This window comes from Panthera onca, chromosome C1, assembly GCF_046562875.1.
Source record: "Panthera onca isolate mPanOnc1 chromosome C1, mPanOnc1 haplotype 2, whole genome shotgun sequence".
Taxonomy (NCBI): Eukaryota; Metazoa; Chordata; class Mammalia; order Carnivora; family Felidae; genus Panthera; species Panthera onca.
This window is the reverse complement of record NC_138346.1, coordinates 203,703,317-203,774,343: the sequence shown is the minus strand read 5'-3', so window position 1 is coordinate 203,774,343 and position 71,027 is coordinate 203,703,317. Positions and strand designations below refer to the sequence as shown.

General features: G+C 43.8%; 2 protein-coding genes, 1 long non-coding RNA gene and 1 pseudogene across 9 annotated transcripts; 2 read left to right on the top strand and 2 right to left on the bottom strand.

The window, feature by feature from the left end:
• Nucleotides 1–28,718: 28,718 nt before the first annotated feature.
• Nucleotides 28,719–33,031, top strand: PNRC2 (proline rich nuclear receptor coactivator 2). 2 transcript variants are annotated; one of them, XM_060623087.3, is made up of 3 exons: nucleotides 28,719–28,979; nucleotides 30,474–30,679; nucleotides 30,951–33,031. In XM_060623087.3, exon 3 carries the CDS (start codon nucleotides 30,969–30,971, stop codon nucleotides 31,386–31,388), a length of 420 nt encoding a protein of 139 aa, XP_060479070.1. In that variant the 5' UTR covers nucleotides 28,719–28,979; nucleotides 30,474–30,679; nucleotides 30,951–30,968; the 3' UTR covers nucleotides 31,389–33,031. The 2 variants fall into 2 exon arrangements, with proteins under 2 accessions (XP_060479070.1, XP_060479069.1); XM_060623086.3 differs by lacking the exon at nucleotides 28,719–28,979 and adding an exon at nucleotides 29,015–29,603.
• A 3,392-nt stretch (nucleotides 33,032–36,423) lies between these two features.
• SRSF10 (serine and arginine rich splicing factor 10) lies at nucleotides 36,424–47,659 on the bottom strand. Of its 6 annotated transcripts, XM_078452216.1 has the most exons (7): nucleotides 47,550–47,659; nucleotides 45,986–46,090; nucleotides 42,314–42,417; nucleotides 40,556–40,718; nucleotides 40,275–40,328; nucleotides 40,040–40,141; nucleotides 36,424–36,685 (listed from the first exon to the last, which is right to left on the bottom strand). In XM_078452216.1, exons 1-7 carry the CDS (start codon nucleotides 47,612–47,614, stop codon nucleotides 36,625–36,627), a joined length of 654 nt encoding a protein of 217 aa, XP_078308342.1. In that variant the 5' UTR covers nucleotides 47,615–47,659; the 3' UTR covers nucleotides 36,424–36,624. The 6 variants fall into 6 exon arrangements, with proteins under 6 accessions (XP_078308342.1, XP_078308339.1, XP_078308340.1 ...); XM_078452213.1 differs by lacking the exon at nucleotides 40,040–40,141; XM_078452214.1 differs by lacking the exon at nucleotides 40,040–40,141 and having other exon boundaries at nucleotides 40,275–40,325.
• Nucleotides 47,660–47,754: 95 nt separating this feature from the next.
• LOC132671802 (uncharacterized) lies at nucleotides 47,755–50,341 on the top strand. Its single transcript, XR_009607250.3, has 2 exons — nucleotides 47,755–47,845; nucleotides 50,029–50,341. It is a non-coding gene; the product is annotated as an uncharacterized LOC132671802 (long non-coding RNA).
• A 7,383-nt stretch (nucleotides 50,342–57,724) lies between these two features.
• LOC132673676 (tRNA-splicing ligase complex subunit RTRAF pseudogene) lies at nucleotides 57,725–60,062 on the bottom strand (annotated as a pseudogene).
• Between the last annotated feature and the right edge of the window lie 10,965 nt (nucleotides 60,063–71,027).

Here is a 71,027-nt window from a genome sequence, read left to right as displayed (position 1 = left end):
TCCGGAGTAGAATTTAGTGATTCCTGATTTACATGCAACACCCAGTGCTCATCCCAACAAGTGCCCTCCTTAATCTCCAGCACCCGTCTGGCCCATCCCCCACCCACCTCGCCTCTAGCAACCCTCAGTTTGTTCTCTATAGTTAAGGGTCTGTTTTATGGCTTATCAGATAGAATATTTAATGAGATCTACTTCTACCTAGGGGTACAGAGATGAGTATGGTAAATTTCCTGCCTTCCTAGATGAATGGCATTTGATTATCTCATTAGATATTTTTACTTACTACCCCCACTTTCCAGACCCCAACGGATGGATCTAGGCCTGTGGTTCTCAGGAAGGGAGATCGTGCCCCTGAGGCAGAGGTGCCGGACTCAGCAAGTAAGAATGTAGGATGGTGGGGCGCCTGGGTGGCTCAGTCGGTTGAGCATCCGACTTCGGCTCAGGTCATGATCTCGCGCTCCGTGAGTTCGAGCCCCGCGTCGGGCTCTGTGCTGACAGCTGGGAGCCCGGAGCCTGCTTCGGATTCTGCGTCTTCCTCTCTCTCTGCCCTCCCCCACTCGTGTTCTGTCTTTTTCTCTCAAAAATGGTCAAACATTAAAAATATATATATAAAAAAAGAATTTTCAAGGTTAAGGTAGGAAGAACACTGGGAATCTGGGTTCTAGTGTGGTCTTGGCTACTGCCTGGCCGCGTGACGTTACTTCCCTTGTGTAGTATCCATTTCCCCATTCCTAAAATGAGGAAGTTGGAGCTAATCGGTGTTTCTATAACTTCCGCATGCATCTGCATCGCCCAGAAGGCTTGTTAAAACACAGATTGCTGTCCCTTCCACCCCAGATTTCTGACTGAAGCATTCTGGGGGGAGGTCTGAGAATCTGCATTCTTAACAAGTTCCCAGGTGATGTTGTTGGTCCTTGGACACACTTTGGGGAGCCTGAAGGAAATGACAGATAAGAGACCTTCTTGCCGGGGCGGTCCAGGATCCCCAAGTTTCCTGGGTGCCCTGGGCAGGGCTGATGGGACCCGCTAAGGAAGTCTGGTCTCTTTTTTTCCCCAGAGAGGGCTAGGTGCATCGGCAGGGAAGGGTCCAGGAGCTGGTTTTCTCCAGTTGGCTTTCCCCTCTGGACAGCCAGCCTCACCAGCCCGCGCACAGTGAGATTCTGCCATCTACTGGATGCATCTAGCCCGTGCCGGGCCTCTCATGGTGCTACATTTAGGACCTGATTGAAGGAGGAACATTCAGGGGTGACGTATTTCCCAATGGGCCCCAGGGAAGCAGACTTTGTCAGGTCTGGGCCTTCTGACCCCTTCAGATGACTCAGTTTCTGGTATGGATGTGGGAGCCTGAATTAACCTAGGAAAATGAAAACAAAATGCAGTTGCAAGTCCGTGGGGTAGAAGTTTTCACCAAACTGTTACTCCTTGAAGCTTCTGAAAGCCCAACACCAGTGATCTGAATTCACTAAGTGCAAATGCTGGTGGTGATATTTATATGGGAAAGGGTTGTGTATCTGTACGAGTCTTTACCACAGGTACTCTTTTAAAAATTTTTTTTTATGTATTAAAAAAAATTTTGTTTTGTTTAGCCTTTATTTATTTTTGAGACAGAGAGAGACAGAGCACGAACAGCGGAGGGTCAGAGAGAGAGGAAGACACAGAATCTGAAACAGGCTCCAGGCTCTGAGCTGTCAGCACAGAGCCCGATGCGGGGCTCGAACTCACGGACCGCGAGATCATGACCTGAGCTGAAGTCGGCCGCTTAACCGACTGAGCCACCCAGGCGCCCCCACAGGTACTCTTTTAGGTGGCTGCATAAGGCGTGTTTAAAATGTGGTGATTCGTGTATCAAACTAAGAAAAAGCCCAAACCAATAGCGACGCTGGCAAGCAGGCAGTGAGACAGACGTGTCACAGTGGGCGTGTGGCCTGGAAGGAAGCCGGCTCCGGGTTTTGCAGTGTGGGATAGAGGTTTGAGCGCAGCCTCTGGACCTGGGCTAGACCTAGGGAATTCTAGCCTGGGGGGAACATACTGTGTTGGTCAAAGCACTTTCTTAATTTCTTCAGCCTTTGAAATGAGCAACTGGGAGCCGGCCGATGTTTGTCAGACTTCATCAGATCACCAGAAGGGCTGGAAGAGTTCGAGGCACGGAGATGCTCGTTCGACGGGTCCAAGTGGGCCCGACAGTACACCTGTCTTAACCAGCTCCCTTGTCACCTATGTGACACCCTGGTGAAGCCCCCTGCAAGCCTTAGCTTCCTCACCTGGGAATCTCCAAAGGGTGATCGCAGGTAGTATGTGAGGCGGTCCTGCACAAAGTTGTGGCTCCTCTCGTGAATCTCAAACACACCCACAGAGAGCATTTGAAACAGTAATTAACTTGTGGAAACTTATTTTAACAAACTAATCACATGATCAACGATGTTACATTGGTATCATTTATGATGGTGAGGACCAGGAGGCATTCTAAACATCCGATAATAGAGGAATTATTTAATAAATTATGGTACATCCATGCGTTGGAAGGCAATACAGCTATTAGAAATGAAGCTGTCTTTTTTTTTAATGTTTATTTTTTGAGAGAGAGAGAGAGAGAGAGAGAGAGAGTGGGGGGGGAGGGGCAGAGAGAGAGGGGGACAGAGGATCTGAAGTGGGTTCCAGGCTCTGAGCTGTCAGCACAGAGCCCGACGTGGGTCTCGAACCCATGAACCGTGAGATCATGACCTGAGCTGAAGTCAGACGCTTAACCGACTGAGCCATCCAGATGTCCCAGCAATGAAGCTTTCAAAAAAAACCCCCCCCCAAAAAAACCCATCACAATGACTTTGGAAAATGCTCACAATATAAATTAAGAGGAAAAAAAAAAGCAAAAGGCTTGGATGTTATGAGCTGATATCCACTTGTTAAATATACGAAGACGTGCTCAACAGGGGCAGGGGCTGGAGGTGGGGATTTGGGGTGGGGGGATCGGCCTCTACCCCTCTCCCCTCTACATTTGAGCCACTGGGGCATGGGTCCTTATTTTAGTTTCTCAAAGATCCCACACGTCCTCCCACCTCAGGGCGTTCAATGCTGTTCCCTCAACCAGAAAGCTCTTCCCTCCTAATTCATTGTTCAGACGTCAGCCGCAATGCCATTGCCTCCCCTGAGAAGCCCTCCCTGACTACCCAGGCAAGGTTAAGCCCCACTGTTATAAGCAGTTCTTATATTTATAACTCTCGCCCTTCCCTGTCTGAAAACTATAAACCGCATCGCATCACAGATCCATCTACTGTATCCACTGTTGTCGCCTCTGCAACTGGCTGTAGTGCCTGGCACATACATGACGCTCGAGAAAAATCTGTGCACGAGTAGACGTTGGTGAGGTCACTCCAGTGTTATTTGGGAAGCACGTGGGAATCAGGGGTAGACTTGGTGAGCATAATGTTAATCCTTGGGCAAGGCTGTCCTCGAGCTCCTCAAGACCTTGGGCGAGTCCTTTCCCCTCTCTGGGTCTTGGTCTCCTCTAGAAAATGAGACCGTTGGGTTTCCGGGAATGGCAGATTGGATTTTAGCTTCAGTGCTACGTCAGGTATTTTGGTGGGTGTTATCAGACCATAGATTCCGAAGCTGGGTGTCTGAACTCAGTGGGAAACCATGTCATGATCAGTTAATGAGGTCTGTAGTGGTGTAAGAGGGGCAGCAGTTGTCCACAAGCCGAGTTCTGGCACCCTTGGAATGTAATTCTTAGGGTTTTGGGGGATCATGATCCTCTTTAAGAATCTGATAAAACTTGGGGCGCCTGAGTGGCTCAGTCAGTTAAAAATCCAGCTTCGGCTCAGGTCCTGATCTCGCGGTCTTTGAGTTCGAGCCCCGCGTCGGGCTCTCTGTTGACAGCTCGGAGCCTGGAACCCGCTTCAGATTCTGTGTCTCCCTCTCTCTCTGCCCCTCCCCCACGCACACTCCGACTCTCTCTCTCTCAAAAATAAGTAAACATTAAAAAAAAATTAAAAAAAAAAAAAAAAGAATCTGCTAAAATCTAGGGCAAGTATTGCAAATGCAACTTTGCGGGGGGGCAGGTGTGGCATCAGACGGAGGCTCGCGGCCAGCCAGGGAGCGCTTGCCCAGCCCTGTTGCTCGGTCCTTGCGGGAACGGGCTCAAGGGGCCAAACCACAGATTTTGCAAAAGAAGTAAACGATCTGGATTTGCATGTGAAATTCTTCCAACTTTTTAATCTCACTCTGTGAGGAACAAATAACAGGTTTTACTGTGGGCCGGACCTGTCCTGAAGGCCCCCAGTCTGCCACCTTTGCCCGAGGGCCCTTCCCTGGTGTTTCCGTGTTGCCCATTTGCTCCCTCTCCTGCCCTTCCCAGCGAGGATGGCTGGAAACTTCTAGATGAATATACCCACATTCCCCTCCCCGGGGGTACCTTCCCTTTCCCAAAGCGTGCCTGTGTATTTCAGAAGAAGGAAACGAGAGACTTCACAGCCATTCCCAGCTCCCCCTGAAATCCATCAGACTCAACTTTTGTTACTCCTTAGGCCTTTTTTTCTGACTATGAAAGTAAACAGAAGTAACAATGTCCACCTATGTGCCAAGGTAAAAAAGAGAAGAAGCAGAATAAGACACTTAGTTCACTACTCTTTTTGTAGATTAGAAAACACACTTACAAAACAGTACAGCATATTTTACATGCATGCATTTAAAGTCAAGGATACTTAGGGACCAAAGAGGTACCCCAGAGGGGTTATCTGTGGTGGGGGTGGGGGGAGAAAAGGGTTTAAAACAAGCTCAGTGCATCAATAAATCAATGGACGAGAGGGGCCTTGCACAGAGTAGTGACAGCGAGCCATAGACCCAAGGGGTCTGCTTAAGACCGTAAACTCACCCAACGGTCCCCTAGAAAAAGCAATAATTTTCAATGCAGCCTTTTAAGAAATTTTACATATTACAAGGAAGAAGACAAAAACGCCCCTGGATCCTGCCACAATGGGGGAGGGAAACATTGCTAACTTTTCGATGTGTTTCTCTCTAGGCTGCCACATATCCAGGCCAGGGGTGTTGAGGGGCTCAGCGTGCCCATGGGGGCCGTGGGCACAGAGGAGAGAGGACAGTTGAACAGATATATTACAGGGTTGATCAACAGAATCTGACTTTGGAGCCAACCTTGGGCTCCGGTGCCCCGGCCACCGCCGGGGTATTTCAGCCTGTTCTTTGCCCTTGTGGCCCAGCCCCAGCAGTAAACAACCGATGCTATAAATAACAGCGTGGGCAGGGGCTGAGGGCAGATCTGAGCCTGCCAGGCTCTGAGACTCAAAGTGTTCAATAATAGCCTCGAATAGCCTCGACTCTCCTGGGGGGTTTCAGGCAGATAACACCCAGGCTCCAAAAACAGCACGGTGGCAGGCATCTTCAGTAGAACACTGGATTTGAATTTTCAAGCTGGGTTCTGGCCGTGAGAAGCAACATAGCACCGTGGTTAAGCATCTGGGCTGTAAACACAGATGGACCCGGGCCCCTCTTCTGCCAGCGAACAGCTGTGTGACCTTGGTCAAGTGACTGGATTTTCTTAAACCTCAGTTTTCCCATCTACTGCTACTACCTAGGATTTAATTTTTTTTTTTTTTTTTACATTTATTTATTTTTGAGAAAGAGAGTGAGACAAAGTGTGAGCAGGGGAGGGTCAGAGAGAGAAGGAGACACAGAATCCGAAGCAGGCTGCAGGCTCTGAGCTGTCGGCACAGAGCCCGACATGGGGCTTGAACCCACGAACTGTGATATCACGACCTGAGCTGAAGTCGGATGCTCAGCCGACTGAGCCAGCCAGGCGCCCCTTACTACCTAGCATTTAATGCAAGAATCAGAAAGGACCATATAAATATCAGAGACAAGGAAAACACAAGATATAGAAGACAGATGGAAATGCTGTCTGACAAAGGATCTCTCTGACCAAACTGTAGTTGGGTTCCTCTGAGCCCTTCTTCCAAGTAGGCCTTGATCTTGGCCCTTGTGCTGTCTGAGGCCTGCCCAGCCTTGTCTTAGCAAAGAATCCTGCTAAATCCACCTGTGATCTGTGATTAGGTTATTCATCTCCCACCTTTGAGGTTCAAGTCCTTGGCCTGCCTTCAGCAAGAATCCTGTTAGGTCAGTTTAGCGAGGGTGTCCCCTACCCTCGATGTCTCCTGTCGGTGACCATCTGTCCACTGACCCCCTCACTGTGCTCCTCGACTGTAAACCCCCAGCTGTCTGTGCTGTGTTGGGAGTTGAGCCCCATCTCTCTCTGCGTTGCAAGATTCTCGAATAAAGTCTTCCGTGCGGTTTAAACAAGTGTCAGAATACTCCTTAACATCCCCAATCTGAAACCAAAAATTTAAAAAGTTAACCCAGGTACGAGGCAGTAAATCCCACACTGGCACTCTAAACGGCATACTATTCCTGTACCTGGCACAGGGGCCCAGCCCGGAGTAGGCCCTCACTGCAAGGATTTATTGGACTAATGAAAGCGGAGTGTCCCTGGATGCTCAACATCGCTCGTCGTCAGGGAAATGCAAATCAAAACTGCAATGCGCTGTCACCTCACACCTGTCAGAATAGCTAAAAATCCACAACGCGAGAGACGACAGGTGTTGGCGAAGATGCGGAAAAGGGGGAACCCTCTTGCGCCGTTGGTGGGAATGCAAACTGGTGCAGCCACTCTGGAGAACAGTATGGCGGCTCCTCAAAAAGTTAAAACCAGAACTACCCTAGGATCCGGCAATTGCACTGCTAGATGTTTACCCAAAGGATACAAAAATACTAACTCAAAGGGATACATGCACCCCAAAGTTTACAGCAGTATTATCTACAATAGCCAAACTATGGAAACAGCCCAAGTGTCCAACTGACAAATGGATTAAAGAAGGTGTAGCGTATATATATATATATATATATATATATATATATGGCATATATACATATATATATATGCCACACCTTCTTTATCCATTTCTATATATCCATCTATATATGAATATATAGATATCCATATGTAGATATATATACCTTCTATATATCCATATATATATAGAAGGTATATATATATATATATATGTATATATATATCTATATCTCCATATATATAATATGGAATATTACTCAGCCGTCAAAAAGAAAGACATCTTGTCATTTGCAACAACGTGGGTGGAACTGGAGTGTATTATGCTAAGCGAAAAAAGTCAGAGAAAGACAAATACCATACGATTTCACTCATATGTGGAATTTAAGAAACAAAACCAACTAGCAAAGGGGAAAAAGAAAGAGAGAGGCAAACCGAGAAACAGACTCTTAACTATAGAGAACAAACTCTCCTCCCAGAAGGAGGGTGGGGCATGGGGGAAATAGGTGATGGGGATGAAGGGGTGCACTTGTGATGGGCACCGGGTCATGTATGGAAGTGTTGAATCACTATGTTGTCACCTGCAACTCATATCATGCTGTATGTTAACAAACTGGAATTTAAATAAAAATTAAAAAAAAAAAAAGTGGAGGGGTGTCTGGGTGGCTCAGTCGGTTGAGCATTTGATTCTTGATCTCAGCCCAGGTCTTGGTCTCAGGGTTGTGAGTTCAAGTTCCGTGTTGGGTTCCATGCTGGGTGTAAGGCCTACTTTAAAACAAAACAAAACAAAACAAAACAAAACAAAACAAAACAAAACGTGGAACATTGGAACTAATAGGAGCCAGAGTGTTAAAGCACCGAGTTCCATCTCTTCCATCAGCTGAGGAGGGTGGGATATTGTGGAGAGAGGAAGTGGGGCAGGGCGGGGGGGAGGATAGTGGGGCAGCAGATCCGGGTCTAGGCCCCAGTTCTGCTTGAGCTTCCTCTCTGAGCCCCAGTCTCCTCATCTGTAAGATGAATAGGGGTTGGTAAAAGGTTTTTTTTTTTTTATAATTCTGTTTAAGTGTAATCCATTCATTTTACATCATGACCCCGTACACTTAATTATATATACTTAATACGGTATATAAAATTGCAAGGTCAATTTTAGGCAATGATGATAATCCTTACTATGTGGGATATGCTCAGACATTTTCCTTTCTCTTATTTGCTTCTATTCTGTTTCAAAAAACACAAACGAAAACAAAAGGTATTTGTAGCCAAAGAAATTATTTTGATCACTCACCACCGGGTTACAAAAGTCGGAAAACCACTGGTTAGAGGGCCTCCCGTCTCGGTCTGAATCCCAATCCCCGGCCACGTCTCAGTTTTGCCATTCTGCCAGCCTGTGGGCCCACCCCTGCTGCTCACCTGTTTGACCTCTACTCCTCCAGGCTTAACTCAAGTCCTTCCTCGCCGGGAGTGATCTCTGCCACAGCACTGGTCTCACTTCTCAATCTGGTTTGCTTGTTTTTCATAAAGGGCCATGTCTACCAATTAGTATTTGCTTGTGTACTCAAGTGTCTCCCTCCATCTGTGCTTGGGACAGTGGAGGCGTCAGAAAGGCCCGAGACACATTCAGGGTCCAGGTACTGAGTTGGCACGAGCGAGACTCAGAGAATAGGGATCATGAGAAGGCAGCCTATGAGCGGGTGACAATCTCCTGGAGGAAGGAGGGACCCTCTTCACTCCGCAACTGCACCCCTGCCCGAAGGAATTCAGAGGAGTGGAGGGAGGGCAGACAGAGGGCTGGGGACGAAAAGAGCTGCCAGCTAGACAGGAGAGGAGCAGGAAGAACTGTCCCCTGAACAAAGAGGAGGCAGCATCCAAGGGCCCAGTGCAGGGGTCAAGGGAAATGGGTCAGAGGGAGGCGCTTCCTGCCACCGGGCTGGCTGGGCCCCCAGTGATTAAGCAACCCCGGGGGCCTGCAGCTGCAATTTCCACTCTGGGCAGATGCCAAAGCGTCCACCTGGCGGGATAGTCCTGACCCAGGGTTGGCTCGAGAAGCCACGGATCGGTTTAGCGTGAACCTCCCAGGGAAACGAAGCTATTTCATGGTTTTAAATCATCCACTGAATAGTGACGAAGACTCTCCCCTTGACCAAACTCCACTCAGTCTCTCCTGAGTTTCTCAGGGATTTCTGTGTTCGTTCCTGCATTGCCCAGTTGCAGCAAGAATCTCGTTAGGTCAGTAAGAATCCTTCCTTACTCCTGCTGTTTCTTGTTAGTCATTTTTCATCCACAGCCCCCTCCCCCCACCCCCCGCACTGCCCCTTATGATCTTAAGCAAGTGTCGTGAATAATGTTCTTTAACGGTAGCTTGCAGGACCCATGAGTGGACATAGGAAACAGTCCACAAGTGCAGGGGTGGGGGGTGGGGCACCGGGGGAGGCCTGGGTGGAGGAGGAAACAACGATGCAGGGATGAGGGACCGAGTTCTAGTTCTGGCTCGGCCTCGCCGTGGCCGTGTGATCTTGAACAAGTCTAGGCCTTAGCTCCCTCTTCCGTAAGATTTAGAGAAGGTTCTGACCTTCTGCGGCTACTTACACGTGCACTGAGTACATGAGAGGAAAGCGATATCAATCTGCATGCAGTGAGCTGCGTACCAGGCACAGATATATCTGCGTCTCAGATATTTTCTCTTCGGAGCCTCACAACACTTAGCAGCAGCAAGGACTTTTATATCCACGTGATGTTATGCGTGGAAATATAACACAGTATTCTCCAGGAAGGAGTAGGACGAGCTCCAGGTGCTTTGGGTCAGTCCTTTGCGCCCTGGACTCTCATCTTCACGTGGTCCCATAGGCCAGGAGGTAAAGCTCCTCCCTCCTCACCCCAGAACCCCATCTCCTTGTTTTTTCCAAACCCCGTATCATCAGCTGAAGCCCACTGTATACTCCACTTAGTAGTTCATTTTCCTGCTCCTCCCAGAAATATAAACTCCCTTAGAGTGGAGATCTGTGTCTGTTTTGGTCATTTCTACATCCCTGGTGCCTAGAGCAGTGCATGGTGCTCACCAGGTGCTCAGCTAATATTTGTCGAACGAAGAAATGAATGAAGGAAAGTAGCCGAGCCTGAGGGAGGTTACATAAATTGCCCAATGTTATCCAGCTAGCAAGGGGCAGAGCTGAAACTCAAGCCCAGAGCTGTGACGCCCTTGGCCTCGGCCCATGTAACCTTTATCCCTTAACTGCTTCATTCGTTCTGAGAATGTTTATTGAGATCCTAATTCCTGTTGGGCACTGTTCTAGGTGCTGGGGATACAACAGTGAACAAAATAGACAAAAATCCTCGCCCTGCTCGCATCCTGGTATCCTCCCATGTGAAAACAGGTGTGACATTTTGAGACTGGGAAGGTGGATGCAAGGCCCGGGGCTCCCAGTGACATGTCAGTGGTAGACAGGACTAGTTGATCAAGGTCTTTATTTCTGGGGGGCCCAGATGCTGCTCCCGATCATCCTCAGGGTCGCACTCCAGGCTGCCATTGTCGACCGCAGGTGGCACCAGATAAACCTGGTTTCATGCACGAAAACACAAGTCAATAAAGGCATGAATCCCTCGCAACCCTGCACTGTGCGGCCAGAACCTCTGAGACCACAAATGGTGGTCCTGTGGCTGCTGGCACAAGACTTGGGGTTCCTTCCCACTGGTCCCATACATCGTCTCTCTATTCCTTTCCCCAACTACTGACCTGCTCCGGAGAAATGGAGGGCAAGGAGGTTTGCCAAGGTACAGGTGGAAAGGCCCTAGAGTCGACCAGATTATGTTGAGGCTGGGAGTGTAGCTTGATGTAAAGAATGGGCAAAGGTTCTAGAATGGGCAGTTCTGGGTTCAAATCATGGCTTCTCCATTCACGTGACTTTGGGTAGATCACTGTCCCATTCTGAGCCTCAGTTTCCTCACCTCCTAAGTGGGGATAATGCATTCACTTCCAAGGGTTGACGTGAAGATTAAGTGAAATAAATAATCAATATAAAGGGCCTGGCTTAGTGCTTGGCACATAATAGGTGCTCAACAAACGTTTGATGCGTGAACAAATTTATGCATGAGTGGTTGAATGAATTAGTGTTCTAGCAGGGAAGGCAGACACAAAAACATGTCTGGCAGATTGTATTTTTTTTTTTTTTTTTGGCAGATTGTATTTTCTAAAGATGACCTCAGTAGACTCTCCCATCCATATGACTTCTCCCATAGAGAGGTAAGGTCTGTGTGTCCCCTCCCCCTTGAAATTAGGAAGGCTTTTGTGATGATTTCAACCCATGGAGTATTGCAGAAGTGACGCTATGTGACTTTCAAGGCTGAGAATACTCCCTCCCGGAGCCTTCAGTTACCATGACGTAGCCATGCTGGGAGCCACCCAAACTCTCCCACATGGAGGGACAACCTGGTGGGGGGGGGGGGGGGAGGCTCTGAGAGTTACGTGAGGACACAGAGATGGCCAGCCAGCTTCCAGCTGTTCCAGCTCCGTCTACCCCCGCCCCCCGCACCAGCAGCCCCACGATAGACCCCAAGTCAGACCGCCCAGCCGATCTCTTCCTGAATTCCTGACCCTCAGAGACCTAGAAAGATGATAAAACGCTTGCTGTTGTTTTAAACCACTGAGCTCTGGGGTGGTTTATTGTGCAGCAACCGAAACTGGAAGAGCAGGTAACCCAAATGCCCTAGATGTACAGTGTGTTGGAGAACACAAGGGTGGGGCGGGGGCAGCCATTAAAGGTGGTGGAATGTTCTACATGAAGAAGGAAATTACGTTAATATATCAAAGAGGATACACCATCAAACTGAGTTGTTGGAAGTAATCTTTAGGTGAAGGCTTTTGGATTCAGGAGCTTAAGAAAAGTCTGCACTTCGTACCGTCTTAGGAAACCTCCCTGGGTTTCCCCTCCCCACTCCCACCTCCATCCTTTCCCCCAGCCCCAGGGGGGAAAGACTCCCATAGCTTTTCGGCTGCCAAACAACGGAAAGAGCACTGGACTTGGAGTTGGAAGCCCTGGGTCCAAGCTCCCCCCTCCCCCCCCCCCCCCCCCAGCTGAATGATTCTGGGCAGGTCAGTTTAAAGCTCAGCCTCCTCGTTTATGAAACGGACAAGCCATAACTGCTGACATTTCTTGAATGTTCTGCACATCCTGGCGCAGAGCCGTTTAAAATTTTTTAAATGTTTATTAATTTTTTTGAGAGAGAGACACACAGAGACCAAGCAGGGAAGGGGCAGAGAGAGAGAGGGAGGCACAGAATCGGAAGCAGGCTCCAGGCTCTGAGCTGTCAGCACAGCTCGAACTCACAGACGGCGAGATCGTGACCTGAGCCGCAGTCGGCCACCCAACCAACTGAGCCGCCCAGGCGCCCCAACGCAGAGCAGTTTAAATGGACCACCACAACCAGTCAGTGAGATAGAGAATATTGTCTCCATTTTACCAATGAGGAAACTGACCCAGAGACGTTGAATAATTTGCCCAAGGTTATGCATCCTCTGGAGAGCAGAGCTGGGATTCAAATGCAGATTGTCTAGCTCTAGAGCTTGTGTTCTTTCTTTCTTTCTTTTAATATTTATTTATTTTTGAGGGAGAAAGAGAGAGAGAGAGAGCATGAGCCGGGGGAAGGGGAGAGAGAGAGAGAGAGAGAGAGAGAGACAGAATCCAAAGCAGGGTCCAGGCTCTGAGTTGTCAGCACAGACCCCGATGCAGGGCTCGAACTCACGCACTACAAGATCATGACCTGAGCTGAAGTTGGACGCTTACCCCACTGAGCCACCCAGGCGCTCCGTCCAAAGCTTGTGTTCTTAACATTGTGCTGACCCAGCTGGGGTGGGTGAAACTCAAGGAGAGCCTCACAAAGTAAACAAAAGTGGCACCTCGTGCAAAGGTGAGGAGCCCGCTGTATGGTGTTTGCAGCTCCCTTGTGGCCCTTGGCATGCTCTGCCCCACCGTAGACACAGTTGCTCCCGAGTCTGGGTCCTACTGGCAAGGCTTCTTAAAGGTAAGACCCAGAATTCGTCTCTGCACCTGCGCAGCACCCAACCCAGCTCCAGGGACTGAACTGGGGCTCTGAGATACAAACGTGGGCAGTGTGGATTCCCCTTTTAAGCTGAACCGTGAAGGCAATTATATCCGCTCATAGAAACGTAACGAGAACAAGCACACCTTCGAAAAACCCTCTCAACATTTCCGAGCCCACTTTTAGCCCAAGATTTTTATCCCGGGCTTTAAAACACAACCCAGTGCTTTCCTTCTCAGAGTTTGCAGATGTAATCACAAAAGAAGGGGAGAAAGAGAAGCAAAGAGTCTTTGTGACTCCTTCAGACACTCCCTGAGGCGTTCCCCAGGCTGGGAAAGAGGCCTTTGGTCCCAAGTGGCGGAATCCGACTGGGGAGGAGGTGGGGTGGGGTCCTTTGAAAGCAGAATTCTCTCAGGCCAAGAAGTTCTGTGGAGACTTGTTTTCACAAAGTTCTCTTGTGTGTGACCTGACCCAGAAACCGGGGGAAGTTCAAGAGAAATTCGATGTTATGAGGCAGCTGCCCCTGAAATCGGGTCCCGAAGCTTCCCTTAGCTGAGGTCCTTCTTTTAGAAGCCTGGAGAACCTAAACAGGCTTCAGGGTAGGCAGAAGGGAAATTCTTCAACATGCTCCAGTTAGTGACTTTGTCCTTCCTTTTCCACAGTGGGTGGCAAATTTCCGTAAGAAGTTGACGTGGAACCAAAATAGAAGAATTTCTCAAACTCATTTGACTAGTGCCAAACACAGCTGAAATAGCTTATTTTACTCATGAGCAGTCATCTGAGATTTGGCCAGTCATAGGTGTAAGCTCTAAATTATAACTAATAACATTTTACATGCATCTGAAATATTGAGGCAGCCAAGTGTCCGTGGTTCATACAGCTCTTAAAAGTACAGCTTTGGATTTAGACAGGTTGGGTCTGGATCCCAACTCCAGCATTTGTAGCTGTGGGACCATTGGTAAAATAATTTAGTCTCTCTCTTTTAAACATTTTTAAAATGTTTATTCGCTTTTTGAGAGACAGAGAGACAGAGCGTGAGGAGCGGAGAGAGAGGGAGACACAGAATCTGAAGCAGGCTCCAGGCCCCATGCTGTCAGCACAGCTCGAACTCACTACCTGGGGCTCGAACTCACAAACCATGAGATCGTGACCTGAGCCGAAGTCGAATACTTAACAGACTGAGCCACCCAGATGCCCCAATAATTTAATCTCTTTAAACCTCAGTTCTTTCTAGTAAAATTTAGGTGTAATAATAGCTCCAGATTCCCAGGGTTATTTTCAGGATTAAATGACTATATATATGTATTCCTTACGTATTAAGTCCTTAATAAATGTTAGCTATTGTGGTAGGTAGCCCCTAAAATGGCTCCCAGTAATCTTTGCCTCCTGGTATTCACAGCCTTTGTGTAATCCCTTCTTGATTGTGGGCCAGACTCAGGGGCTAGCTTCCAACAAACAGAACATAGCAAAAGTGATGAGGCGTTAGGGACTCCGAATAGCCAAAACAAATTTGAAAACAGAAGAACAAAGTCGGAGGTCTCACGCTTCCTGATTTCAAAACTTACCACAAATCTACAGGAAGCAAAATATATGATGCCAGCATAAAGATAGATATGCAGGTCAATGGAATAGAACAGACAGCCCAGAAGTAAATCCTCGCGTATATGGTCAAATGGTTTTCAACAAGGGTGCCCACGCGATTCGGCAGGGAAAGGACAGTCTTTTCCACACATGCTCTGGGAAAACTGGAGACCCACCTGCAAGAGAATGAAGTTGGACTCAAATCTTATACCTTAGACAAAAAATAACCACAAAAGGAGAAAGATCTAAACGTGAGAGCTGAAACTTTTAGGAAAACTTGGGATAAAAGCTTTACCGATTTACACTTGGCAATGATTTATTGGATTCTGACACCAGAAAGGCACAGACAACAAAAGAAAAGATGGGCACATTGGATTTCATGAAAATTAAATACTTTTGTGCATCAAAGGACACTCACTATCAACAGAGCGAAAAGGCAATGCAAGGCCCTTATGTGTCCACTGCTTCTGATGGACACAGCGGTCACAGGACCATTGGATACGCCACTAGATCTTGCCTTCATTCCTCCCAGATTCTAGGGATAGATCAGCAGATACATTACCTCCTATTTCAGGCAAGAGAGGCCCTTGCTTAGGGCCTGACGATTGACAGGGCCCCATCGCAGACACACATAAAATAAATGTATTGAATAAGAGGTAAAAATGAAATCTCGAAATCAAATTGCAAGAAATCATTGTTATCAATGACGTACACAAGCAGGCGATTAGCACCCTGTCTCAAAATGGACCCAGAAATGTGAACCAGAATGTCCGAATAAACCTAATTCTATCAGCCAGGAGTTGAATGACAATTTGACGAAGTAGGAATATAGAACAACTTTCATTTAGTTTGCCCCAATTAAATATTTAGACAAATACATGTGGGTGTATCCCTACCTCAGACCCCACATATGTCTAGCAAGTATGATGGTATGTTGAAAAAGATTCGTGGTATAAAGAAATATTGGGGCACCGGACTGGTTCAGTAGGAAAAGCGTGTGACTCTTGATCTCAGGGTCGTGAGTTCGAGCCCTGTGTTGGGGGTAGAGATTACTTAGATAAATAAAATTTAAAAACAAACAACAACAAAGAAGTATCTTTATTTCACTCTCTTGTCAATTCAGCGTTTGTCAATTTTAATGCCAATTAAAATGCATATGGCATACAATTTACCAATTTAATCAAAAAAAGGTGTGCAGTCCAGTGATTAAGTACATTCATATTGTTGTGCAACCATCAGCTCCACTCGCCTCCAGAACTTTTTGATCTCGTAAAACTGAAAGTCTATACCCATTAAACAGTAACTTCCCATTCCTGCCCCTCCCCCAAACCCCCGCAGCCCCTGAGTCCCTGGAAAGCACCGTTCTATTTTCTCTCTGTGATTTTGACTACTCAAGGAACTGTGTGTAAGTGGAATCACACAGTATTTATCTTTTGGTGATTGGCTTATTTCACTTAATGTCATGTCCTCAAGGCTGATGGACTGAATAATACTACATTGTACGTATATACTACATTTTGCTTATCCATTCACTTGTCCGTGTATATTCGGTTGCTTCCATGATTAAGCTGTTGTGAATAAGCTGCTGTGAACAAATATCTGTTCAACACCCCACTTTCAATTCTTTTGGGTATATACCCAGCACAGGAATTGGTGGTTCATAAGGTAATTCTATTTTTAATTTTTTTCAGGAACGACCATATGGTTTTCCACAGTGGCCATAGCAATTTACATTCCCCCTAACAATGCACAGAGGTTACAGTGTTACCACATTCTTGCCAAAAGTTGACATTTTCTGTCTTTTGTTTTTGTTTTTATGACAGTCATCCTAATGGTTGTGGAGTTAGGTATTTCCCTAATGTTCAGTTATGCTGAGCATCTTTTCATGTACTTATTTGCCATTTCTAGATCTTCTTTGGAGAAATATCTATTCAAGCCTTTCGCCCATTTTTGAACTGGGTTGTTTTGTGGTTGTTGATTTTTAGGAGTTCTTTATATATTCTAGCTATGAAGCCCTTAAAAGATATACGGTTTTCAAATATTTTCTCCCAATCCACAGGTTGCCTTTTCATTCTGTTGTTAGTGTCCTTGGATGCACAAGAATTTTTAGTTTTCATAAAATCCAATTTGCCTATATTTTCTTTTGTTGTCTGTGCCTTTGGTGTCAGAATCCAATAAATTATTGCCAAATCTAATGTGGTAAAGCTTTTATCCCAAGTTTCAGCTCTCATGTTTATTTTGGTCTTTATCCATTTGTGGCTATTTTTTTGGTCTCTGGTATAAGATTTGAGTCCAACTTCATTCTCTTGCAGGTGGATCTCCAGTTTTCCCAGAACCGTGTGTGGAAAAGACTGTCCTTTCCCTGATGAATGTCCTTGGTACCCTTGTTGAAAAATCATTTGACCATATACAGAAGGATTTACTTCTGGGCTGTCTATTCTAGTCCATTGACCTGCATATCTATCTTTGTGCTGGCATCATTTTGTCTTGATTCCTGTAGATTTGTGGTAAGTTTTGAAATCAGGAAGTGTGAGACCTCCAACTTTGTTCTTCTGTCCTTCTTGAAAGATTGTTTTAGCTATTTGGGTTTGTTTGTTTGTTTGTTTGTTTGTTTTGAAATTCCACATAAGTTTTAGGATGGATTTTTCCATTTCTGAGAAAAAATATCATTGGGAATTTGATAACAATTGTATTGAATCTGTAGATCACTTGGGCAGTACCGACATCTTAGCAACATTAAATCTTTCAATCTATGAGTATTGATATCTTTCATTCAGTTATGTCTTCTTTAATTTCCTCTAGCAATGTTTTGTAGTTTTCATTGTACAACTCTTTCACCTCCTTGGTTAACTTAATTACTAAGTATTTCATTCTTTTTTTTTTTTTTTAATTTTTTTTTTTTTTCAACGTTTATTTTTTTATTTTTGGGACAGAGAGAGACAGAGCATGAACGGGGGAGGGACAGAGAGAGAGGGAGACACAGAATCGGAAACAGGCTCCAGGCTCCGAGCCATCAGCCCAGAGCCCGACGCGGGGCTCGAACTCACGGACCGTGAGATCGTGACCTGGCTGAAGTCGGACGCTTAACCGACTGCGCCACCCAGGCGCCCCAGTATTTCATTCTTTTTGATGCTATATAAATGGAGGTGCTTTCTTAATTTTCTTTTCATATTTTCATTGTTACTATATAGAAATGCAATTGATTTTTGAGTGTTGACCTCGTATCCTGCTACTTTGCTAAATTTATTTCTTAGTTCTAATAGTCTTTTGGTAGAACCCATAAGGTTTTCTATATATAAGATCATATCAGGGGTGCCTGGGTGGCTCAGTTGGTTAAGTGTGCAACTCTTGATTTTGGCTCAGGTTATGATCTCACAGTTCATGGGATTGTACCCTGTGTTGGTACAAGCCCTGCTTGGGATTCTCTCTCTCCCTCTCTCTGCCCCTCCCCTACTCACTCTCTCTCTCTCTCTGTCTCTCAAAAGTAACTAAGTAAACTTTAAGAAAAAGATCACATCATCTGTGAGCAGAGATAATTTTACCTCTTCCTTTCCAATTTAGATGCCTTTTATTTATTTTTCTTGCCTAATTCCTCTGTTTGGAACTCCCAGCACTGTGTTGAAAAGAAATGGTGAAAGAGTGTTTTTGCCTCGTTCCTGCTCTTAGAGGGAAAGTTTTCAGTCTTTCACATTGAATATGATGTTTGTTGTGGGTTTTTCAGATATGGCTTTTATTATGTTAAAAGCAGTTTATTTCTATTCCTAGTTTGTTGAGGGTTTTCATCATGAAAAAGTGTTGAATTTTGTCAAATGTTTTTTCTGCATCAATTGAGATGATCGTATGTTTTATCCTTCATTCTGTGAATGTGGTGTATTACATTGATGTTTGTATGTCAAACCATCCTTACATTCCAGGAATAAATTCCACTTGGTCATGGTGTATAATTGCTTCACTATGTTATTGAATTCAGTTTGATAGTATTTTGTTGAGGATTTTTGTAGTAACGTTTATAAGGGAAATTGGTCTGTCGTTCTCCTTTCCTGCTGTGTCTTTGTCTGGATTTGGTATCAGGGTATTATGGGATGAGTTAGGATTTCTTCCCTCTTCTTCATTTTTTTTTTTTTTTTTTTTTTTTTAATATTGGTTCTTGAATATTGGTAGAATTTACCAGTGAAGCCATTAGGTGGAGGGCTTTTCTTTCTCAGGAGATTCAATCTTCTGATTAAATCACCTTACTAGTTACAGGTCTAATCCGATTTTCTGTCTTCATGATTTAGGCTTGGTAGGTTTTGTGTTTCTAGGAATGTTTCCATTTCATCTAGGTGATACAATTTGGGGGGGTACAATTGTTCATAGCACTCTCTTATAATCTTTTTACTTCTGTAAAATTGGTAGTGACATCTCCACTTTCATTCCTGATTTTAGTAATTTGAGGCGTTTTTGTAGTCAATCTAGTTAAAGGTTTGTCAATTTTGTTGATTTTTTTCAAAGAAACAACTTTTGGTTTCATTGGTTTTCTCTCTTTTTTTTTAATTCTCTATTTCACTTATCTCTGTTCTAATCTTTATTATTTCCTTTCTTCTGCTAGGTGTGCATTAAGTTTGTCCTTCTCTATTTCCTTAAGTTGTAAAGTTAGGTGGTTGGTTTGAGATATGTCTTATTTTTTAATGTGTTTATATCTAAACATTTCCACCTTAGCACTGCTTTCACTGGGTCCCCAAAGTCTGGGTAGGTTGTACTTTCATTTTTACTCAACTAGTATCTTATAATTTCCCTTGTGATATATTTTTTGACCCATTGGTTGTTTGAGAGTGTGTTGTTTATCTGTCATGGCCGCATGCACAGTTAGTGTTGTAGTGAGAGGGTGAAGACCCTGAACCAGAAGGGAGGTGTAAGCCGTCTCTGGGCCTTTTGTGGGGGACCTACATGGTGTTGCCATTGAATTTACACTTGCCCCAGTATATAAACTATTAATTATGTGTTTTTCATGAAATTGCCAAAATATATGGCATAAGACCTTGAAAAAAATCTATATATTGTGCTTTTTATCTGTGAATGGGAGAGTCGTTTTTAGTGGGTGACTGCCGTTTGAAGATTCAGTTGGATGTATACCTAAATGTCGCATTGTACAGTATTGTAAAGTATGCATATTATTGTTTGTGGTTGCATATGGCAATAAAGTGTTTGTTTTATTTAAAAAAAGACATCTGGGGGCACCTGGGTGGCTTAGTCGGTTGGGCGTCAGACTTCGGCTCAGGTCATGATCTCACAGGTTGTGGTTTCGAGCCCCGCATTGGGCTGTGTGCTGACAGCTCAGAGCCTGGAGCCTGTGTTTCCCTCTCTCTCTGCTCCTTCCCTGCTCAGTCTCTGTCTCTCTGTCTCCATCTCTCTCTCGAAAAATAAATAAACATTAAAATAAAAAAAAATAAAAATAAATAAAGACATCTGTTATGTACAGTTGAAATAAAATTTGCATTTGCTAAGAAAAAGAGTGTATTGTTTAGTTTAATTTTTATAGTTTTGAGAATTTTCCAGTTTTCTTCTGTAATTAACTTCTAACTTCATCCTGCTATGGTCCGAGAAGATACTTGGAAGGATGCCTAGGTTGTTAAGTCTATTGAGATTTAATTTGTCACCTAAAAGGTGATCTATCCTGGAGAATGTGCATTTGAGAAGTGTTTGTCCCACGTGCATTTGGGAAGAAAGTGCATGCTATAGTTGTTGGGTCGAGTATTCTCTACATATTTATTAGCTCTAGTTCATTTATTATGTTGTTCAAATCTTCTATTTCTTTACTCATCTTTCTTTCTGGTTGTTCTATCCATTATTGAGCGTGTGGTGTTGAAGTCTTAAACTATTACTGTGGAACTGTCTATTTCTCCCTTCAGTTCTATCAGTTTTTGGTTCATACATTTAATGGTCTGCGACTAGTTGCATAAACAACTTCTTTTTCCCCTCCTCCTCCTCCTCCTCCTCCCTCTTTTCCTCCTCCTTCCTCCCTCCCCACCCCTCTTCCTCCTCCTTCTCCAAGATTTTATTTTTTAAGTGATCTCGACATGCAGTGTGGGGCTTAAACTCACAACCTGGACATCAAGAGTTGCGTGCTCTACCGACTGAGCCAGCCAGGCATCCCAAACTTATTCTTCCTTTAAATATACTCAAGGCTGATAATTCTTCTCCAACCAATGGGCAAAACATCCATTTCCATGGCAAGGTGACCTTTTTGCTTACTGCTAGGGAGGGCTGACATTCAACCAGTATGTTCCTGATGGCCCTATTGGCTGTCTAATGTTGATCAATCAGATGTCTGATTGGATGTTGTGTGTGCGACACTAGTTGATCTTTTCATTGTCACTCTTTCTTTTGGGTAATAGAATTCAGCGGTCATTTTAAATTTTAAATTCAATTTTGATTCAGTAATTAAAATTGGTCAGCCCAGGGAATAATCAGAACTCTGAGTTTGATTGACAGTTGAATGCTCTGTCCTTCCTTCCTCGGCCTTCTGCAGCTGGCTAACTGCCAGATCCCTGACATCTCTGGGATTGCAGTCAGGGAAGAAGGGTAAAGGAGAGCAAGAAATTTCCTTCTGGACCGAAAATCTGGTCAGATGGCTTTATGGTTTCCTAGCTTGATGGATATCTAAAGCTGCCTCTTTCTATCATGGGCACTTTGGGGGGCTCTTCACCAACTCCTCCTCATGAGTTCACCTGGTTGCCATTTCTCTACGGTGGGCTGTGTTCCTCCTTAGGCCCTCACTGCTGCAGAAGCTCCTTCAGCTTCTGCCTCTTAGCAGTATCCTTTCATGGAAGGATGCCCCCTCATGGGCAGGATGCCTTTGGAAACAACTCCATATACGGAGGAATATATAAATACTCTGTTTTTTCTTTGCTTTCTTTCCAAAAGGAGTTAAGAATAGATGTGCAAGTTTACTGGGCTGATGATAGCCTGGACTCAGAAGAGTGGCTACCTCTTATTCTACAGCAAGCTGTACTCTGAGATCCTCCTAGAGATATGGGCTCTGAAGACTGTGCCAGCATAGCAGAGTGGCTACAAGCAGAGGTTTTGGTATCACACTCACCCAGGTTTGAGTTCTGAGTGTGTGACTTTGGGCAAATCACTTAACCTATTTCTCCAGGCCTCAGTTTTCTCATCTGTTAAATGGGGATAAAAATACTACTGACCTCAGTAGAGTTGCAGGGAGAAGCAAACAAGATAACGCACATAAATTGCTCAGTGCGGTGTCTTGCTCATAGTAAAGTGGTCAATACTTACTGCTAACGAGGAGCACCTTTAGGGAATGCAAAAGAAAATCCTTGAATATTCTTGAATTCTAAAAGGTAACAGTTATAACAAAATAAAATAACGATATATCAGTTACAGGCAGGGAGATGATACAAAAATTCATCCATGGTGAACCAGAGTCAAGAGATCGGATTCGGGGCGCCTGGGTGGCGCAGTTGGTTAAGCGTCCGACTTCAGCCAGGTCACGATCTCGCGGTCCGTGAGTTCGAGCCCCGCGTCAGGCTATGGGCTGATGGCTCGGAGCCGGGAGCCTGTTTCCGATTCTGTGTCTCCCTCTCTCTCTGCCCCTCCCCCGTTCATGCTCTGTCTCTCTCTGTCCCAAAAATAAATAAAAAACGTTGAAAAAAAAAATTAAAAAAAAAAAAAAAAAAAGAGATCGGATTGTCCTTAGGCAGGTTACTTCTCCCCGTGGGTGGATTAATGTGGGTTTAACGGAGACTCCCTTGATGTCTGCTATTCTCAGGAGTGGGAGGCGTCCCACTGGTGTCAAGCAGGCTCAACACTTTCAATCATCCATTAAAACTATGTCAGTCTGTGTGCCTTTTACTGTTGTGGCAAAACATGGCTCTTGTGCCATGGTGGCTTGACTCACAGTCTCTGCAATCAGCTAGAGGACAAACACTGGCCTGCCTGAGTCAGCGGAAAAGTCCAGATGTTTGTGGCTCATTAACTGCCGGACTGACAGCTATGGAGGTTGTCACCTATGATGAATAAGTACTTCTTATTAGTATCAAGTCCCCTTATAGAAAGACGTCCCACACGCATAGTTCTTAAAATTGGGGGCAATACATAACCTGTGGTCTTTTAAAAAAACTTTTGGGGCACTTGGGTGGCTCAGTAAGTTAAGTGTCTGACTTTGGCTCAGGTCACGATCTCACAGTTTGTGGGTTTGAGCCCCGTGTCGGGCTCTGTGCTGACAGCTCAGAGCCTGGAGCCTGCTTCGGATTCTGTGTCTCCCTCTCTCTGCCTCTCCCCTGCTCACGATCTGTCACTCTCTCTGTCTCTCAAAAATGAATAAACGTTAAAAAATAAATTAATTAAATTAAAAACCTTAAAAATTCTTTTGACTATTTCTTTTCTATGTAAATTCACCAACTCCTCTTTCAGATCCGATGTCAGAGAAGCAGTCATAAATAACCGGGTGGGAGTATAGCATCCTTAAGGCCAGAAGCCGGAGACTGGATTTTAACGCCCTGATGGTGGGGGGGTAAGTCAGAAGTCTTACCTAGATATTTACTGTAGTAATTTCACCTCTACAATGTATTTAAAGGAAATTTATTTAACAAAATGAAGATGTATCTACAGGGACATTCAGATCAGCATATAATAGCAAAAAATTGGAAATGACAGTAGGGGATGGTGACATTCATAACACGGTCATAATATAAAATACTGTTAATGATCTAGGTAAGTATACATACACAGAAACAGGTTCACAATATATTGATTTTATTTTTTTAATGTTTATTTATTTTTGAGAGAGAGCGAGAGAGCGCACGTGGGGGAGGAGCAGAGAGAGAGGGAGACACAGAATCGGAAGCAGGCCCCAGGCTCCAAGCTGTCAGCACAGAGCCCAACACAGGGCTTGAACTCATGGACTGCAAGATCATGACCTGAGCTGAAGTTGGATGCTTAACCGACTGAGACACTCAGGCACCCCATCACAATGTATTGAGTTTAAAAGGAGGTTTAAGGGGTGCCTGGGTGGCTCAGTTGGTTAAGCATCCGACTTTGGCTCAGGTCATGATCTCGCGGTTTGTGAGTTCGAGCCCCCGCATTGGGCTCTGTGCCGACAGCTCAGAGCCTGGGGCCCGCTTCAGATTCTGTGTCTCCTCCTCTCTCTGCCCCTCCCATGCTCATTCTCTGTCTCTCAATAATAAATAAACATTAAAAAATTTTTTTAACATGAAAAAGAAAATATACCATTCATTACCATTTTTATGAAGAGAAAAAACCCACAAAGATCAGTAATTGGAAGCTAAGTACTTCAAAATTGTTGATTTCAGGCATTGTTCTGAGTACTTCCAATATGTTGATTTGTTCAATCCTCACACTAACTGTTAGGTGTTGTGATTATCCCCATTTTACAGGTGAAGAAACTAAAACAGAGAGGTTGAAAAGTTGCAGAGCGGAGACTGCGGGCAGGCTGTGGCGTCTGTGCTCTTCTGCACACTGCCTCTCAGTATGGAAAAAAGACTGGAAGGACATTCCCTCAAAACCTTAACAGTGGTTACCTCTGGGAGGTAAGATGTTGAGTGATTTTGTCGTTGTTGATCTGCCTTCTACGGTTAATACATGTTACTTACGTAACAAGACACACTCTGACAAAAATGTTTAAGGTGATGTCTATTGCAGACTTGAACCAGTCTCTCAGAGCCTCGGTTTCTTCACCTATAGAATGGTAATAATGCCTATCCTGTCGCGCTAAGGCCGAGACTGAGTGAGATAATGTATGCGAAAAAACTTTGATAGTGTAGATTTGGAACGTGTTCAAAAGGCTATAGGTGCTGTAATACAAGGCAACACAAAGTAGAAAGCGGGAAGACAAAAACATCCACGGAAATTCAGAGAATGTCGAGCTGAACAAACATGGCAGGAGCTTGAGTGGTTTCCTATCTCACCAGATTCTCTTTAGAGCCTTCCATGATACCTAAGGACAGTGTGTCTCTTCTTCTCCTTTTCTTTCTTCTTCTTCTTCTTCTTCTTCTTCTTCTTCTCCTTCTTCTTCTTCTTCTTCTTCCCCTTCCTCCTCTTCCTTTTCTATTTCTTCTTCTTCCTCCTCCTTCTTCTCCTTTTCTTCTTTTTCTTCTTCTTCTTTTCTTCTTCTTCCTCTTCCTCTTCTTCTTCTTGATAGTGTGTCTCTTCTTCATATCATAGGTGTGAATAATTGGGAGACAGGTATAGTCATGGTCTTACATAGAATTCGATGGCTCCCATATTCCAGTGTTTTTTTTTTCCAGTGAGTATAGTATTGGGTGTCCCAGACTTCTTGGTATCAATCTGGTTGCCAGTCTGAGCCTGTCTGGATTGTTCTTCTCAAGGTTGCTGCCCACCTTTCTGTTCATACAGCTTCTGGCCTGAAGGACTGGGAGCTCAGACCTCACAGTGGAGCAAGAAATGGACAGTTTGGATCAACAGACTAGCAAGGAAACTGGTGGTAGACCTTGGGAGTCCGCCTGTGTGATGAACACTTTAAAAAGCTGATCCAAATAACTCTGGGTGTTCGTTTTTTGTGGTTGTCTGGTATAATCACCGCCTTTGAGGATTACAAAGGACAAAGGAAGTCCCCTTCACACATACAAACCACCTCCCTCCCATCAGGGGAACTGCTCTTGGAAAAACCGAGACCAGTTCTCAACCAGAGTGAGACAGTGGAATCAGCTGTGTCGGGGAAACAAAACCTTAGCTCCACCCTCTCAGGGTCTCTGGCCTGAGAATTAAAATGACAGAAGGCATTAACAGGAGAAAAACACACAGATTTATTTCATATAAATTTTAGGTGAGAAGGAAATAAAGGCCCAAAGAAATGACAACGCCCAAATGCCTTCCCATTAGGTTGAACAAGAGATAAATCGTGGAAGAGTAACTAAAATACATGGGGAGGGTAAAGGAAGGGAAGTTATTTTGACAAGGTCTGTTAGGACAGAATTCTCCAGGCCTCCACTCCCATCTCTGGTGATAAGAATGTTTCTTTCCTCCTGGTGTTGGAGGACATCTTTCACATGGGAATTTTCTGTTCTGTCTTCAGGAAGACAAAGGGAGGAGAGGTCAGAGTGGCCTTCTTGCACCTGCTGTTTTTCAAGTGCCTTTAGTTCAAAATAATCCTTATTTGCCACAGTGGCAAATCTGTGAGTGGCACATTCGCCACTCTTTGAGCTCTGCGGGAACACCCACGCAGCTATCCTCAAAGATTCTGATTCTGGGGTGCGAGTCCATGCATCAGAGTCCCTTAAAGGTCCTGGAGGCTGAGAACCCCTGGGTCAGAGTCACAGGAAGTGTGGGAGTTTAGCATTGACTTCCTGTACCCCATTTAGTAATTCGGCTGAAATGGCTGTGATGACTGAGAACTGATTTGCAACAGCTTGGGAATCTGTGAGCAACCGGGGAAACGCAGCAGATGCTTCCCCAGGAAACGCATTCACGGTGTGTGGAGGGGTGTGTGTTCTGATACCAGTTTGGCAACAAGAGTAGAGCCCTAAGGGACATCAAAACATCAGACAGGTGTTCCACTTTGGTTTTTTGGCAAGTTCCAAGAACTCACTTCTCCTAACTGAAATTAGCCATCAGTTGACTGGCCTGCAAGCGTTCAAAGTTGTATTTTGAATTCACAGGTGAGCTTGAGAAAGACAAATAACCAAACCAGCTTGTTTTGAGATAGACAAACGGGGAGGTACATGATGAGCCTGAAAGCCAGTGGGTCCAATTAGAGACTTGTTTGAAAGGTGTGGCAAACCTGGGTGATTGCCTCACTGCCCTGCCACTCACTGGGTCTAAAATACAGTAGCAGCCTGCAACTCGCCAATCCTACAAAGCCAGACTTTCCAAAACACCTTTTTGCCCCACTTCTATTTACAGATTAGGTGGGTAAATTTTATGTCACAGATTTTGTTGATTTTGGTTCCTGCTGAGACATAATTCAAAACGCATCCTCCTGGGAAAGGATTCCTTCGAGGGTGTGAATCCCTTCCTTTTCCCCTCCATTCCAGGGGGTCCGGGTATAATGTCTATAACCTGCACTCCATAGCAGGTGGATTTTTGGGTTTACAATTGGCACTGTCTGTCCTTGAGTCTTACGGGAAGAACCGAGGAAATGAATCTCCCCAGACATCCAGTTTTCCTCTCTGATAACTTGTCCAGGGAAGAGCCTTTTCTGTTCCTTTACCCTTGGGATGGAGCCTCATTCACTTTTGTATCCCCAGGGCTTGGCAGAGTGCCTGCTGCAAAGAAGGCAGCAGATAAATCTTGGTTAAATAAATGTTTTGTATTAAACACCCACATACTTATTATGCATGTGGCTCCCAGCGTTGGTGACTGATCTACATCCTGAGAGCTGTTTCTCTGTATCACCATTTTCCTGTTTGAACTGAGAACCACTAATTGGATTGTGTTGGTGGCACTGACTTTAAACACTGGCAGGGGATAGGCAGAGGCTGCAGGGGATGTCCTGAATGGGTTATGTTTTTAGCTCCTGCTCTCTGGTTCTGAGCTGTAATCAGCGCTTGGTTAAGGATGAAGGATGAGGCAGGAGCTATACCGAGAGGCTGCTGGGAGTCTGAGACATGGTAAAGGCTTTCGCAGCGCTCTCCTGAGGGCAGCCTGGCTCTGACCTAGCAGAAATGGAGGCTTCCAACTGCCCAAGCAACCCCGCAGCCCAGTCAACAGGTACTCAGCGTCTGCTTTGGGCAAAGCACCTTTCAGGCACCGGGAAAGACAGAGGTGACTCAGACACAGATGCTGCAGGGAACGCAGAGCCTGGGCTCCAGAGTCTCAGCACTAAACTGCCTGGGCTTCATATTCTTCATCTGCACAGTAGAGATCAAAATAGCACCTACCCCAGGATTTGTGCAAATAAGCAAAAACAATGTAGCACAGGGAAGGGGGCGGTGCAGAGAAAATAGCCAATACATTGGAAAATAGCCAATACATTGTGTGTGTTTTCAAAACACAAGAGGGCGCCTGGGTGGCTCAGTCCATTAAGCAGCCCAGGCCATGATCTCATGGTTGGTGAGTTCGAGCCCTGCCTGGGGCTCTGTGCTGACAGCTTGGATCCTGGAGCCCGCTTCGGATTCTGTGTCTGCCTCTCTCTCCGTACCTCCCTGTTCAACACTCTTATCTCTTTCTCTCAAAAAATAAACACTCTAAAAAAAAATTTTTTTTTTTTTTTTTTTTTTTAAATAATCCAATATACTACACGGGTAAGAATCAGAGGGCAGGGCGATTGAATTCTGTAATACAATGTGGAGCCAAAGAATTATTATTATTATTATTTTTGTTTAAGTAACACAGTAATAAGATCCTGTGGAGAGCAGAGAGAAGAGCACAGGGGTGGGAGTGGAGTAGGGATGAATTTGAAAGGTATTTCGATGATAGGAAGAAAAAAGAAATAGAAGCAGCTGCTCAGACTGAAACCGGACTGTTCACTTTACAAACCATTACATTAAAACAAGTTTATCGCAAGGGTCTTTTTTGAAGTTAAAATCTTGAAGTCATTAAAATACAGCCTGGCAATTACCGGGCATCTTGAGTTTTTAGGAAACAGATGACACTTTGAGTAAACTAGCTGGTGCTTATTACATTCATCTTATTTGACTATAATATGATTAGCACCAGAAAGCCCCATGCTCAAAAATATCTCTTCTATGTATTTCACCAAATTAATTTGATTAACAAACTCCTCTTTTAAAATGCAGCAGCTTAAGTATGTTTTCTTAAGAAATCTTAAGAGCCGTGACTAGAAAAACATGGGGGGGGGGGGGGGGATGATGGCAGCGAAAACCTAAAGTCTAAAAAACGAATTACGTGGGACTTAACAAAAAGTGGACATAAACCCGGCAATGGACATGCTCATATGTACAGAGAACATGGCGTTCTCTTTTACAACACTCATTTTGGGTTGCTTATCCATTTACCCCAAAGAAATTGTCCTTTCCCTCTTCCCAGCACCTCGCTGGCATAATCACCTAAACTAGATCTTTTCTCCCCGTTCACACTTACAATTGGGCAGAAAGGGGACTAAGGGAGCCCCCGTTCTCGCCACAACGTTTTCTTGTTCGAGAGGCTCTGTTCAGAAAACTAAAAGCCGGCCTCGCCCTTCGAGGACGTGGTGGCGGGTGGGTGCGTGGGTTTCAGACACAGGCAGCCGCAGTTACCGTGCGGGACGTCGAAGGGCTCTAACTGAAGTTAAGGACCAGTGAGGGCACAAAGGAGGAAGTGATGGACTCGATCCGCGCATGTGTCGGAAACGCCTTCACAAGGGCGGCCACTTCGGGAAGTTTCGAGGCTGGGGCGGAGGACACGAGAGAGACCCGCAGGAGAACCGCAAGCTTTGGGAGCTACAAAGAAGGTCCCGTGATGTAGGAGAAGGAGAAGAGCGTCAGGAGCAAAGTGGGGAGGGGCCAGGCCTCGGGAGGCAACTTTGTTGAGTATCTTCCGCCTGTAAAAACCGGTTACGCGGCACTGCGAACCCACCTCGGGAACCGACGCCGCTTCGGTAATCCGCACCCCCCGCCCGTGGGTGGGAGGCTGGGCCACCAGGGGTCTCAGGGCCACGGGGCCCGCGCGCCGGTAGCCCAGGCTGAAGCTGCGGCCCCGAGGGCGGCTGACGCCCCTTCCCAGACGCCGAGCGCCCGCGGGCAAGACGGGCGCCTGGGGTCGCGGGCGCCGCCGCGTCCAGTGGGGCCGGCGGCAGCGGGGCAAGCGCCTCCGCGGACGGACGGACCGGCGGGCGGGCGGCCGCCGGGGCCTGAGCAGTTGTTCCCGACATGCTCCTCTCGGGGAGGATTTCAAACCCTGGGCCACAAGCTCGCCTCCCTCGCCCCGGCCGGCCCCAGCAACAGGCGGTGGCGCGCGTCTCATTGGCCGGGCGGCGCGTCGGCGTGTGTTGATTGGCCGCGGTGCCTCCCGGCCCCGCTTCGGCGCTCGTCGCCTCCTCCATTTTGTCGGTAGAGGCGGAAGGAGGAGGTCGGGTCGGGAAGCTGAGGCGGTCAGCAGCTAGCTCATCGGTGCCTGTGGGTTTCGTACGTCCCGCGCCTCGTCTCTCCCTGGAAGGGGAGGGGGGCTTAGACGCCGAGCAAGAGCCGCCGCCGCCGCCGCCGCCGTTCCGAGCTTGAAGTCGGTGAGTGGCGGCGGCGCCGCGGGCGCGGCCATGTTGGCGGCCGCGCTCCCCATTGTTGGGGGAAGGAGGGGAGATCGGGGAACCGGGTCGGGCGCGGGCGGCCGGGGAGCACCGGGGCCCCGGGCCGGGCTCGAGAAAGGGAGCCGCTCGGAAGCCAGGCCGCGTCGGAAGGCCCGAACTTTCCGGGCTCGCGCTGTGAATGACTCACGGGCTGTTAAAACAGTGTGCAAGGGCCTCTGAGCCTTCCGAAAAGAGGGCTTATTTGTTTGGGAACTTGGTTTCTTGGGGTGTTAAATGAAAACTCGGAATGGTTAATGCTCACTGTAAGGAGGCATGTCTTATAGTTCAGAGGGAACATCGGCTTGGGTTGTGACTTGGGAAAACTTCAAGATGAGGTGGAGTCGAGAGTTCGTAACTAAAGGAGACACTTCTGGACGTAGGCGTGTTGGGCGAGGAGGCTTTTCGAAAACGGATACGCGATCTCCCGCAAGATTGGAACTTTCCGAAAGGATTTTAAAAACATGGGTCTCTTTAGGAAACTCCTTTTAAGCCAGCTTCTTGGCATGGCTGCAAAAGCTGATGCTTCCCTAGTCTGAACGTACTGGTGACAAAATCCGTGTGAGACTCAGAAAAGTTCCCCAGTAAAGGTAAAATAATTTGTGGGACTCGCAGACCCCCGTCCCCAAATTCCCCACTTCCTGGATCTCAAGGCTGAGAGGAGCTTTTAAATGGTGACAGTTACAAGGTTATTTTCTACCTTTGTTAGTTCAGGAAGTAGCCATTCTTAACTGTATTTCCGCCGTAAATCTAAGTGATCGCTTTCCCCCGTGTTTTTGAGTTGAAGTAATGAACTAGTCTTTGCTTTTCTAGCTAGGACTTCTCTCATACTTGTGTGCTGAGGAGACTCAGATGTTGGCCTCAGCTCCTAGGCTGAACTCAGCAGATCGGCCCATGAAAACTTCTGTATTGAGACAAAGGAAAGGATCCGGCAGAAAGCAACATCTATTATCCTGGGCTTGGCAGCAAGGAAGGGGACAGGTAGTGGAAATCCTGCAATCCGAAAAGCAGACTGAAAGGTATAAAACTCATGTTGTGGGGGCAAACATCCTAAACCGTTTGTTTTTATTTTTTGTTTTTGTTGATTCAGATTTGTGGAGAAGCTTGTTTTTAAGGTGATAAAGGCTGTGAATATAATGTGTGTACACACATAGGATGGGGTTAAAGCAGTTGAGTAGCAATTTTAAAATGATTTCTGGAATTACAAGTTGAGGCTTATCTATAGAAGCTTATTAAAGTTTTGAACTTTTCTTACTGGAATTTTGCTCAATATTTTCCCTTTACTTACAGGTGACAAAGAAGCTGAAGATGGGTGGTGGAGAGAGGTATAACATTCCAGCCCCTCAATCGAGAAATGTTAGTAAGAACCAGCAACAGCTTAATAGACAGAAGACCAAGGATCAGAATTCCCAGATGAAGATTGTTCATAAGAAAAAAGAAAGGGGACATACTTACACCTCCTCAGCAGCTGCACGGCAGGCCATGCAAAATGGGGGGAAGAACAAAAATTTTCCAAATAATCAAAACTGGAACTCTAGCTTATCAAGTTCTAGCTTACTTTTTAAGTCTCAAACTAATCAGAACTATGCTGGAGCCAAATTTAGTGAGCCACCATCACCAAGTGTTCTCCCTAAACCACCAAGCCACTGGGTTCCAGTTTCCTTTAATCCTTCTGATAAGGAAATAATGACATTTCAACTTAAAACCTTACTTAAAGTACAGGTATAAGATAAAATACTATTTAAACTTAGTTATATTGGAGGGTAGTTGTCAATTGTTTCAGACCAAATTCACTAGGGAACTAATCTATTTGTGTAAAATTGCTAATGAATGTAGAAAATCTAATTAGACTTCATCTTAACTTGTTTTATGTGTTGTGTGCACTGTGATGTGATGGTGGGATCAGTGCAACTTAAAATAACAAAATTATTCATCATAGTACTTGATACTAAGTGTTCTCAACTGAGTAACTTAAGTGGTTTAAGTTTAGATTTGGGGAATGGTAATCAACTTTTCCTATCTGTTGGGTGAAAATACTAATTTAAGATTATCATTCATGGATCACTAGATTGACCTGTTGAAAGCTAGTGAATCTGATTTTAAGCATCTAGTTAAGACATACAGGGACTAAGAAGTAGTTGAGTATTTGAAAGTTTAAAGTCCTAGAAACACCCAAACCAATAATATGCCAACAATCCTATGCACTGCCAAAAAGAAAATGTGACTTTTTCTTAGAGAATGGTTGCATTTTAGTAAACTGTATGCTGGTGAATGTAGAAAGGGCACTCGTGGCTGTCTAATTTAGAATGAGACCACATACGCCAATAGCCATTTCTTTCATGCAGTGAGTGGATAAGCGTCTGCCAACTAATGCACCAAAACCAGTTTTTATAGAAACAGTATTTGGTGGTCACTGAGTAGCTTTCAGAATACATTTTTTGTATTCTAGCACTGCATAAGCTATTCTGACAGTGATCTGGTCTCAAAAGTTATCCCTGCAAAGCTTACTTAAGTGGGGAGCTGTATAATGTGAAAGTTTTAAGTACCTAGGAAAGAGCCATGTAAATATATGTAATAAACTTGTAGCATATGTAAAGTTTTGTTGGCATTTATCCTATAAAAATAGAATATTTTAGTATGAATTTGCTGAATGTAAGACCATGACTCTTGTTTTTTATGCTATGGCCTGATTTTAAAGGTCCAAAATAATTTGTTTTTAAGGTTTGCCCTTGTGCTAAAGTGCCGGTGTATGTATAATTGATCTGGTGGTAAACTATATTTCAAAGTAAACCCTAGTGTAATAAGTTTTATATAACTGAAAAGGTTTTTAAAGCTGCTAAAACACTTCCTATTTTTAAGAGATGTGAAATGCAGTATGGGACTATTTTAATTTTTCCTCCTTAAGCCCAAAGATTAACCATTAAAAGGTCCCTCCAATCTTAAAGATTCATTTTGGCTTTTAATAATTTTTGTAATCTATAACATGAATATAGTTTAGTGTATGATGCCAGTATATATATTTTTTGTTACTAGTAAGTGCAACCCAGGGGACCACTTAATGTAAAAGATGTAATTTCTTGCATAACTTGATAACATACTTTACCTAAATATAAATTAACCCAATAGTGAATTACAAATGTGTGTGGGAGAGTCAATTTAAAATTTCTGATTTTAGGTGCCCTATTCTAACTTGGCAGCTTTTGACATTTTAAAGGAGAAGGGTGAAGTTGTATTTCTCCAAGTAAATTCAGATGAGGTAATATTGCCCAAATCAAATAATGGTATTCTAAAGACAAGTTTACATAGTACTTAATGTACATATGCAAATTTCAAGCATGAAATTAAAAAATAAAATTGCTTCTTCCCCCCCAGTGGTTGGTTTGTATTTTGTAAAAAATTACGACTATTTTTAACGCACTCATATTCCAACTGAAGAAACGGTAGGACTGCTGGTTTTTACAAGGCAACCAATCTGCCAACTGATAGACACATTTGGATCAGTTCAACAGCTATACAATTAAACCTGCTGTTTATGACCAGCCCCCCCCCCCCCCCCCGAAGCAGGGCTAACAGTAAAAGGACACAGCATACTTTGGAAACTAAGATTCTAGTTCAAGAGAGTAAACCAGGTTTCATTCCCTGCATCTCTCCCTTTTCTCTACATTCTAAGATGACTGAGGTTTATAGAAAACAACATTCCTCAAATTGACAAGAACGGTTACATATGTTCCTATGTAAAAGTATAATTTCCACCAGGAGGCTTTGGGGGGGGGGGGGGTGGGTTAAGGCATCAGAATACTCCACAGGTTCCAAGAGATAGGGGTAGCTTAAACTAGTTCAAGAATAGGTTGTTACCACGGCAAGGCTATTACTTTATCATGCAAACCATAGGAAATAAATGATTTGGAGGAAGTAAAAATTTGAGTCTCCATTTTCCCCCCATTCTGTGTAATGTCTACAGGCAGTGCCAAGGACTGTCAAATTCTTTACTATAACCAGTGGAATTTCACTAGATTTAACAGTTCTCAGCCTAAGTGTGTTAATTCTGGATTTATGCAGTATTAGGTGTTTGGTTTGGGATGGACTCCAGCGGTTAGTTGTTCAGACTTGAGGGTGGGTGTAGAAAAGGCTTCTAACTGAAGTTTTTAAAAGTTAAGGGTAACCTAAAGAAAAGGTTAATGATTTCAACATCTCACATCCCAGAGAGGTACTAATAGTTTTGGTTAGCCTACAGGAATTATAGTGACAGAAATTCCTTAACCATTGTAGTTGTGAGAACCAAAAAGTTGTTTTAGAAACAACTGGCTGAAGTCAGCCATAGCGTGAAATCTTAAGTCAGTCAATGTTCATGTTTAAATTTGTCATCTTTTTGATGGCAGTGTATAGTATGATAGAATAACTGTAACCTATCCTTACATCTAATTTCTGGTTGGTTAAGTTCTATTCTTCCCAAAAGCAAGCACAAAGTGGAAAAAAAACTGAAGGTTTGGGTAAGTTTTCTGGTTTCTTTAATTGCATTCTTATTGGCAATTACTTTGCAAAACAGGAGGGATACATCTCTAAAGCCACCTACTCAAGTGAGGAAAGCCCACCCAGCCACAAACCTGGAGGGCAGAGTTAAACCTAAGGAAAAGAGAAAGGGGGGGGAAAAACCCCAAATTGTTTGGCTCCTAGACCAGTTGTTTATTTCACTCTCTAGCATTCAAAGAGATGTGGATCTACAAAAACTAGACACAAAGGCCTTTTACTTCTTTACAAACTACTCTGTCAATTATCAATGAAAGGAATTTACATGCCTTGCTTTTTATTCCAAATAAAGATTCCCACTTTAATAAGGGTGAAACAGCCGTTAGGAATACACAGAAACACAGAATGCAATAAACATAATAACCAACACTGTTGGAGGAAGGGGCAGAGACAAAAACCCTAGAGAAGGAAATTTTTCTATAGTAACTATGTCAATAGTTGAACGAAAACAAGTAGGTTGCTTACTTCATTTATCAATGACAACAGTTTGTTCCTAAAAGCTCTGACCTGGTAGAAATGCCATTAAGGTTATTCCTCCACTATCATTGTGCTGTCTCAAATCACAGCCTCCTCCTTTCAAAGTATCTCAGGATTTTGTAAACAAGAATATGGTCAAAATGCAATACAATGCAACTGAAATTTGGAAAGCCAGGATGGAGAGCCTGAGTCACAATAGCTTGAGATCTTGGGTTACATTTAACCTCTTTTTCATCCACAAAGTACAAACAAAATACTTTTTGATATTAAATCTTTTCCATAAATCTATTAAATCTTCCCTCTGCATGAACTCTAGATTCCATTATATTAATTTTAGTAAGTTATAAAAAATCTTCCATTTGATTAAAAAAAAAAAAGGCACAAAACAGGAACCAAATGAAAAAACCGTTAACTCTAACACAGGATCTGCCACTTACTTGCTGTGTGATCTCAGGCAAGTTTGAAAAAAATTTTTTTAATCAAACGGATAAAAATACCTACATTTCATATCTCCAACCGTTATGTATATTCTGCAACTTTCAAAATTTTTTTTTTGTAAAGGCTTAAACACTTCCATACTTTTAGATGAAGAACTTCACACGAACAACTTAAAATATGTGGCAGAAATGACAAAAATCAAGTATGAGTGATGGAAGAATCAATGTATAAACAAACTTAATATCCTAATAAGGAACTAAGGAATCCAAAACATTTTTGTGATACTATAAAAGTTATTTATTCACTATACACAGAACATGTCCCCTATAAAATGTACAAGTAAATCACTAAAAAGTATAATCTGGTGAACATTTTCTCAATTACAGAACACACTAAATCAGTTGGGATAACAGCTCTCTGTCTGCCTCAAAATAATCTAATTATAGCACCCAGAGTCTCCTTTAGATCTAATGCAAAGTTACTTATTTTTGGGATTATTTCCTAATGTGTGTTTGAGGAGGCAGAGTTAACAATTTAATATAACTCTAGTATATTACAGTCACTGCACAATGAATCAGTTTATTACAGATTAAAACATCATTTTTTCATTATTTGTATTAATGGGATGCAAACAGAAATACTGGATACTTTTAAATGGCAGATAACCACAAAATGATCATTGATAGTATTCTGGGTTTTATAATTACATTAAGATATGAATGGTGTAAAATATCGTTACGAAAAATACACCTCAAAACAATGAGGCCATACTGTAATGATTGACTAGATTGTGCTCAGTAGGTATTTATTAAGTCAATTTTCTCTATTTTTCTCCCCGATTACCCAGGACAATTTTTGCCCACAGTAAGGGCTCAGTAAATAAATGTTTGCTGAATATACTGACTTAGGACAGAGGTGAGAAGAGATGGACCCTCTTAGCTAGATGTCAAGTATTCTATTGGAATTTATCTGGAAAAGAGAGTGTAAGATGTAAACTGCACACGGCATACAAGTAAATAAACTCAGATGCCAACAAAGCAAACCATTAAGCAGAAAAACACTGGCACTGGAATAAACAAAGGCAAGATTTGCCAATAGCGAAAATGGAACTGACTTTAAGAGATAACCAAGAAAAAGTTTATATTGGACCATACCTTTTCTCACCCAATTCAGTTTGAGACAGACCAATAGAGGCACTGTAAGAGACTATGGCTGTCTTCCTTGATATTCAAACATCCTAGTTTCCAATAGTTTATTATGGACCTGTTACCCACGAATCAATATAAACCTATTCAGATTTAGGGATTAGTTTCCACAAGTACAAAGTTGAATTTCTTTTTATTTGTCCTAAAATGCTTACTTTCAAACTTGAAGGGACTTCAATTATTCCATGTAGTTTCGATAACATTCTTTTATCTTTTCAGACCAGAGTCAAAATATTCGTACAGTATTCATACTGCAGCACCTTCCACCCACCCTTTGGTCGCTTGAACTGCCCTTCTTTGGTTCTTTTTCCGCTTTCTCAGATCTTTCTTGAAGTGTAGTAAGCAGAACTGTACTGGGTATTCCAGCTGCAGTTTGGTCTTAAATAAAAGAAGGATGTTTGTCAGTTTGGTTTTCTTTATTCTTCTCTGTGGTATACAGGATTTTGTTAGTTGAACTGGATGTAGCAGCTTACTGGGCCAAATTTGCAAGAGAATAGTACAATAGTTCCCAGGTCTTTTCCCTGGGTTGTAAACTTAACAGCTCATACTCTATGTAGCACCTTTCCTTTCTCACTGAAGCATTATCTGTCATTTTTCTTCTTGCTTACTTGGCTTCAAAACAAAACAAAACAGAACAAAATGCAGAGAGATCTTAAGTAAAAAGAGAGGTGAAGTGTCAGTCCTCACTGCGTCTTGATATGATCTACTCTAATAGTGACAACAGTGCCAGACACACAGTGGATACTCCAGAACTGTGGAACTAAGTAGCCCAAAATTAAAGCACTGTGTAAGGATCCTCATCAACTATGAGCAGGATCCTATCCTGGGTTCAACTATAATTTAGTCCTTCTGAAGCTCATTAGGTAGGTCACTTTAGGAGTAACAAAAAGTTCTAAAGGAAACCATGTGAGTCATTTTAAGTGACACAAATAAATAAAAATGAAATCATCAGGCCTTCTATTTCTACACAAAGACTGAGAACAGTTTCAATGGGCTATCCACCTCCTCAATCTATCTCTCTCAAATTACAGTCCATTAAAAAGAAAAAAAAGTCACGAAGGACCAGGCCTGGGCTCAAAGCTTCGATCTGCCTTTTTTACAGCCTTTTCTTTGTATCTCGATTTCCTTATCTACGATATGGGGTAAATCAATATCTTTCTCAAAGGGTTTTGTGAAAAATAAACGAGTTAACACAAAATTTTTAGTAGCGTGTCTGGCACATCATAAATGCTAAATATCGGCTATCGTTATCATTGTAAGTAGCTAGAACTCAAACCATAAAACACCTAAATCAGTTCCCCAACGTGGTTATCACTTAATATACTAACTGCTCACTGACATTCAATGCAAACATATTTAAAATCAAGCCATTAATATAAGGCCCAACGCATCTTGTTTAGGACAAGGAAGAGCAGAATTATTGGTCCATTCAATAATGAAAATATAAACTTACAATTTAGCTGACTCAAATTTCATTTTAATACTTAATACTACCAATAATCTCTAAGTTATTTAACCCAAGGGGCTTAATAAGCAATCATGAAACAACTTTGACATTACATAAGGAATCTTTAAGTAGTATGTAAAAGATGTACCTTTCTGGCAAGTTCTATCATTTCCAAAGTAAAAGTTAGTTGTGCCTAGTGCAACACTGTGATTAAAAATATTCCTCAACCTACAAAGGATTGTTTCCACTGTTATTTTAGAATCTCATTCAAAACTATAATAATTCCAGTTAATCATTATTTCCTTCATTTTGTTTTTATTATAGCATGTTTGCTTAATTTACAGCAAGCAGAAAATAAGCTGGGTCTTGTTTTGATCCAAACATTGATGTTTTAAAGGTTGTACACAATATTTGTTAAAAAGAACATATAAAAATACCTTTTTAGAAGCTTCTATAAGAAAGAAAATACAAAGTTTAACCCCACAACTTTCCTCTTTGCTAGAACTGCAAACTACTGCTACAGTTTTAAATAGACTTTTTGTTGTTTAAACTATACATCCAGGAAAATCTAAAAAATTAAAGAAACGTGCATATAAATGATTGCATAGCAGAACATGAACATTAACTGCAAACAGTAAAGAAATGAAAGTTAGAAATACTATCAAATATACAAAGGTTCTAGAATCAATCCTTTAAACACATTCCACAAACAGTATTTAAAAACCATCTTTTGTTCTTTACAGGCAAGGCCTATATTACTAAAACCAAAATCAAAAAAAGTAATCCTCTAAAAGGAATCGTTTCCCCACAATATTTACTTATACCTGCAAGCAAGCAATCTAAAATTTTAGAGATGCTAGCTTTTATTCTGAAATGAGATTGGACATGTCCCTTTTATTGTCCCCAAAAGATCTCTCAGAGAAATGCTAAAAATTATAAATGGTTAGGGTATTGGTTTTTTGTTGTTTTGTTTTGTTTTAGTCAGGTACTGCCAGGTACTACATTGATAATCAAACTCAAAGAGATGAGATTCCTACTGAAAATTCTTTTTCCAAAATATTTTAAATTTCATGGCACCACAGAATCACCTAGAGTGGGAGTGTTCTCCTTCAACTTGCCTCACATGAAATAAACTGAAGTGTGAAGAACAAGCCTCCTTCCTAAAGTAGCAGGCAAATTTTGATACAAACGCACAGACCGAGTGCTAGAAGCATCAAAATTCAGTTTTACACTATGCATATGCATAAACAAAACCTACTTTGAAACAATTTACTTGCTGCTTTTTTTAACAGCAGTAAGAAAACTAAGCAATACGACCAACAATGCTCCTTAAAGTTTAGAGTAACTACATGAGAGCATTTTTTTTTCCCTTGAAATTATTTCTGCCATCATTGTCCTGCTCAAATTTTAAGGTTTGAGTTCTTCCCGTGTTTATATGTTCCAACTCTTCATAGAAAACAGAAAAAAGCAGTGAAGGCTCCATGTTTCGGTCAAAAACACTCAATCGTGCCCCAAATCCTACTTAACCCAGTTGGCATCATTCCCCAAGACAGTGGGGTTAACAAAAGAACTATTCCACGCTGTCATAAATTAACTATTATTATCACGGGCCTAAACATCTCAACAAGACAAAAAGGTCCACCCTGAACCTAAATGTGTCTGATCAGTCAGTGTTGTACTGTGGCTACAACTCACTTTTGTATCATTCTATCTTATTAGCAAGCTACATTTCTAGGTTAACAGTTCTACCAAATATGGATATGAAAGTTTATTTTTAATAAGACAATGTTGCAAATTATGGTCAACCAACATCTTTTCACCAATACTTCAAGCATAAAAAATGAGAATCTTTACAAAAATATACAGAGACACCACAAATTGGTAGCTGCCCATAACATTAAACAAACTGGACTCTTAAGAGTGGCTTCTCAACAGCATATCATTTTAATTATAACCATTTGCCTGGTACAGGGAAAACTGACAAGTGTTTTTTTAAGCATCATTGCAACATTGTATTCCTGATAATTTAAGTAAACCAAACTATGAGTAAATGAATGATACATGCCTAAAAATATCAAGGTTTATACTATCAGTGGCCACTGGACTTAGGACTAGTCCAAGACCTTGATCTAGATTTTGACCTAGACCTAGATTGTGATCTTGACTGAGATTTGGATCTAGGTGGTTCTTTTTTCCTTGATTCCTTTTCATATCTTGAGCCAGACTTATAATGTGTTTTGGAATCTGTTTTAGAGGTGCCTCTAGTTTTGGTGTGAGATGCAGACCTAGAACGTGATTTAGCCTTCATTTCTTTCTTGGGCTGGGACTTGGACCGTGATCTTGAATTGGATTTAGATCTTGAAAAAGATCGATTTCGGTGTTTGAATCTTTCAAAACAGAGGAGAGATACAATTAGAGTAAAAATTAGATTCTATGTTAATCAAATTTGTTATTTTTAGAGCAAAAGTTCACTCTGAAATTGAAAAATGTAGAAGTCGTTTTCAAAGCAAAGTTATTTACCTATCATTGTCGGAATGGCTTCTGCTACGCCGTGGTCTTCCAGCCGGTCTACTGCTAAAAAGTACATCAGAAAAAGCAAACAGTGACAAATGTCTATTTACACTCTTCTCAAGTTTCTAATTAAAAAAACTGAACCATAAAACTTTTAAAATAAAGCACTAAAATAATTTTAGTCTCAATGAAGCATACAATGTATATAATTAAAGTGTACAAAAAGATAAAAAAAATTAAAAGCTAACAAATCTTTTCTGACAGATTACTGTACTACACATCAAACTTACTTTCTAGGACTATAAGATCTTCTATAGTTGTAATCAAAGGACCGGCTTCTTGATCTTCTTCTTTCATAACTTCGGCTTCTAGAACGTCTGTATCTGTCATAATCATCATAGCGTGAAGAACTGTACACATTCCTCCCTTCCTTGGCTTTCATTTGATTTGGAGCTATGAAATACACAGAACGGAGATTTAGAAAACAGAGATATTTGAAACCTAACCTAGTATTTTAAGTCTTCAAATTATAGGGAAAATGTCTGCATTCTCTTCCCTTATACCCCCAATCTGTGTCAAGGTTAAATGTGAGACTATTAATCTTGGAAAAGGTATTTGTTTCCAAGGAAGTCTATAAGAATACTGTTTTAGGTTAAAAATGATACTCTCAAATATCTTCCCAACTATTTTCTTTCAGAGACCTTTCACCATCTAGCTTGTCTAAAAATATGCCAACTATTTCAACATTGAGAAAATTTACCATATTTAAAAAAAATTCCAAATTAAAATACAAAATGACTCTGAACCATACACTAATTTGGAATTATTTTGCATGTTTTTCATTTATTAGAAACACAATTAACAACGACAAAATACTTATTGGTAACCTATGGACAATGCTTTAGCATCAAAATGCAGTAACATATGGATCTAGGGTTCTGAGATCACAACAAAAGTAGAAAAGAGTGAACATTTATTGGATGCCTTAGACCCACCCACACCCCTGGACAGTCCTCAAATTCCTATGTTATCTCATTCAATTCTATGAAATGGATACTAAATGCATATGTGCGTTTAAGTAAATAACACAGTGAATACTGAAGGACCCATCACCCAACCCAAGAGCCAGAGAATTATAGCCTGTGTCTGAGCGCTCCTCTCTTCAGCAGCTATTTTCACCTCTAACTTAAAACAATTTTTTTCAACGTTTATTTGGGGGGGGGGGGGGCGGCGCAGAGAGCCCCAAAGTCAAAGTCAGACACTTAACTGACTGAGCCACCCAGGCACCTTCATCTCTTTTACTATCTTGCCTAAGGTAACAAAATGGTTGAGCCAAAATTTAAACCCTGGTCTACCTGACTCTGAAGCCTGTACTCCAGCCTCATCAGCATGCAGCTAACACCTAGTACATGCCTGCATAATAAAACCACATACTAATGTAAAACGGATTCTAGTAATTCCGTAATCATCTGTTTAATTCTATCCGTTCATTTCCACAGCCACACACCTACACAAATACCCAATTATACCACGGTGCCGGTGTATCAGTCGGTTAAGTGTCTGACTTCGGCTCAGGTCATGATTTCATGGTTCATAGGTTCAAGCCCCACAACAGGCTTTGAGCTGTCAGCACAGATGACACACAGCCTGTTTCGGATTCTGTGTCTCCCTCTCTCTCTGCCCCTACCCTGCTTGTGCTCTCTTTGCTACAAAAATAAAATTAACATTAAAAAAAATAAATAAAACAAACAACAATACCCAATTATACCTTGAAAATCTGTATGAAGAGAAATGGCTGAAAAGACCTAATACTTTCCAAATTATTTCCCTTTTAATTCCATCCCCAGAATATTAACCATGCCAGAGTCCAATTTCTGTCATTCTGATTTTCACATTCTACCTTTCTGCAAAGTATCTGAGTTACTCTATCTTTTCAAGATCTTTTTAGATTTTAAATAAGACAAACTGCAAATACTTCCAATAAGAAACATCAAAGCACTGTTTTAAAAATGACGTATTATACGTGTAATAGGCATAAGGGTACTTACTCTTCCGATCCCCCTGTGCAAACTGTATTTCAATTTGGCGTCCACAAATCCATTTTCTGTCCAAATTATGTAAAGCGTCTTCGGCATCACGTACATCCTCAAATGTGCTAAATGTTAAGGGGCTTGGGAAGTTTTGCATACTTTGATAACGAGTGAACATTCAGTTGGTAAGTCTGGAATATTTCACAATCTCTCAACATTATTCTAGAAAATCATCCAGATCTCACTTAACTTAGGTTGGTTAATTCAGCTACAGATATTTGACAGCATTAAAGCACTTGTGATTTCCTACAGCATACATTTGAAAACACATGTGAATATATAAAATTATTAAAATAAGATCTGTTATAGCTGAACTACCAAGTAATCCTATCAAAAAATTTTCCGGAGTTTTAAGTTTTAGAAAACAAAAAAGAAAAACAAATGTCACTTCTGTTGTATGCTAAAACAAAAATTTCTTAAAATAAAACCAAAACCGCTTTTCATGTTTTTGTTTCAAAGAAAAAAAGAAAATGCCAATAGTTCTTGTGTAAGCAAGCATAATATACCTTACCTTACAAAAGAATTAACTTCAAATTTATTTTGCCGTTTTTCTCAGATATATCTAACACTATTATTTCACATAGCTGTCTCCCTTATACTATACAGGAAAGATTGGTATGCTATCCATTTGAGGATATCAAGATAGAATCAATCAATCAATCGTCAAGACATCGCTACACCAAAAGCATATTACACCCATGCAAAGACTATAAAAGCATGCGGTCAAGAAATAACAGACCATTTCTAAAGATTCCTGGACTGAAAAGCCCTAACCATAATACTAAACATATAGCTTACTGCAAAGAAGTGAATTTGGGACTGGTTTTCAACCTGAGAAACTTCAAGGTAACATTTATAAACCTGACCCAGGAACTGTTGGTACCCTGACTGGAGAAGCTGCCTTGCCCTCTTCCCTCCTTGTCAGCAATAGTACTATGACAACTCTTGGCTTTACAAAGTTATTCTGTCCAAATTTAGCTCCTTTCCTAAAACCACCATTCTGACGGAAGCCAAGCAAATCAGAGCAGTGTTTGATATAAAAGCTCTGGAAAGGGACCTAGGTTAAGTTGGAGTGTAGATTTTCATTCTATCCTAAAAATTACTATTCTAACGTGTCCATTTATATTTCTCAAACTTGAGAGACAAAGAGTGTAGATCTTAGGCTGATTAAAAAACAGTGCTGATGAGACATACTCTCTCCAAGACTGATACTAATATCTGTTTATTTCAAGTACTAAAACGTCTACCTCACCAGATTTCCTATTTTTCATTCTGAAAGGAATTAAGGACCACTGCCCGTTCCCAGGTCTCTCTTCCCGAATATATTATGTATATGTTAAAGGAGGAGAGGTTTTCCCAAGTCTAAGTCATAGGACTTTCAACAAGAAACGAAAAAGGTTGACAGGGAGTTCAGAACCTTCAGTACTATTATAATTCAACACCTGTCAAGGTTAATGCATTTGGGCTCTAAAATATTAAAAAGAGTAAGCTGGCTTAACATGTATACCACTTTATTTATTACCCCAGGATGCAGAATACAATTACTTTCTAAAGGATAAAATTAAAAGGTGTAAAAATTATTGAGAGTAAATCTAAATCATTCTTTGGGTCTACCCTCAAAAACAGAATCCTGAGCTGAATCAACCATGGCAAAGTTTTACTATATACAAAAGAGAAGCCTAATTGGGAAGTGTCAAATATCACTCTGATGCTAGTTATGGAGAAATCTGTACTTGGGATCTTTCCAAAATCCTGAGACCTACTTCTTTTTAACTATTTTAAGACCATAGAAAGACTTTGTGTATATGAAATACATGATCCTCCTTTAGATGACAACTCTCTTCTAGCTCAAGTATCACATACTCTTGAGGCAAACTAGTGTTGATCCTGGTTCCCAGGCCACCCCAAACCAAGTAAAAGCAGGTCAGCATTGTAAGCCAGAAAGCATCGCCTTTTAAAAATAGACAAACAAACAAAAAACCGAGCCAAATATAGCTCTTAACCTCTCTGTAACAGAACTTTGCAACCAATCCCCCCAACTGTCCTTGATCATTAGCTTTGTAGAAATAGCAGCTTTCAGCATTTCCCCTAAGTCTCACTAGGGCCCCTGCTAAGTTTCAAGAGACCCAATGAATTTAACAGGAAGAACTTTTCCTAGTCTGACACCCACAGCCCAAACCCTTGCTGTCTCACTGAAGGAAGTAATGTCACCTAAAACTCTGGGTCAGGGAATGACTTCCCATAGGTCCTGATTAGGTACCTATAGCAGGGATAAGGCCTTCTGCAATCCACTCAGAGCCAACTGATCCTATGTGCTAAAGCAGTGCAGGACCAGCAGACTTCACAGAGCTAAGTTTAGAAGTCAAGAGTATGTGTGTGCCCATAGCAGCCACTTTAAAATCTCTAAACAGGTAGTATCTCCAGTGGATTTGACCTTACAAGACCACCAGAGTTGTTTCTAAGGAGGTCCCAGTGCGAGCACCTGTCTCCCTTTAAGCACGGCTCTGTGGAGTTAGCCTGACCCTAGAACCTCATGCTACTCCAAAGAGCACTGCCTATTACCCTATGGCATCTGACCATATGGCCCAAAACAAAAATATGCTGAATTTAAGCTTAACAACATTACATCCTGATACACTTTAACTTGACAATCTAAGAGAAAGTGCATTTATACAAGACCACAATCACAACATCAAAGGCCCACATAAATCAAGTTACAGGTTTTGTCACTAGACCAAACCAGAATAGTTTTGAAAATTAACTGCTTACAAACATTAAAAAAAAAAGAAAAAAAAAAAAGGAAAATAGTTATTCTGTAGGATACATCAGGTATGACTCCTTTAATCTTGGCCATCATTCAACTTCATCTTGACCTTTAACTCTTTAAGTGCTTGTCAGAAGGACTTGTCATGAGATGCTTGGCCAAATATGACAGATGGCTTTATCTTTAACTTTGAAAAACAACCTTTTCCCCCTTTTGTAGATAAAGCGAGGCTTTGTCTCCCATTAGGCTTGTCCTTCTTCCAGCTTTTCTTTATTTTTTCTTTTCCCAAACTCTCCCTTCTCTTCAAGCCTGATCCTTAAGAGGTCTTTGGCTTGTCTACTTGCCTTAAGTGTTGAATTCTACTCTAAAGGTTCTTTCATGCTTTCTCTTTGGGGTCGCCATAACTGTACAGCTTTACATTCTCTGAGGTAACAACAGAGGACAGCAAATTAGGGGACAATATTAAAGAAGTTTACCTCATTGTTATACAATTTGTTTTTGATCAAGTGATTCAAATTAACAGACAATACCAAACTTTAATTGCTAAGCACAAGAACATATTAACTTTTGACTTACATTAAAGGTGGTAGCAACCAGAGTGTATTCAAATTTAAATCACATATTATAATCATTGATTTGAGTTTCAGCAGCATGAATGGGAATTTAAATATTTTATTATTTTTGGATTAACTTTAAGAAATAATTAAGAGCAATGTGTGAGTCATAATTAATTTTCAAAAATTTGAAGACAAAACATTTATTATTAGAGGACAAAAGTAAACTACTTTTTAGATGTTACCTCTTACATAAACTTGAATTTCAAACTTCAACACCCCTCACTAATCAGCCATCTGAAGAAAGGATATTGAACATAAGCAAATCCTCTTGGACGACGCGTGTAGAAATCAAGTGGAACATACACATCAACTATAGGACCATAACGACCAAATTCTCGTCGTAAATCTTCGGACCTAAAACATCATAAAAAGACCCCCAATTTTTATGTTCACTCCCTTAAAAGAATGTCTCTGTAAGAAATAGATAACTTTCTGTAATCTGTCATTTAACGAAAGGGGCTGTGATGTATCCCTGGGTTACCTGAAACAGACAAGCTTTCTAAATCTCAACATCAAGAGCCAACTTTAAGAACATACAAAAAACAAAGGAAAGCTAAGATCCAAGATTCTGGAAGATAATGCAGTTTGTAATAAAACCCATTACTATTTTACATTATAACAGGAAAACACATCTAAGGAAACTTAGTCACAGTTTACCTATTGTTTCTAACCACATCTTTTAATTTTTCGTAGAGAGTACAGTAACATTAGGTTGTATTAAGTATTAGTGTTTTTTTTTTCTTACACTATCAAACCAACATTAGTAGTCTGAAAAAATACCAATCACTTTCATCCCCAAAATTATAGAGACAGGGTTAGACACTTGATAGGAGGTAGACAAAAGTTGGAAAAATAAAAGGCACAAAAATATATGTTACTCCTTAAATAATAAAGGTCAAAATGTCCTAAGGAGGAATTTTTCTGGACGCTAGAATACTGCTTACTTTCCTACTTAAAGTTAGGACAGAATAATGTAAATCACAAGGCTACCAAAATAAAATTGACTTGTGGGGGTGGGGGTGGGGGGTGTCAGAGTGATTGTGAAAACGCAGTCTCTCCTTGTGATAAGATCTGTTCCAAAAAATTCTGACGGCGACTACAAGCAATTAAGGGAATTGGTGAGAACAAAGGCACGGACTGGATTAATCCAATTTAGCTTATCAAGGCCCAAATGGTAGATGCTTCCTAAACCTCATTTCTCGAAGGGTGACCAGTTATATTTCCGGGAAATGAGAAGAGCTAGTTCGCAGGGTCTACTGGAATAATTTTACCTCCCAATTTTCGACATTCTCTTTCTCTAAACATCTCCAATGTTTTAAAAAATCACAAACGTAACACGACAAAAAAGGGGTAGCGAATGCTTCGCCATAACGCCCCTCCCCCGATCCCGTTATTTCGCTGCGATTTTTTAACTACGGGAAAAAAAAAAAAATCTCTGGGCCGAGGGGGCGTGTACCCCAAGGAACGTGAACTTCAAATCCATGGGGAGCGGATGTTCGGCCGCGGCGGGGGCTGGACGCGCCGAGAGGAAGCGGGGAGGAAGAGAGGCCGAGCTGCGGAGGGGGAGGGGCACCGAACTCGCGCCACGCGGTCCGCGTTCCCGGCCGCTGCCTGGGAGGACCAGGGGCGCCGCCCTCGCTCCCACGAGGCGGTTGAGCCGGCGACGCGGCCTAGTTGGGCCCGAAAGCCCGCGCGGGACCCGCCATCTTCGCGCTTCCCCTCCCCCGGCCCAGCGCGCCGCCGCCGCCGCACGGGTCCTCCCCAAGCGCCTGCGGCCTCCCGGGCTAGGCCCGGAGTACCTCCTCGTACATACCTGGTATCGTCGGCCACGTTCCTTACGAACAGAGACGTGTTGGGGGGGCGCAGGTAGCGGGACATGACGGCGACGTGAGTCTCGGCAGGGGCACTAACGGGCTCACTAAACCGTCCGCGGATCCGGCGGCGGATCCTCAGACGCTCAGCCAGAGGGCTCCGCTACGAAACCTCCTCTTCTCGCGAGACTTCACTCCCGCCTCCACCCCCCCTCCTACCTGGGCGCAACGCCTGGACCCGCAACGGTTCTTTCCCGCGAGATCACCCGACGTACGCCTGCGCAGGCGGGCGGCTAGGGTACGTGCGGCAGCCTCGGTCTCATTCATTGGCTTCTTGAGCTGTGTCTTTCCCCTCCCCCAAGCCCGCTCTTTCTTTCTTTGGTGCTTTATTTTCCCGCCCTTTTCTGCCTTGCAGCGGTTTTTCCTTTCCTTCCCCTCTCCACCCCAAGTCAGGAAACAGACGTTTAACCCCTACGCCAAACTTTACAGTTATTGCCAACTTACACGGAGTTTTAAACCTTAGACTTGAGAGAGACTGCCATACGGTTTCCTGTCTGGTCCAAGTAATGCCCTGGCTTTTATTAGATTGCTGATCAGCCGCTGGTATTGAGTATGAAAGGGAAGGAAGTGTGTGTCCTTGAGAGGAGGTGGGCCTGCCTCTCCAGGGCTTTCAGCACGCCGTGGGTGCACTCCCAGAGGGCCTGTGCCAGGGCTGCCCCTCGCTCACACCCTTCTCACACCCTTCTTCCACCTGCCCACCCTGTTGCCTCTTGATCAAAGGCCCTTCTCAACCTTTTTTTGATTGGACCGCAAACCTCACGTTTTAGTCTCCGTTGTCATCCACAGCTAGCCCTTGTTGCTAACGGCCTGTGTCGCAATAGTCCTTTCAACTTTTTGGTCTCAGAATCTCTTTACGCCCTTAAAAATTATGGAAGACCCCAAAGGGTTTTGTTTGTGTGGGTTACAGTTAACTAATATTTACTGAACTAGAATTTAATTTTTTTTTTAACGTTTATTTATTTTTGAGACAGAGACAGACAGAGCATGAACGGGGGAGGGTCCGAGAGAGAGGGAGACACAGAATCTGAAACAGGCTCCAGGCTCTGAGCAGTCAGCACAGAGCCCGATGCGGGGCTGGAACTCACAGACTGTGAGATCATGACCTGAGCTGAAGTGGGACGCTTAACTGACTGAGCCACCCAGGCGCCCCTACTGAACTAGAATTTAAAACAGAGGAAATTTTAGGGCGCATTAACACACAAGCACACAGCCCACTGTCCTTCATCACGCATCCTGTGGCCCCTGGGAAGCTCCGCTCTCTGCTTGTGAAAGACTGTGCAAATGAAAAAGATAAATAATGTTTACTATAGTTTTGATCCCTTGAAAGGGTCCTGGGGACCCCTACCAGACATTGAGAACCACTCCCTGCTCTATCAGACTCAATTTTTGGAAATGAGGGATCACTTATTAAAATGCCTCTGGCATGTAGCATAATGTCAAACAGACAGCAGGAACTCAAGTACTGTTTGATCATATGAACTTTTACTTTAAAAGCATTATTTTTGCTTCAATCCAAAGCAGTTACGTGACAAGGGTGGTGATGGTGGGCTCTGCTCTGTAGCAGAGCTATTGTTTTCCTGCACTTATGTTTTCCAAGAAGCTTTGGACACAGTTTGTTAAAACACTTATTAATTACCCATCATGTGTCAGACATTGTGCTAGATGCTGGAAATTCAGGGGTGAAAAACATGGAACTTAACGTTTTCATAGAAAATAAAACAAGGGGTGCCTGGCTGGCTCGGCTCATTGAGCATCTGATGCTTGATTTTGGCTCAGGTGGTGATCCCAAGGTCAAGGGATTGAGCCCCTCATCGGGCTCCATGCTGACTGTGGAGCCTGCTTAAGATTCTGTCTTCCTCTGCCCTTCTCCCTCGCTGGCACACACACACACACTCTCTCTCTCTCTAAAAAGAAAGAAAGAAAGAGTAGAGAAAAAAAATATTCAAAAATTATTAAGATGACAGACAATAGCAGAGCACTAAGCCAAGTGCAGGGTTGGTTTTTTTTTTTTTAATGTATTCATTTTTTGAGAGAGAGATGGAGATAGAGCGCGAGTGGGGGAGGGGCAGAGAGAGAGGAGGAGACAGAATCCCAAGCAGGCTGCAGGCTCTGAGCGGTCAGCACAGAGCCCGACGCAGGGCTCGAACCCACAAACTGTGAGATCGTGACCTGAGCCGAAGTCAGATGCTTAACCCACTGAGCCCCCCGGGCGCCCCCAAGTGCAAGGTTGTCTTGAGTGTGGTGCCCTGTGTAACTGCACAGGTGGCATATGCCCATGAAGGCTGTTCTAAATGTTAGCCATCATTGTCATTACTCATAATGTTTGAGAAATAATAGGAGCAGGTGAGGTGTGAATATTTACTAACTGGAATTGCTTTCGGCTTCACGTACCAAGTGCCCCTTTGATCTTTTGTGTTTTAGAATCCCAGAGCCTCAAAAAAGATGCTGTTGGGAAAAGCAGAGAAAGCCAGCGTCTTTCAGCCAGCAGGAGCTTGAGGTGGACGGTTTGCCATAAAAGCACCACATTTCACTCCGAGCACACAAAATACCAGGACTGGTAATTTTTTCGAAGACCAAACGTTAATCTCGGAAAATGGTCTGTGAGCACTGTGCTGCTTCTGGAGGAAATTATGTTTTATTGGGATTTATGTCAGAAAACCACTTTCCTTGGGTAGTATCCTCAGAACCGCACAAAGACCAAAACGTACAATAATACAACTATGAATTTCCTTGATCCTGAGACTGCTCTTTCTTGATTTACGGGCCGTAGCATAGACGTCATGCCTGAGTGAGTTGTGCTGTTTGCTAGAGGGAGACTCACAAACACAAAATCCAGGTGCTAAGGCCTTGGAATGATGAGCCTGTCTCCATCAGCAGAACCCAAACGTTGCGTCAATATATCAAGATTAACTTTACTGGGATAACCGTTGAATTCAGATGATTGTCACAGACAGTGCTTAGCCCTGGGCCTCTGTCTCCATGGGCAAACAGTCAATTAGAAGCATGCTTTTTAAATTTATTTCATAAGACATGCCTGATTTTCCTATGAGCCTTCTCACTAATGAGTAGGCAACAGGCCAAGTTCCCCAGACTGAGGAAGATTTAAACATTCCTTATTTGTGGGTTGGGAATTTTGGAGCACACGCGTTATGTACACATTATCAGTTGTGTTCAGGTTCTTATAACCTCTGGCTCTCACTAGTTCTGCTCTGAGGGTGAAGACACTGTGAATATGCACATGTGTTCATCATATTCCTTAGATAATCTATTAGCACATAGATTGCTACCTTGAATTTGCTTAAGGTAAGAAAAAATTACTTGGTATATCTTGGCCTCGTTTTAATATCTTAAAATAACATTTTTTGTAGTTCTAAGTGTCCAGCATGTATTTAAAAAATTTCCGAGGGGCGCCTGGGGGGCTCAGTCGGTTGAGCGTCCAACTTCAGCTCAAGTCGTGATCTCGAGGTTCATGGGTTCGAGCCCCACATTGGGCTCTGCACTAACAGCTTGGAGCCTGGAGCCTGCTTCAGATTCTGTGTCTCCCCCTCTCTCTGCCCTTCCCCTGCTCATACTCTCTGTCTCTCAAAAATAACTAAACATTAAAAAAAATTTTTTTTAATTTCCGAAATAATTTCTTTACTATAAAGAAAACAGGGGCACCTGGGTGGCTCCAGTCGGTTAAGTGTCCGATTATTGGTTTCGGCTCAGGTCATGATCTCGTGGTTCCTGAGTTCGAGCCCCACAGCACAGAGTTCGGGCTCTGTGCTGGCAGTGCGGAGCCTGCTTAGGATTCTCTCTGCCTCTCTCTCTACAAATAAAATAAATAAACTTAAAAAAGTATTAAAAATGAAAACAAATATCACCTGTGATCCTACAACTCAGAATTCATTAGTATTAACACTTTTATGCATTCTATGCATGTATCTAATTGTTAAAATTGGAGTCATACTGTATAGTTTCATAACATGGGTTTTTTTTTTTTTCCACCAGATAGATTATAAAGAATATCTTCCCTGGCCATTAAATAGTTTTAATAAATACAGTTTTTTTTAATTTTTTTTTAACGTTTTATATATTTTTGAGACAGGGAGAGACAGAGCATGAACAGGGGAGGGTCAGAGAGAGGGAGACGCAGAATCTGAAACAGGCTCCAGGCTCTGAGCTGTCAGCACAGAGCCCAACGCGGGGCTCGAACTCACGGACCGTGAGATCATGACCTGAGCCGAAGTTGGCCGCTTAACCGACTGTGCCACCCAGGCGCCCCAGTAAATACAGTTTTTAATAGCTGCTGTAGCAAGTATAAATTGGGTTCAATTGCCAGTAACAGAAGCCTGAAATAATCTTGATGATGATAGCTAACACTTATTGAGCACTTCAATGCCAGGCACTTTTCTCACAGAAAAGCAAAGAAAAAAACTCACATAGTAGAATGTTACAGTTTTAGCAGCCATTTAACTCATGATTTTCAATTATATGTTTTTTTTATTGTTTAACTTTATTTTTTATTTTGAAAAATTTACATCCATGTTAGTTAGCATATAGTGAAGCAATGATTTCAGGAGTAGATTCCTTAATGCCCTTTACCCATTTAGTCCATCTCCCCTCCCACAATCCCTCCAGCAACCCTCAGTTTGTTCTCCATATTTATGAGTCTCTTCTGTTTTGTCCCCCTCCCTGTTTTTATATCCTTCTCAGGCCAGGGTGACAGCACTTGTCCCTTCACAGTACAACTGTTAAGGGATGTCCAGAGGGATCTAACTAGATCACCTGGGTTCCACACATATTCCTCCCAACCCCCATGGCGGGACAATAATAACCCTACCTCTTCCTACTGATGTACTTTAAAATGGTTAACATGGTAAATTGTTATATTACGTGTATTTCCCCACATTAAAGAAAAACACCAGGCTATAAAATAGAAAAGACTTTAATCATTCAGTAAAATGCTGGATCTTTGCATTTACCCTCCCCCGAAATTTTCATTATTAAAACTCACCGCGAGAGGAACGTCATTGCATATCCAACGTTTTGTACATTTTGGTTGGGACACATTCCTAAGTGTTGACTTGGTGGGTCAAAGAATATGAATTTTAAGAACTTAATATATATGATCAAAATACGCTTTGGAAAGATTCTACCAATTCACCCTCCTTATATAGAGTTTGTGTATATTATCACTATGGCGTATAAATATATGGTAACAAAGAATTGTGTAGGGAGTTTTTTTTAAACACATACGCACGTACATATATACACTCATTGTGTGTAATTATAGTTTTCTTGTTATTTTTGGGCTCAGATTATTGCAGAGATTTAAAAAATACCAGTAAACAAGCTTATTAATGTTCTTCTTGGAACCATATTTCATAACCACTTGGTATTTATTTCTGTATCTGGAACATGAGAAGAGGCCCACGATTATGGGGAAAAATCGCATTAGGTTTATTTTTCACATGGAGAGAACTTAGGCACAAAACGCAAAGACACAGAGATTTAATTATTTACTCTTACTGTACTCACGACTATGTGACTTGGTGACCGGCCAGCCTGCTGGCATGTGGGAGGATCAGGTGACTTGGAGCTCTCAGTGAAAAGTTCAAGGTGTTACTGGGTTCTGATTTAGGGCAAGATGACCTCTGCCCATCTTTTGACTTTCCTCTCTCCTGGCTCCTATGCACAGTGTGTCCCACTTTAGAGCATCTGTTTCTTTCTCTTTTTCCTTTCTTTAAGTCTGATGCTTTCTAGAATCCTCTTTGCTCACTGATAACTGTTGGAATGGAATAACTTCTGGACCATTCCCGCTTTTATTTGTTTCTTAAAAAAAATTTTTTTAGTGGGTTCTACACCCAACCTGGAGCTTGAACTCACAACCTCTAGGTAAAGCATCACATGTTTTGCCAACTGAACTGGCCAGGTGCCCCTGGACCATACCCATTTTTATTTAATTATTTCTTTATTAAAGAATTCTTTTGAAATGTGTATTTATTTTTGAGAAGGAGGGAGGGGCAGAGAGAGAGGGAGACCCAGAATCCGAAGCAGGTTCCAGGCTCTGAGCTGTCAACACAGAGCCTCATGCAGGGCTCGAACACACGAACCGCGAGATCCTGACCTGAGCGAAAGTCAGACACTCAACCAACTAAGCCACCCAGGCGCCCCACCATACCCATTTTTAATGGGCATTTCAGCTTAGTTCCTTGCCCTGATGATCAAAACATAATCACCTCTAGCTGTGCTCCTTATGGGTTCAACTCTCTCCTGGTTTCCAGTCTTCTTTTTCCCAATCTTGCCATACCCACGAGACGGTGGCGGGGGGCGGGGGGGGGCAGCAAATCCCTCAGGTTTGTCTTTGTCTCCTGGACTTTCACCCTGTGAAGTACGTATTATTATCCTTATTTTTGACTGAGGAAGCTGAGGCTAAGAGAAGACCAGGGGTTTCCCCAAGATCCACAGCTTGAAACTGGGTAGACATTTGCTGTTCTTATTTCCTGTTCGGGGGATTCCCGACTTTATGTGTCTCACTGAGAAGGAAAACCTGCCTCACAGTTTAGATGCTATAGAAGCGGACGCTTTTTTCCCCAGCCTCCCTTGCAGCTCAGGTGTGAACCTGCGATCTAGGCTTAACGCATCACATACCTCTTTTCAGGATTTGGATAGCCTGGGCTGGAGTCACAAAGAAGCAGGGACCGCAGAGAACTCTCCTTGGTGGCTGTGGTGGTCACAAGAGTGGCAGAGACCAGTGCCTGGCCAGTCATCATTCAGCACTCCAGGACGGGCAGCTCCTCTGATTTGAGTGTGGCGTTGGAGCCCTGGGGTTCAAACCCTAAGCATCATGAGGGTTTGGGGATGAGTGGGGTCTCTATGGCTGGGCTGGGCATGGAGGAAGTGGATGCTATGGGCTGTCAACTTTTTTTTTTTAATGTTTATTTATTTTTGAGAGACAGAGAGATACATGGCATGAGCTGGGGAGGGGCAGAGAGAGAGAGGGAGACACAGAATCCGAAGCAGGCTCCAGGCTCTGAGCTGTCAGCACAGAGCCTGATGCGGGGCTCGAACCCACAAACCGCGAGATCATGACCTGAGCCGAAGTCAGACGCTCAACCAACTGAGCCACCCAGGCACCCTGTGGGCTGTCATCTTTTAATGGGCCATATCATTTTGGGTAATGAGCATCTTACTGTCAACTTGGATAGAACGAAGACAGAGAACCTTCCCCCAAATTTCAGGATTGCCTAAATGCTCTGATACCCAAGTACAATTCTGAGAAGGATGTGGGCCTCTATGCAACTAGGATTACATTTTCCCATCCTGATAAGTAAGAGTTCAGAGCCAGCTATACTTTGGTGTAGAAAAATAAGGAAACGGTTTGTATCTTGCATCCAAGTACTATGGAGCATAAAATATTAGCTGTACTTGGGAAATAATGCACACATGTTCTTAATTTTATTTAGATCTCAACTTGTGTCCACCCTCATCATCATGCCCACAGTGACTTGACCATTCGTAGCGAGAGGGAAAACTGGGTCTGGGTCTGAAACTTGGGCATTTGCTCATTCAGATGTCTTCTAGTTCTATCGAGCGATGTCAAATCAAAAGACAGCGTCTGTGAAAGAGCAAACGCTTCACCTCTGCTGGACCGTGACTCTCACATCGACCCTCTTTGGGAATGCAATGCGTGATCCATTGGGAAAGATCCCCAACAAGCTGGAGACGTGAGAGGGAAGGAAACAAGGGTTGATGATAATAAGCGAGTGTCTCAAAGGCTACCGATTGTATGGAATCAACTCTCGGATCTGGGGTCTTGAGGGTGAGGAGGAAAGCACAGCAGTGGCCTTAGGGAGGCCCAAAGAAGCAGGGACCACAAGGAATTCTCCTTGGTGGCTATAGTCATCATAAGAGAGGCACAGGAGTTTAGTTGGAGCCCAAAAGACTAATACACTTTAAAAGTCAGAGAATGCAAACAACTAAATAGTTGTCGCTATAGGAATTGCTGCTACTTGCATATCCTAAAAAGGACCCAAGCCATCACCCCTATTTGACAGATGAGAACACTGAGGCCCACAGAGTGGCAAAAACATCTGTAGTTAGTGACAAGTTCGGGATGGAAATTGGCGGGTGCCGACTTTCCTTCCAGTGTGTTTATGCTGCATCACTGCCGTTTCCAGCTAATTGAATGACTTGTTCACTGATGTCCCAAGAGTGTCAGGTTTGTGGGGGGATTCCAAAGCATCCAGCAGGTAAGATGGACAGTGGAGTTAAAAGAGAATGAACCTTTGGAGTCAGAGGTGGGTCTGAATTCTTGTCCCAGCCACTTTCTAGCGGAATCCTGGGCAGTTTCCTCAATATCCCTTATTTGAAGGATAAAGATGATAATCACAGGATTTCATCGGGTTTAAATATATGTATGCTAACCACGAGCAAGAGTTAATCCTTGAGAGTACTTTGTTCAGTATCGTTATTAATGTAGTTTTATCTCTGCTGCTAGGGACCCATGGTAGGGAAACAATGGGTATTAAGAAAATAAAAAGTGAAACATTAAATATTTATAAGATTGAAGAGTATCATCAAGGTTGCCATGTATGGATGTTTAGGTTATATACCACCCAACACAGGGGTATAGTTTACACAGAGTATAATGTGAATGGTGACCTCTGGATTTGCTCAGTGTGCGACCTGAACAGTCATGGTGGTGGCCCCGAGGATAACCTATGATTAATGGTCTTCATTTAATAATGGGATGTTTTGTAACAAGGAGAGCAGAAAGCAGTTAAAGAATTTTATGGTTGGAAGGTCCCTTGGAGATTATATGGTTCCACTTCCTCGTTTTCCAGATGTGGAAACTGAGATCCAGAGAGGGAAAGGGACAGGCATCATCCAGGGAAGAACTGGGACAAGAATCATGTCTCTAGGTTCTTTGGTAATTGCCCTTTGTGTTTGCGAATGATTTTCTTTGTTGGTAGGAGTTAGTATTCTGCACCATATTTTAAAACTTCCACAGAGAAAGAAGATCTGTGGCTGTTTTGTGTCTTCTAAACTTTGTTCAGAATAGACTCAGGAGGGCTCAGCAGAAATTTATTTAGTTCTGGGTCCTTGCACTTCAGTGTCTTAGAAGTTTCCTCAGGCCAAAAACTCCCTATTGAGCAACACCCCTTGCAAGCACTCTGTTTGCTTCTGTTTTTGACTTGATATTAGTTGGCAAGCTGTGTAGTTTACTAACACCCTCGACTAGGTTGTTAGCTTGGGATTAACTCAAGAACAGTGTCTCTGGAGGCCAAGTGAACTCCTTTAAAGTTTGCTGTGCAGGGTTGACAAATTGCTTCAAATTATAATTCAAAATCAGGGGCGCCTGGGTGGCTCCGTCGGTTAAGCGTCCGACTTCAGCTCAGGTCATGATCTCACGGTTCGGGGGTTCGAGCCCTGCGTTGGGCTCCAGGCTGACATCTCAGAGCCTGGAGCCTGCCTTGAATTCTATCTCCCTCTCTCTGCCCCTCCCCCACCAGGCTCTGTCTCTGTTTCTGTCTCTCTCTCAAAAATAAATAAACATTAAAAAATTAAAAGAAAATAAACGGAGTATGGAGAAATTATGAAAGGGAGTTTGGTCTAGCTTAGCAGGTCCTTAAACCTAGGCTGCGGGGTTTGACTACTCCTCTGAAAGTTTCCCCGGTCTTGGTCTGTAGCTTTCTCAAAAAGATGCTCCTCGTTGCCCACTTCTCCAATCCCTGGGGCAGGACTTGGGTTAGGAGCCCTCCTTCCTTCCCAGGGCCGCTTCTGAACCATTTCTAGCATGAAGGCCTTGTTCCTACCGCTCTCCTATCATCCAGTTCACCCACCTCTGCCCTGTCCTCTTCCTAGGTTATTTCCTCTCATCCATTGCAGATTTTTTGGAGGTGGTATCATCCAGAATGTAGGCTTGAGGAGTCAGGTATTCCCGGGCTGCGGTTTCAGGCATGCCGCTTTGTAGCTATGTGATCTTGGGCAAATTACTTAATATCTGAACTTACCTTGCCTTAGATGTAAAATGGGACCTTGGCATTCCATGCTCATTCAGCTAGAAAGTAAACAAATAATCATCAATCGGTGTATATTCTGTGAAGGGCTTGAGGTAGAGAATAAAGAGGGCCTACATCGGGGAGGGGGTCTGGAAGGGGGGGGGGGGTGCCATTTAAGCCGAGACCTGAAGAAAGAAAAGAAAGATTAAATGGGATGAAGATACGTGCGAACACTCAGCACAGTGCTGGCCCACGGTAGGCGCCCGATAAACGTTAGTGATGATCACTTCTGTTGGTGTTGCTGTATTGGGCACCTGGCTCTGAGCCTCCTTCTGCGTCTTCAATGTCTATGCAGATGGCCCATTCCACATCCACTCTGGTAGCTCCTTTCTCTTTTCCCCACTTTCTTGAACTTTATTATTTTTTTTAAAAAAATTTTTAATGTTTTTATTTATTTTTCAGACAGAAAGAGACAGAGCATGAGCAGGGGAGGGGCAGAGAGAAGGGGAGACACAGAATCCGAAGCGGGCTCCAGGCTCCGAGCCGTCAGCACAGAGCCCGACGCGGGGCTTGAACTCACGGAGTGGGAGATAGTGACCTGAGCTGAAGTCGGACGCTCAACCGGCTGAGCCACCCAGGCGCCCCACTTTCTTGAACTTTATTAAAGAAAAAGTCAATCTCTAGAACATCCTCAATTTTCTGGGGTCCCTCCCTGGAAAAGGTGGCATTGGGTTTCCAAACGCATGCCAGAATGTACGTGATTCCCAGTTGCACGAAGCAGGTGAAAAGCTGAAATCCTAAAATGTTCATCCTCCAATTTTCCCCGGTCTTGGTTTGTCTTCCCGCTGCCACCGGCCCCCCCAACCCCCCACCTTACTGCCCCCGCCTTGGTCTCTGGATCCACAAGAATCACCTGAACAGCTGCTATGATTTCATGAATTTTTGTCTGTAGCTCTCTGAGTTCTTCCAGGTGCAGAGATAGCAGAATTTGAGCAGCTTTCCTAAGAACTGCACTTCCTGTTCTGAGATAGTCTTATCTAAGGCGCCAGGCAGGCCCTCTTTTGTTTGATTTGCTTTGGCAACCGCATCCTGCCGTCAGGAGCTGTAAATCGCCATAAGCACGACCAGGTCGTCACCCTGACTTCCCCAAGAAGGTTAACCAAAGCCATGGCACCAGCCCGAAAAACCAGAGTTATTTACATCCAGACTGATGGATGGTTCTGCATTTTTCGTTGCAACACCAATACGTTTTGCATTATCTGGTACCAAGTTCTTGTATTTTTCAGCATTATCTCCGTGTTCAAATCGGACAGCTAACCCGAGAAGGCAGTCTGTTGCTTCTTGGTGATCTTGAATCTTGAAAGGACAGTTAACATCTCTGAAATACTTTTCAGAGGCACTGGGCCAGTCTCCGCTGTGGATGCTTCTTAAGTTACTTCTGTCTTCGATCCTGTAGTGTCTGATTTCCTGGTCTTTGGGCTAAATAATAAAGTTTCTGAATCGTGTATCGTCTTTGCAGTTGAAGCTGGTATGCTTGTGGCATGGTCCTAGCTTCTCGCTCCTTTACCTTGGGCTTCTGCCAGTGACGGGAGAGGTGAAGAGGAGTGGGCAGCACAGGCCGCCAGTGACACAGCAAGGGCAACCTGCTAGTCCTGTGACCCTCAATACCAGTGACTTTTACGTCTGCTTCCCCTAAGTGGCTACACCCTGCACCTTGCCTCACCTAGGACTCTCTCATTTCTTAACTCTTAAATTCAGGTCTTGAGCCTTAAAGGCTCTGTAGGGGAGACAAAGCTTCACCTCCATTCCATCTGGGTTTCCGGCCAGACCTGAGAATTAAGTTGACCAAGACAGATTAACAGGAGAAAGGCACGTGGATGTTTACGTGGCCATGGGAGCCCCCAGAGGAAAATGAAGATCCAAAAAGCAGAAAGGCCCAAGGGCTTACATACCAGGTTGAGCAAAGGGAGACAGTTGTGGAAAAGTAACTGAAATATATGGGGGGGGGGGGCCAAGGGAAGGTAAGAATTATTTTGACAAGGTCTGTTTGGACAGAATTACTCCCCATCCTTGGTGATCAGAATTTTTCTTTCCTCCCGGCATAGGAGGACATCTTTCACATGGGAATTTTATCACCTGCTTTCAGAAAGAAAAGGGTGGTGGTGGGGGGGGGGTGCGGGGAGCAGACTGTCCTTTGTATCTTCTGTTTTTCAAGTGTCTTTAGCTTAAAATAATCCTATGCCAAAGTGGCGTATACTGGGGTGGCGTATTCTGCCACTCTTCAGCTCTGTCTGGACAAGATCTTTTGATTAGGGTTATTCATGGAAGTGAAGCAAACAGAAAGGCGACTAGATCTCCAGGTGTGGATTGTCAAAGGACCCCCAGAGCTGTCCCACACAGCCTGTGCGGCCCGGAAGGCAACTGACACACGTCCAAAATAAAACTCACCACCTTCTCCCTGAAATCCATTCTCTTCCTGCGTTCCCTACCCAGTTCATCTGACTACCATCTGCTCATAGAAATCAGTGTGTGAACGCTCGACTTCTGTCCTTTGTTTGCCCTTCCCCTAAAGACGTAATCAATCTCTAATCAATCGCCGCCCCTGGCAAAAGATATGTTGAAGTCCTAACTCCCAGAACCTCAGAATGTGACCTTGTTTGGAAAGAGGGTCATCGTGGGTATGATTAGTTAAGAGGAGGTCATGTTGGAACAGGGTGGGTCCTTGATCCGATACACCCGGTGTCCTTGTAAGAAGAGGATATGAAGAGACAGCCACACAGGGAGACACCACGGGACTACAGAAGCAGAAACGAGAGTAGGCAGCTATGAGCCAAGGGACACCAATGATTGATGGCCACCTCCAGAAACTAGGGAGAGCGAAGGAAGATCCTACCCAGCTCTTGGAGGGAGCATGGCCTGGCTGACGCCTTGCTTTCGGATGTCCAGCCTCCAGAACCGTGAGATAATACGTATCTGTTATTTAAGCCATCACCACGTTTGTGGCACTTTGTGATGGCAGCCCCAGGAGACTCACACACGCCTGTCTCGGAAAAACCTGTGTCTTCTTTACTTTCACAGAGAATGCTTCTGACACTTCTGGTCAAGAGTTTGTGGGGGTTTTTTCCAAATGCCAAGCGATTCCGTGACACCAGCTGGGCACCCTACAACTTAACTCACTTTTGATACTGTGTACCAAGAGATAGTGTCAGATCCTACCGGTTAAGAGTTTGGTCTCAGGAGACTGTTTCCCTCCCCCTCGCCCCCCCTCCCCCCACTTCAAATGCCCACTGCACGTGTAGGTCCCTAAGTTACCCACAACTTCTGTCTGACTTGGCTACCAATTGGAAGTTTCCATGACTTCTTCCCCCTTGGACTTGATTATTTGCTAGAATAATCTGGCAACACTTAGGGAAACAATTGCCAGCTTATTAAAGGATAGGATCAAGGGTACAGATGCACGGTCAGATGAAGAGATACGTAGGGTGAGGTCTGGGAGGGCCCGAGCACAGGAGCTGCTGTCTCGGTGGAGGTGGGGACTGTCACCCTCCCCGTATGTGGACAGGTTCACCCACCTGGAAGTTCTCCAAACCCTGTGCTACTGGGGTCTTATGGAAGATTCCTCATATAGGCATGATCGATTATTTTTTTTAAATTTTTTAATATGTTTATTCATTTTTGAGAAAGGGCGGCGGGGCGGAGGGGGGACAGAGAGAGAGAGTGAGACACAGAATCTGAAGCAGGCTCCAGACTGCGAGGTAGCCAGCACAGAGCCTGACGTGGGGCTTGAACTCACAAACTGTGAGATCATGGGCTGAGCCAAACGATTAATCTATGGAGCCACCCAGGCGTCCCTAGGCATGACTGATTATTAATTCTATTTCCAGCCCCTCTCGCCTGTCTAGAGAAGTGGTGGTGGTGAGTGGCTGGAAATTCTAAGTTTCTAATGATGGCTTGGTCTTCCTGGGGAGCAGCCCCCATCCAGAGCCATCAGGAGCCCACTCAGGGTCCCTTCAGTAAAACAAAAGAAGCTCCCAGTGCTCTTCTCACTTAGGCATTTACAAGAGTTTTGAGAGCCCTGTGTCAGGGACTGGCAACAAAGACCAAATCTGTATTTCTTATGATAAATCACAGTATCACGAGGCCCTAATTCATTCACTCTCTGCCTCGGTTTACCGGATCCCTCATTTGCTGCAAAAGCCACTGAACTGGCCTCTCAGTTTCCAGTGTTGCTTTCTTTCCATTCATTCTCCATATAATAGCCTGAACAAGATTTCTAAAGCTCAAATTCCTGCCCTTAAAGATCAATTCCGGACTCCTTTACCTGATCCTGAAGGCTCTACGTGGCTTTCCAGCATTGATTTGCATCATGCTCCCCAGCTCCTCTTGAAGATTGCAATTCCCCAAAGTTCCTGTGGTGTCCGACCTCGGGACTTAATTCCCATTAGCTGTCCCTTCTCCCAAGCCATCCTCGGCTCCCCGAACACTGAGAGTGCCCCCGCTGCATGCTGTCTTAAAGCCTGGTTCCTACCCCATCAGAGCCCAGATTCCACTAATTATGATACATGCCTAAGGTCTGTCTGCCTCCCTCATCAGCTCCCGGGGGCAGGGTCTGGGTCTTCTACAGTGTGATAGCATCAATGTCCAGCAGTGACTACCCCATTTCAGGTGCTCAGTATGTTGGACTGAAGGCAACAGAGGGCTGACTGCCTTTTATTGTCCTTCGCCCAGGTTTCAGATTTTGAAAGCTTTGCACCACTAAACACGATTTACTTAAGTTAACCTATTTGGACTTCTCAGGGGATTTAATGAGTGGGGTTCTTTTTCTTTTATTATTGAAAATTGCTTGAAGATTTGCCAAGCTGTTTGCTTCTGGGGGAATAACTCAGCACCTAGCAGTCCTGTTTTTTGGGTTTGCTTTTGTTTTTGTTTTGTATTTTGGTTTTGTTTTTTTAAGTAGACCTCGCGCCCGACATGGGGCTTGAACTCACGACCCTGAGATCAAGAGTCAGACGCCCCACTAACCGAGCCAGCCAGGCACCCCTGGTTTTTGAATATACTCAATCTCCCCAAATTTAATTGATCAGGAAAGTGAGGTCGAGGGAAGAGGAATGACTTTGTAAGGTTTACGGTGAGTTAATAATGACACGAAGTTAAAACTCAAGCTCTCTGACTCCTCTCCAGAATTCTTATCCGCTCTTTCCACTGGCTAAGCCAGGTGTGTGTTTGGTGCAATGCTTAACAACTGGCTCCCCAGAGGGGGAACGAAAAGCCTCGATTTGTAGCATTTGTCATTTTCTGGGGTGTCAAGACTTTCACCTTGGCTAATTTCAAGCCACCTATACGAACTCGTTGAACATGAGAGCTGGTCCCAGCAGGCTCCAAATTTCCATGCTCTCTGCTCTCTCTCAGGCTTGTGGTGCCGGAGGCTCCAGCCTCTGAGAGCATAGCTGTTGCCAGAACGCTCTAAATTCTGGTGATGAAATGATGCACGCGGCTATAAATAACAATAAAGGATCCCAAAGGAATGACCTGCTGAAAATATGACAAGATGGAAAACGTGTATGAATGCAGAGTGTTGTTCATTGTCATGCGTTAGAACCAAAAGCCAGTGATAACCTCCACAAAGATGAGTTAATGAACCAGAAATACAAGTCCCCTGCAGCTCCTCTTGGTAGATTTTCTGATTTCTCGCAGGCAAAAATAATTCCTCCTTCCTAGGAGTTTCGATATATCTATACTCAGTCGCCTTTTTATTTTTAGAATTGCCTACAGAATATATCCAAACTCCCTCGCTTGGCAGAGGGACCTTTTCCCAAGTAGTTTCAAAGGAGGTGGGGTAGGGTGGCAGGAAGAACACAGGCTTTGGGGCTTGAGCAACTTTGGGTTCAACTCCTGCCCCACTGCTTAGCGCTCTGAGGTCTCAAGCCGGTGTCATAACCTCCTGGCCTCAATTTCGTCATTCTTAGATACCTTCCTGGTAAGGTTGATACAAAAGTGAAACAACATAAGACATGTCAGGTACCTAACACACCACCTGGCACGTGTTAAGGATACAAGAAATACCTGTTCTCTTCTCTTACAGGTGAAGCATTTCTTGCCTGTTCAAATCGTCATTACATTTTTGAAGAGCTTGCTTTCCTATGAGTGAATTAGTTCATGTATTCAGTCTCCTAACAAATACTTGGAGCGAGAGAGTTTCTCTGTGGACTCCATCTCTGGTTCCATTGTCTTTATTATCTAGTGGTTTTGCAGAACTAGGACAGGGGTAAGCTCTTGGGCTCAGGGATCGGGGAGGCAAGGTAAGATCCAGTGAAAGGTGTTCTTAAATATGGACCAAAGTGCCCTTAGGGCGGTAATGAAAAATGTGTTCATGATTACGTCTCACCAAAGGAGAGCTATAACTGTGAATAACACTAGTGCCCCCACTAAGGGCTGGGGACTTAACCCACAGCCTTAAGCCCACTGCTTTAACCTTCACGCGAACCCCATGGGGGTAGAATTCTCCCCATTTTGCTTCAGAGCAGTCCGTGCATTCTATAATGTTCCTTGTGCACCTATCAAGTGCCAGGCACCATTCTAGGCATTGAATGGAGCATAGATGAAACAGACAAAAATCCCTGCCCTCACGGAGCTGATACTAACAAGGCAACAAACAGGATAAACAAGTAAATCATGGTGTGTCAGGCGGTGCTTAGCGCCATGGAGAAAAATCAAGCAGAGCAGGAGTTGAGGGTGGAGGGGAGGCTGCAGTTTGATCTAAGGTGATCAGGGAAGGTCTCCTGGAGAAGGGGAGACAAGGAGGAGAGGGGAGGGAGTGGGCCATGTGGATAACTGGTTCAGAAACTTGCTGAGATTGCCAGGAAGTGACCTAGGGCACCAGACTCCGTTTGTCAGGCTCAGAAGCCAGTGCTCCTATTGAACCAGTTCTCTTTTTCAAGAAGCAGTACGGCTGTGCTCCAAGGAGGGGTGTGTGTGTGTGTGTGTGTGTGTGTGTGTGTGTGTTTGAGAATGTGTTACATTTCCCTGGGCTGATCCTGCTGTTGGGACTCAAGATTCCCTACTGACCCCTTCCAGAGGCTGAGGCCTCCCGCAGTTGATTTTCATGGAAACTTGGCAACTTCCTAGTTGCCCCGCCCAGCCCTGCACCACATTCCTATGGCTTTATTTGTGTGCTTTGGAGCTCTGCCAGGGCTGGGCCTGGGACAGGTTGCCATGGCGATCTCCCCCTCTTTCCAGATAGAACTTCTCAGGGATGTTGCCCTTGGGCCTGAAATAGTCCAGGCCTGCTCCCAGCCCTGCTCCCTGCCCACAGCAGGATGAACTTTGGCATGGCGAACTGAGTTAGGAAACCGGGACCCTGGGTGAGAAAGATTTCTGGGGAGTGTGCTGTGGGGCCCCGCAGGTTTAGAGTTGGGGATGGTTTTCCTTAGGCCGCGGGGACAGCTCCTTCTTCCAGTTGTTACATTCCAGGCGTTAGATTCAGAGCCCGCTTCTGAGAGCCCTGCTGAAACAGAAGCTGTTTTAAGAGATCGGCCTCGTGGAGGTATGGATCGCACATGATAAAATGCACCCATTTCGAGCGTACAGTTTGATGAGTTTTGACAATGCATACACTGGGGTAATGACCACTACAATGAAGGTATAAAACTTTTCCGTCGACCCCCAACGTTTCTTCTGACGCTTTGCAGTTATACCTCCTCCCCCCTCCCCCCTCCCCCCCCCGCCCCCCCACGCCCCCGCCACGGCTGATCTGTGGTCTGTCACCACAGATTCTAGAAGCTCTTACAAATGGGCTCATCTAGCGCAGACACTTGGGTGGTGGGCTTCTTTTCTTAGCGTGTGTTTGAGATTCATCTGAGTGGCCACACTCCACGCTCCACGCCTTTTCATTGCTGGTTCCGTTGTGCGGAGTGGCCGCCATTTGTCTGTTCTCTTGTTGATGGGCATTTGGATTGTTTTCAGGCCTTGGTTACCGCAAATCCGGTTGCCAGGTACATTTGTGTACCAGTCTTTGTGTGAACATATCCTCTCCTCTCATGGCCCTGGGTAATACCCCGAGGAATGGCTGCGTCCACGTGGTGGCAAATGCATACTTACCTTTTTAAGAAGCTGCCAGACAGCACGCGTGGAGGAAGACCTGGGGGCAGTTAGGGGTTGCTCCCAGGGACTGGAACAATCAATGGCTCCTGAGTACGACGCAGGGGGATTCCAAGGCAGCAAGAAGGGAGACTGGGGTCCTTTAATGGTAACTTGCCTGTTTACTTGGGGAGGTCCATGAACACCTCTTGGTAGGTGATGAGGTTTTTGGGGTGATAGTGGGGTTTTGTGGGGTCCAGAGCCAATGGCCAGGAAAGAATTCTTGAAGACATCTTGGGTGCAAAAAAGGTGATTTTATTAAAGAACGGGACCGGACCTGTGCGCAGGAAGAGCTACCCCCCTGGGACCATGAGGAGAGACTAGTTATATACTATGGGGTTGGGGGAGGTAAAGTCCAGGGGAAGTTTCCAGTGAGGTTTTCATATGCTAAAGAAGACTCTGGATACTGGAGGCCTAGCTGTTGTCAAGCTAAGGTTGTTTTTTCCTCTAGCAAAGCATTAGCGTTAAGACAGCAGGGAGTTCCTGGAGATGCATTCCTCTTTGCCTGCCTCAAGTAGTTCTCAGTGGGCTGCTGGTTATAAGGAAATTCGATTTTATCTGCCATTTTCTTCTGCCTTTGTTTCTCAAATCAGTAGGTAGCTGTGAACGGGGCCAGGTAGGGAAGTGGCCGCAAGAAGTAATGTCTGAAGACAATGGCCCGCGACTGGGTGAAGGCGGGATTGTGGGGAATTTAGAAAGATGTGGTGGGGGGAGCGGGATTCAAGATCACATACACCGACATCTCAGCACAACGTCTGGTTTTCAGTGATCAACAGCTCTTTTCAGGCCAGCTTGCTTTTCTGTCCCATTTTTCACTTTGGTCTATCTGCTCTTGTCCAGGAGAAAGGAAGGCAAAAAGCAGAACACACGTTTGCCACTCGGTGCTGGTTGCTTGACACACCTATTTAATCTTCTCGGTGACTTGGTGGGGTCTGCGTTCTTCTGGTTTTTGAGACCAGCAGTGTGGACACTTGGTTATAGAGAATTCTCCAAGGAGAGTGCTAGGTGGAGTCATTGTTATTCATAGAAAAGGGGCAGCCGGACCTGGGGGCTAAGGCACCAGGGTAATCAGTAGCTGAGAGAATAAAGAGAGACTGGAAGATGAGAGAGAGAGAGAGAGAGAGAGAGAGAGAGAGACTGAGAGGCAGAGGCAGACACACACACACACACACACACACACACACACACAGGGAGGGAACAACTGTGGCCACTGCCAAAGGGAAATTTGAGGAAAGCACTGAAGGCCAGCACAACATGCTACCCCAATATATGACTGTGGGACCTCAGGACCTTCCACCCTCAAATACGTTGCTTTGGCATGTTGATTATTTTGAGCCATAGGCACTTGAAAGACAACACAAGCAGGGAGAGGCTTTCTCTGAACTCTTCTCATCTGCCTAAAACTAAGTCTTCCAAAAGGAACTCAATTGTCATAAATCCGCTTCCTGGGAGCTTCATCAGTCAGAGAAGATTGAGTGGACTCTTATCACGGGAGAGGCTAGAAGTGACATCGCACTAGGAAAGCTAACGCATCTCCCGTGTGTTCCTCTAAGGGCCCGTTCAGCTTTGTTGAAAATCACCCTCTCTCCTTTCCTACATCCCCTCTCCCCTCTCCCTATTAAGATGGTATTTAATCCTGAAGTCTAAAGCTAACTCTTTGGTGGCTTTTTTGTCTCGTTAATCTTTCTTGTTAGTCTTTAATTACAGGGATCTCAGCCAAGAATTCAGAAGTGTAAAGGGAAAATTGTTTTTCCTCCCTTACAGAATCGAGATTTTTGGGAAGTTTTCTATGTGATATGTACAGTGATTCCCTCCTCCAAGTAGTGAAATAGGACTGAGTAGTGAAATAGGAAAAAACACTGAATTCAGAAAATTGAGTTCAAATCTGGATCCAGGGGTACCTGGCTGGTTCAGTCGGTAGAACATGTGAGTCTTGATTTCGCGGTCATGAGTTTGGGTCCCACATTGGGTGTAGAATTTACTTACAAAAAATTTTTTAAATACAATCTTTTTTAAAAAATCTGGATCCAGATGTGGGATCTTGGGCACTTGAAGGAAAAACAAGACCACATTATTTATCTTTGCCTTTGCAGTTGTGTGTGTGTGTGTGTGTGTGTGTGTGTGTGTGTGAACATTTAAATTTTTAAAAATGTTTATTTATTTTTGAGAGAGAGAAAAAGAGAGAGAGAGAGAGAGAGCAAGTGGGGGAGGAGCAGAGAGAGACAGAGACATAGAATCCAAAGTAGGCTCCAGGCTCTGAGCTGTCAGCACAGAGCCCAATGTAGGGCTCGAACTCATGAACCATAAAATCATGACCTGAGCCAAAGTTGATGCTTAACCAACTGAGCCACCCAGGCACCCCTTAATGTGATTACATGTGAGATTGACTTTAAGTCTTGGGTAGGTCCAAGGACACTTAGTTACATTTGAGTGACATGTCAATGGAGAAACCAAGAACAATTGATTTGAGAGAGAATAATTCACCCAAGATCCCACATCTGGATCCAGATTTTTTAAAAAAGACTTTATTAAAAATTTTTTTTGTCAGTAAATTCTACACCCAATGTGGGGCTCAAACCCATGACCCCGAAATCAAGACTCACATGTTCTACCGACTGAGCCAGCCAGGTACCCCTGGATCCAGATTTAAACTCAATTTTCTGAGTTCAGTATTTTTTTCCTATTTCACTACTCAGTCCTACTAAGAACTTGCCTTGGATGCCCGGGCAAGACACCATCTTCTGTTTCATAATTTCCAAATTTTTCCAAGATTCCAACTGCAGGTGCAATGTGGCTGGTCCATATAACCTGTGAAGGAGACCAGAATATGTCGCCCTAGAACAAACTGAGGGTTGATGGGGGGTGGGGGACAGGGGAAAGTGGGTGATGGGCACTGAAGAGGGCACTTGTTGGGATGAACACTGGGTGTTGTGTGGAAACCAATTTGACAATAAATTTTATCTATCTATCTATAAAAGAATATGTCACCCTAAAAGATGCCTCTTTCATGTAAGAATTATTTTACGCTAAAGGCAATTAAGAAACCACAAAATCAGGAAGAGTTCTCTATACCTCCCGCTTTTTTGCCTTAAGACAGGATATAAGTTTTCTTTTACTTTAGACTCTTGTCAGCCCAGAGATGGCACCTGAGGAATCCTTACTCTGTTAGTTACTCTTCATTTATTTATCTTCGTACAGTTTGCCATCCTTGGAAGCCTGAAGCCACTTTCCTGTGTCCTGCCATTTCTCTTTGTTGAAGATGCTACATAAGCCTGAGTTCTAAGCCACTCTTTGAGTTACTCAGCCCTGAGTTTCCCCCACATACACATGTTAATAAAGTTCTCTTTGTTTTTCTCTTGTTAATCTGTCTTTTGTTATGGACTTAGAACTTAAAATTGGTAGAGGAAAAACGTTTCCTAGCCTACACCTGACATCTGAAATTCACACATATGGCATCTGAATCACAGAAACACAAAAAAGTATTTGCCTGCAGATGTCTGATTAAGAAACTCATATTTTTAGCTCTGCCCACATATTGAGCACCCCCTATATATGGTGTTAGTTTTGGAATTTGTGCTGTGTGAGAAGTATGCCACCTGTGCAGAGAGAGAGAGAGAAGGTGAAGGTGTAGAGCTTCAGAACTGGAAGTGGCCCTAAGACAATTTAGCTTGATTCTCTCATTTTGGAATGAAGACCCAAAGCCCAGATAGGGAAGTGCCTCCCCCAGACCACTGCCCCAACTCTCAGGCCCTCTCCCAGTTTGCTCAATCAGGACCTAGTCATTTTTTTTTTAATTTTTTTTTTTAACGTTTATTTATTTTTGAGACAGAGAGAGACAGAGCATGAATGGGAGAGGGTCAGAGAGAGGGAGACACAGAGTCTGAAACAGGCTCCAGGCTCTGAGCTGTCAGCACAGAGCTTGATGTGGGGCTCGAACTCACGGACCGCGAGATCATGACCTGAGCCGAAGTCAGACGCTTAACCGACTGAGCCACCCAGGCGCCCCAGGACCTAGTCATTTTTAAGGCTCCCCTGTGGACTATTTCAATCTGTCCTGTGTTCAGTGTTTTCATTTCCCGCTCTGTCCCATAGCATCAGTCATGTGCTTCTTTTGCCCCTCCCGCCCCCTCCCCCCCCATCACTATCACAGTGTCTGCATGGCTCCACTGGTCTGTTTGCATGTCATCACACTCAGGCTTGGAGCTTCCTGAAGGGAGGAATGATGTCTAGCTCATTTTTGGACCCTAACGCCTAGCATAGTGCCTGGTACATAGCCAAGTACTCAGTGAATCTCCTTTTATTTAAATGTAATGCACATTTGTAAACACCTAAACCTATTGAGAGTGTGCTTACTTCCCCCACAGCTCCCATCTCTAACCCCTGGTCAGTCTCTTACGTGATCTTCCAGATATTTTCTCTGCAGATACCCAGAATGCACACCTTTAAAAATAGAAGGCTCATGCTCTAGAAGTGATTATATTATTTATTTCTTTTTCCCACCAATGTTTTGTCCAAATTCACTGTATCAGTTATCTGCTTCTGTGTAATCAACCACTCTCAAGCTTTGTGGCTTATAACAACCATTGTTTTGTTTGCTCTGGCTTCTGTGGGTCAGCTACGTGGCCGGGTAGGGCAGTTCTTCTTCAGGTCTTGCCTGGGATCACTCTACAGCTGCAGTCAGCTGGTGGGTTGCTTGGGCCCTCAGTGAGGATGAGTCACTGCTCCTTGTGGTTTTGTCTTCAAATAGGCTGCCTGGGCTTCTTGACATGGCAGGCTGGGGTCCTTGGAAGTCTGCTGCTTTCCCAGGCTCTGCTCAGGAGTGAAGTTCAGGGACCTTCAGGGGAAGATCCTGGAACTTATGCAGTTCTGGGGGCCTTCTCATGAAAATAAAAAAAAAAAAATTACTACTATAAAATCAGGCATAGGACCTTGGAAGTCAGGGGCCCAAAAACTTGAGCTTCATGATCCCCTGGTACATCCACTTATGGCCTTCTCTGCTCTTGGGCCCTCAGTGAACCTTTATGGGATTCCACTCTCATTCCCATCCTTGGGAAGGGACCAGAAACTGAGGGTGGCAGGGGGAAGGGCCCCCATACGTTTCCCTGCTGTCCTCACAACCCTGGGCCTGGAAAAACTGCTCTTACTTTATTTCACATTCTTCTGAATTTCTTGAGATATAAATGTTATGCTCTGAATCTTGCATGACTAAGATTTAATTTTTTTTAAATGTTTCTTTTTGAGACAGAGAGAGACAGAGCATGAGCGGGGAGGGGCAGAGGGAGAGGGAGACACAGATAC

Coding starts and splice junctions, on each gene's coding strand:
- PNRC2 (XM_060623087.3), top strand. CDS start 30,969: ATGGGTGGTGGAGAGAGGTATAACATTCCAGCCCCTCAATCGAGAAAT.
- SRSF10 (XM_078452211.2), bottom strand. CDS start 47,614: ATGTCCCGCTACCTGCGCCCCCCCAACACGTCTCTGTTCGTAAGGAAC. Junction 42,418..45,985: donor AGAGGATTTGCTTATGTTCA/ATATCCTTTCTT, acceptor AACATTTAGCAC/ATTTGAGGATGTACGTGATG. Junction 40,142..40,274: donor AGCCATTCCGACAATGATAG/GTAAATAACTTT, acceptor CTGTTTTGAAAG/ATTCAAACACCGAAATCGAT.